The 72,089-nt window shown below is 44.6% G+C and overlaps 2 protein-coding genes across 2 annotated transcripts; both read left to right on the top strand.

Moving 5' to 3' along the window:
* Nucleotides 1-13,781: 13,781 nt before the first annotated feature.
* On the top strand, nucleotides 13,782-33,647 carry LOC148151325 (uncharacterized). The gene is made up of 4 exons (XM_087976350.1): nucleotides 13,782-13,946; nucleotides 15,239-15,380; nucleotides 20,320-20,494; nucleotides 31,940-33,647. The coding sequence occupies exons 1-4, from the start codon at nucleotides 13,815-13,817 to the stop codon at nucleotides 32,100-32,102; spliced, it is 612 nt and encodes a 203-aa protein (XP_087832476.1). The 5' UTR covers nucleotides 13,782-13,814; the 3' UTR covers nucleotides 32,103-33,647.
* Nucleotides 33,648-41,174: 7,527 nt separating this feature from the next.
* LOC148151324 (uncharacterized) lies at nucleotides 41,175-50,203 on the top strand. Its single transcript, XM_087976352.1, has 4 exons — nucleotides 41,175-41,347; nucleotides 43,976-44,105; nucleotides 46,630-46,804; nucleotides 48,574-50,203. Exons 1-4 carry the CDS (start codon nucleotides 41,216-41,218, stop codon nucleotides 48,746-48,748), a joined length of 612 nt encoding a protein of 203 aa, XP_087832478.1. The 5' UTR covers nucleotides 41,175-41,215; the 3' UTR covers nucleotides 48,749-50,203.
* The last annotated feature ends 21,886 nt before the right edge of the window (nucleotides 50,204-72,089 follow it).

Genomic DNA, 72,089 nt, shown 5'->3' with positions numbered 1-72,089 from the left:
CTCCCCAACCCCAGGGAAAATACTTTGTCTATTTATCCTATCCATGCCCCTCATAATTTTGTAAACCTCTATAAGGTCACTCTCCCAGCCTCTGACGCTCCAGGGAAAACAGCCCCAGCTTGTTCAGTCTCTCCCTGTAGCTCAGATGCTCTAACCCTGGCAACATCCTTGTAAATCTTTTCTGAACCCTTTCACAACATCCTTCTGATAGCAAGGAGACCAGATTTACATGCAATATTCCAACTGTGGCCTAATCAATGTCCTGTACAGACGCAATATGACCTCCCAACTCTTGTACTCAATACTCTGACCAATAAAGGAAAGCATACCAAACGCCTTCTTCACTATCCTATCGACCTGCGACTCCATTTTCAAGATGCTATGAACCTGCACTCTAAGGTCTCTTTGTTCAGCAACACTCCCCAGGACCTTACCATTAAGTGTATAAGTCCTGCTCTGATTTGTCTTTTCAAAATGCAGCACCTCGCATTTATCTAAATTAAACTCCATGTGCCACTCCTCAGCCCATTGGCCCATCTGATCAAGATCCCACTATAATCTGAGATAACCTTCTTCGCTGTCCACTACACCTCCAATTTTGGTGTCATCTGCAAATTTACTAACTATACCTCTTATGCTCACATCCAAATCATTTATATAAATGACAAAAAGTAGTGGACGCAGCACCGATCCTTGTAGCACTCCCTGGTCACAGGCCTTCAGCCTGAAAAACAACCCTCCACCACCACCCTTTGTCTTCTAACTTCAAGCCAGTTTGGAATCCAAGTGACAAGTTCCCCCTGTATTCCATGGGACCTAACCTTGCTACTCAGTCTTCCTTGGGGAACCTTGTCGAATATCTTACTGAAGTCCATACAGATCACATCTACCACTCTGCCGTAATCAAGCTTCTTTGTTACTTCTTCAAAAAACTCAATCAAGTTTGAGACATGATTACCCACACGATTTCACAGAAACATATTGACTATCCCTAATCAGTCCTTCCTTCGAAATACATGTACATTCTGTCCCTCTGGATTTCCTCCAACAACTTGCCTCCCACCGACATCAGGCTCACCAGTCTTTAGTTCCCTGGCTTGTCCTTACCACTTTTCTTAAATAGTGGCACCACGTTTGCCAACCTCCAGTTTTCCGCCACCTCACCTGTGACTATCAATGATGCAAATATCTCAGCAAGGGGCCCAGCAATCATTTCCCTAGCTTCCCACAGAGTTTTAGGGAACACCTGATCAGGTCCTGAGGATTTATCCACCTTTATACGTTTCAAGACATCCAGCACTTCCTCCTCTGTAATATTAACACTTTTCAAGATGTCACCATCTCTGTCCCCGCATTCTATATCTTCCATGTCCTACTCCACAGTAAACACTGATGCAAAATACTCTTTTACTATCTCCCCCCATCTCCTGCAGCTCCACACAAACATTCCCTTGCTGACCTCTGAGGGGCTCTATTCTCTCCCTAGTCACCCTTTTGTCCTTAAAGTATTAGTAAAGACCCTTGGATTCTTTTTAACCCTATTTGCCAGAGCTCTCTCATGTCCCCCTTTTGCCCTCCTGATTTCCCTCTTAAGTATCCTCCTATTGCCTTTTATACTCTTCTAAGGATCCACTCCATCCATCCTGTGTATACCTGACATGTTTTGTTTTTTTCTTAACCAAACCCTCAATATTTCTCATCATCCAGCTTTCCCTACATCCTCAAATAATTCAATGAGGCTTATGTGGCATAATCTGCTCCTCACAAAGCCATGTTGACTATCTCTCATCAAATTAAGCATTTCCAAATAATCATAAATCCTGTCTCTCAGAATCCTCTCCAATAATTTTACCCACCACTGATGCAAGACTGACTGCCCCATAATTCCCAGGGTTATCCCTATTCCCTTTCTTGCACAAGGGAACAACTTTTGCCACCCTCCAATTATCTGGTAGTACTCCAGTGGACAGTGAGGACGCAAAGATCATCACCAAAGTCGCAGATATCTCTCACCTCATTTCCCTTAGCAACCTTGTATATATCCTTCTCTGGTGTCCAGGGGACTTATCCATCCTCACGTTTTTTTCAAAATTTCCAACACATCCTCCTTCTTAACATCAATCTGTTTGAGCTTATCAGCCTGTTTCATGCTGTCTTCACAAACGACAAAGTCCCTCTCACAGGTGAATACTGAAGCAAAGTATTCCTTTAGGGCCTCCCCTACCGCCTCCAACTCCAGGCACATGTTCCCTCTGCTATCCCTGATCAGCCCTACCCTCACTCTGGCCATCCTCTTGTTCCTCACGTAAGTGTAAAACACCTTGGGGTTTTCTTTACCCATCAAGGCTTATTCATGCCTTCTTCTAGCTTTCCAAAGTCCATTCTTCAGTTCCTTCCTGGCTACCTTGTAACCCTCTAGAGTCCTGTCTGATCCTTGCTTCTTCAACCTTAAGTAAGTTTCCTTCTTCCTCTTGACTAGATGTTCCACATCTCTTGTCATCTAAGGTTCCCTCACCCTATCATCCCTTCCTTGCTTCAGTGGGACAAACCTATCCAGTACTTGCAACAAGTGCTCCCCAGACAACCTCCACATTCTGTCCTGCATTTCCCTGAGAACAGCTGTTCCCAATGTATTCTCCATAGTCCCTGCCTAAGAGCATTGTAATACCCCCTCCCCAATTAAATACTTTCCCATACTGTCTGCTCCTATCCCTCTCTATGACTATAGTAAAGGTCAGGGAATTGTGATCACCATCTCCCGCCGAGAGATCTGACCCCTGACCTGGTTCATTGCCAAGCACCAAATCCAATATGGCCTCCTTGCATTCAGCCTATCTACATATTGAGTTAGAAATCCTTCCTGGACACAGCTGACAAAACCTGCTCTACCCAAACTATTTGCATGAAGGAGGTTTCAATAAATATTAGGGAAGTTGAAGTCACCCATGACAACAACCCTGTTACTTCTGCATCTCTCCAAAATCTGCCACCCAATCTCTGAGAGCGCCAACTCTCAGATTCCTCCTCCTACCTCCCCCTGGAGCTTGATCACACCACTGAGCATCAAGCCATTGTCTCCAACACCGTGACTGATTCATTTCCTCCGGATGCCTCCTCCCCACAGCTTCCAACCTCATAGTCTCCTAAACCCGGACAGCCTGTTTCTACCTACTGCCCAAACTCTACAAGAGGGACTGTCCCAGCAGGTCCATTGTGTCAGCATGCTCCTGCCCCACTGAACTTATTTCCTCCTCCCTTGACTCCATCCACACTCCTCTGGTTCATTCCCTCCCCACCTACAACCGGGATTCCTTTGATGCCTTGCGACACATTGACAGCTTTCAATTCGCAGGCCCTAACCACCTTCTATTCACCATGGATGTGCAATCTCTTTACACCTCCATCCCACACCAATTCGGCTTGAAAGTTCTTCGCTTCTTTCTCAAAAAGAGGCCCGAACAATCTCCATCCACCGCCACTCTCCTCTGCCTGGCTGAACTTGTTCTCTCTCTCAACAACTTCTCCTTCAACTCATCCCATTTTCTCCAAATCAAAGGTGTAGCAATGGGTACCCACATGGGTCCTAGCTATGCCTGCCTTTTCATGGGGTATGTGGAACATTTCTTGTTCCAGGCCTACCTGGGTCCCCTCCCACAACTGCTTTATCGGTACGTCGATGACTATTTCAGTGCGGCTTCATGCTCTCGCCCTGACCTGGAAAAATTCATAAACTTTGCTTTCAGTTTCCATCCCTCCATCACCTTCACCTGGTCCATCTCTGACACTTGCCTTCCTTTCCTTGACCTTTCTGTTTCCATTTCCGGCAATAGTCTATCCACTAGTATCCATTACAAGCCCTCTGACTCCCACAGCTATCTGGACTACAGCTCTTCTCACCCTCCGTCCTGGAAGGACTCTATCCCTTTCTCTCAGCTCCTTCGCCTCCGCCGCATTTGTTCCAATGAGGCCACTTTCCAAAGTGGTGCTCTTCATATGTGCTCCTTCTTCTCCAACCGTGGCTTCCCACCTACAGTTATTGACAGGGCTCTCAACAGCGTGCGGTCCATCTCCCACGCCATGACCCTCACCCCCTCCCTCCCCTCCCAGAACAAGGATAGGGTCTCTCTTGTTCTCACCTTTCATCCCACCAGCCTTCACATGCAAAGAATAATCCTCCGCCATTTTCGCCAACTCCAACACGACGCCACCACTAAATACATCTTCCCTTCCCTCCCCCTGTCTGCAATCCGCAGAAATCGTTCCCTCCTGGACAACCTAGTCCACTCCTCCATCACACCCAACACCTCTCCCATCACACACGGCACCTTCCCATGTAATCGCAGAAGGTGCAACACCTGCCCCTTTACCTCTTCCATGCTCACCATCCAAGGCCCCAGACACTCATTTCAGATTAAGCAGCGTTTCACTTGTACCTCTTTCAATTTGGTCTCTTGCATTCGTTGTTCTCAATGTGGTCTCCTCTATATCAGAGAGACAAAACGCCGACTGGGTGATCGCTTTGCTTGAGCACCTTTCGTCTGTATGCAATCAGGTCCCGGACCTTCCTGTGGCTTGCCACTTCAACACCCAATCCTGCTCCCATGCCCACACGTCTGTCCTTGGCCTGCTGCAATGTTCCAGGAAAGCTCAACGCAAACTGGGGGAACAGCATCTCATCTTCTGACTCGGTATGTTACAGCCTGCCGCTCTCAACACTGAATTCAACAACTTCAGATATTTTATTTCATTTATTTTTAAAAAATTGTTTTCACTTTTCTGTAGCTCTTATTTCTTTATTGTCTCTCTTTCTCTCACTCCCCACTCTCTCATCGCCTTCTTCCTCTCCTTTTCCCCCTTTGCTACCCTTCTCCCCTGTATTCCATTTTGCCTCTGCTTCACCCCTCCCCCCCCATCCCCCACATATTTTGTCACATAGCACTGGCTTCAGCCTTGGTCATTCCCAGCCCCTAATCTCCCTATAATCTCTCTATGCACTGTCAGTATCACCTCTTTACTGCTACCTTTGCTTCTGGAGCCATGACTCACCTTCTCTCAGCCTCGTATAAATACCTCCCTATTTCTCCCCTGTTTTTAGCTTTGACAAAGGGTCAGTTAGACTTGAAACATCAGCTCTTTTCTCTCCTTACAGATGCTGCCAGACCTGCTGAGATTTTCCAGCATTTTCTCTTTTGGTTTCAGATTCCAGCATCTGCAGTAATTTGCTTTTTTGCCACTCAATCTGCTGCTCCATGTCTCTGTTGCTCTTGGGGGGGTCTCGAAGAAACTCCCAATAAAGTGACTGCTCCCTGCCTGTTTCTGATTGCCAACCATACTAACTCAGTAGACAAACTTTCCTCAATAACGTCCCTTTCTGCAGCTGTGATACTATCCCTGATTAGTAATACCACTCCCCCATCTCTTTTACCTCCCTCCCTATTCCGTTTGAAACATCTCAACCCTGGAACATCCAATAACCATTCCTATCCCTGTGATATCCAAGTCTCCGTAATGGCCACAACATCGTAGCTCCAAGCACTGATCCATGCTCTAAGTTCATTACCATTATTCCTGACACTTCTTGAGTTAAAACAGACACTCTTCAACCAATCACACTTACTGCAACTTTGCCCTATCAGCTGTCTATCCTTCCTCACACACTCTCTGTGTTCAGGTGAAACCCGTCCTCCTTGTACAGGTCCCACCTTCCCCACAAGGTATCCCAATGATCCACAGATCTGAAACCCTCCCTCACACATTTGTTCAAATTTGATTTCCATATAATTTCCTGATTATTACCTAATGGTATCTTATAAAATGTGGTCTGATTTATAAGTTTGTGAATGACACAAGGATTGGGGGAGCTGTGGATAGTAAGTGGGATAGCCAGAGGATGCAGCAGGATATAGATATGGTGGTGACCTGGGTGCAGAAATAGCAGATTGAATTTAATCCAGACAAATGTGAGGTGATGCATTATTGACATTGTCATGTCGGAAGGAAGTATCCAGTAAATGGCAGAACATTTGGAAGCATTGACATACAGAGGGTCAAGGTACACAGGCCCACAGTTCCCTGAAAGTAGCAGCACAAATAGTTAAGGTGGTCACGAAGGTGTAGGCCATCCTTGCCTCCATCGATCTGGGCATAGAGTATAAAACATGACAATTTATGTTGCAGTTGTATTGAATTTTAGTTAGGCTACTTTTGGAATATTGAATTTAGTTCTGGTCACCACAAAACTAGAAGGATTTGAAGACTTTGGACAATGAACAGAAAGGATTTACCAGAATGTCACTTGGTTTGGAGGGTATTAGCTATGAGTAGAGATTGGACAAACTTGGTTTATTTACCACCCTCAAGGATAGTAACCTCTGGGTTATTACCAGTGCCACGTGCTAGTGAGGCAAGGAATAGAAAGGTCGGAGAGATGAATGTGTGGCTAAGGAGCTGGTGCAGGTGGCAGGGTTTCAGGTTCTTGGATCAATGGGATCTCTTCTGGAGAAGGGGTGACCTGTACAAGAGGGACAGTTTGCACCTAAACTGGAGGGGAACTGATATCCTCGTAGGAAGGTTTGCTGGTGCTACTCAGTTAGGTTAAACTAGGGTGGCAGGAGGATGGAAACCAGAGCAACAGGTCACCAAGTGGAAGGATTAAGGGGAAGATACATGTTAGGACCAGTAAATCAGAAAGAAAAGAAAGGCAGAGACAGGTAAATATACACGATGGTACTAATGGGCTGAAGTGTGTTTATTTCAATGCAAGAGGTATTAAAGGTAAGGCAGATGAGCTTAGAGCCTGGCCCTACATGGAACTGTGATGTTGCAGCTATTACAGAGTTGATTGAGAGAGGGACAGGGCTGGCTGCTTAACATTCCAGGGTTTCATTGTTTTAGACGAGATGGACAGGAAGGTAAAAGGGGTTGAGGAGTTGCATTACATCCGTACTCAGAGAGGACATACTGGAGGCTTATCTACGAGGGAAATATGGGTAAAGCTCAAACAAAAGATGGGTGTAATCACGCTGACAGGATTATACTGTAGGCCCCCTAACAGCCACCGAGACACCGAGAAATAAATATGTAGGCAGATTATGGAAATATGCAATAAAAAGTGTTTTCACACTGGGTGACTTTAACTTCCCCAATATCAACAGGGACTCCCTTGCAGCAAAAGGTTTAGATCAGGCAGAATTTGTTAAGTGTATCAGAGAAGGCTTTTTGAAATAGCTTGTGGATAGTCCAATTAGAGGATGGGGGCGCGATACTGGACCTTGTGCTGGCAAATGACCCTGGCCAAGTGACTGACCTTTCAATGGGAGAGCAGCTTGGAAACAGTGATCACAACTCCTTCAGTTTTAAGATAGCAATGAGTAAGGATTAGTCAGGACCTTGTGGCAAGCTGATAAATTGGAGATGGGAAAATTATGTCAGTATTAGGCAGGAGTGAGAAAGTATTAATTGGAAGGAGCTGTTATCAGGCAGGTCCACATTTGACATGTGGGAATTGTTTAAAGACCTGCATGTTCTCGTAAGGAAGAAGGACAAGGATGGCAAGGTTAGGGACCCTTGAATAACAATGGAGGTTATGAATTTAGTCAAAAGCAAAAAAGAAGCATATGTAAAGTTTCGGAAGCTAAAATTGGACAGGGCCTGTGAGGAATGCTAAAAAAGCAGGAAGAACTCAAGCAGGGAATGAGGACAGCAAGAAGAGGTCATGTAATGACCTTGGCAAGTCGGGTTAAAGAGAATCCGAAGGCATTCTATACATACATTACCATCAAGAGGCTAACTAGGGAGAAAGTAGGACCACTCAAGGAAGGAGGGCACTTGTGCTTGGAGACTGAGGATGTGGGTGAGATCCTAAATGAGTACTTTGTATCAGTATTCCCCCAGGAGAAGGAAATAGAGGACAGTGAGATTTGGGTGGAGCATGCTAACATACTATGGTATTTTGAGATCAAGAAAGAAGTGGTGTTGGGTCTCTTAAAGAGCATTAAGATGGATAAGTCCCCAGGGCATAATGCTATCCACCCCAGGTTATTGAGAGAGGCAGGGGAAGAGATTGTTTGGATCTTGACCTAGATGATTTGTGTCCTCATTAGCCACCAGAGAGGTCCTGGAGGACTGGCGAGTAGCTAATGTTGTTCCTCTGTTCAAGAAGGGAAATAGGGATAATCCAGAAAACTATAGACGGGTGTGTCTCACATTAATGGGATAGGGAATAGGATAGAATTTACACACATTTGGAAAAGCCGCCTAAATAGGGACGGTCAGCATGGCTTTGTGAAGCACGGATCATGCCTGACTAAAGTGATTGCATTTTATAAAACGTGACAATGGTGACTGATGAGGGAAGAGCAGTGGATGTTGGCTGCATGGATTTTAATAAGACTTTCAGTAATGTTCCTCATGGTAGGCTCATCCAGAAGATTCAGATCTCAGTAGGATGGGATCCCCGGTGACTTGGCCACATGGATTCAGTATTGGCTTGCCCATAGAAGGCAGAGGGTAGTGGTAGAAGGGTGTTTTTCAAGCTGGAGTTCCGTGACTTAATGGTGTTCCATAGGGATCTGTACTGGGATCTCTGCTGGTTGGGATATCTATAAAAACGACTTGGATGAAAATGTAGATGTGTGGTTTAGTAAGTCTGCAGATGATACAAGGATCTGTGGAGTTGGGCATAGTGTAGAAGGTTGTCAAAGGATTCGGCAGGATATAGATCAGTGCAGATATGGGTGGAGAAATGATAGATGGAGTTTCATCTGGGTAAGTGTGAGGTGCTGCATTTGGGAATTCAAATGTTAAGGAAATGTATACAGTTAATAGCAGGACCCTGAACAGTATTGCTGTACAAAGGGATTTTGGGGTTCAATTCGATAGCGTCCTTGAAGTGGCCACACCAGTAGATAGGATGGTAAGGAAGGTGTATGGCATGCTTGCCTTTATTGGTTGAGGAATTAAGTACAAGAGTCAGGATTTCATGTTGCAGCTTTATAAGACTCTGGTCTGGCCACACTGAGGGTATTGCGTTCAGTTCTGGTCACCACTTCACAGGAAGGATGTGGAGGCTTTGCAGAGATTGTAAAAGTGGTTTTCCAGGATGTTGCCTGGATTAGAGGGTATGAGCAATAAGAAGAGGCTAGAAAAGTTAGGGTTGTTTTCTCTGGGGTGGAGGAGGCTGAAGGGAGATTTGATAGAAGTTTATAAAATTTTGAGATGCATTGATAGGGTTTTACCCAGAGATGAAATATCTAAAGTTAGGGAGTATGCATTTTCTTTACACAGAGAGTGGTAAGGGTCTGGAATGCACTGCCAACGATGATGGATGAGGGAGATACAATCGGGGCATTTAAGAGATTTTTAGATAACCACACGGATATGCAAGGGATGGAGGGGTATGAACAAAGGGTAGGCAGAAGGGATGAGTTTTAATTGGCGTCATTTTCACCACAACATTGTGGGCCGAAGTGCCCATTCCTGTGCTGTACTCCTCTAGGCTCTATTTTCAACTAACCTCAGAGGCTGAGGGGCTACCTGATAGAAATTTTCAAAATTACGTGAGGCATGGAGAGAATGCACAGATGGAATCTTTTCCTCAGGACAAAAATGTTACTCACTAGAGGAGATAGATTTCAGGTGAAAAGGTGAATTTTTAAAGCAGATGTGAGAGGGAAGATTTTTACCCAGAGGGTGGTAAATGCCTGGAATGTGCTGACAGAGAATACAACAGCAACATTTAAGAAGCAAAGTGTCAGAAACATGAATAGACGGGAAAAAGGGGCATGGACTGCACAGAGACAAAAGGTTTTTAGTTTAGAAATGTATCGTGTGTTGGCACAGGCTTGGTGGGCCAAAGGCCTACTTCCTGTGATGTACTGTTCCTTGTTGTTCCCATCTTATTAACATTGTTATATCCAAGCATCAACTTACTGGAAGGATAAGGGCCACTGGAAGGATGAGGGCAGCACGTGGATGGGAACGCCATCACCTCAGAATCCCCTCTCCATTGTGTGACCGTCATTGTCTTCAAATCCTGGAACTGCCCACTGAACAATGCTGGGGTACTGACACCACATTGTAGCAGGGAGGAGAAAGTGAGGACTGCAGATACTGGAGATCAGAGTTAAAGAGTGTGGTGCTGGAAAAGCTCAGCCGGTCAGGCAGCATCCCAGGAGTGGGAGAATCAACATTTCAGGCATAAGCCCTTCATCAGGATTGAGGCTTGTGGGCCAAGGGGGCTGAGAGATAAATGGGAGGGGGATGGGGTGGGGGGGGAGATGGCTGGGATTGTGATAGGTAGGTGAAGGTGGGGGTGAAGGTAATAGGGCAGAGAGGAGGGTGGAGCAGACATGGAGGAAGGAAGATGGACAGGGAGGACAGTTCAAGAGGATGGTGCCAAGTTGGAGGTGGAAGCTGGGATAAGGTAGGGGGAGGGGAAACGAGGAAGCCGATGAAATTCACATTGATCCCGTGTGGTTGGAGGGTTCCAGGGTGAAAGATGAGGCGTTCTTTCTCCAGGTGTCGGGTGACCAGGGTTTGGCGGTGGAGCATTGTAAATGCCTGCGACTGCTCAGGTGAAATAAAAACCATTCAGAAGGGAGGGCAGAAATGCAGGAACAGCAACTGGAATAAACAAAGCACAAAAATTGGTCAAAAAGCAAAGCATGCTGGGAATCCTGAGCCAAGACAGACATACAAGAGACAATTCTGCCCAGGGAAAGGTCCTTGCAAGATTTACGCTCGGATAATTGAAAACTGGAGAGGCACCAGAGCACATTACAAAGTGTGTCAAACAAACATCACAAGATGCATGGGACATGCCTCAGTAAGGCAGAAGACCAGGTGTGTATTCTGGGATGAAACCAGACTTCCAGGCCCAAGGCAGACACATCGAACGGGTCACTGTTAGCAAGCCATCGAGTACCATTAGCAGCATTTCAAGGTGATAAAACCAATTAGTTCGATTCCCCTGATTAGCAAGTCCTTGGAAGGTTCCACAAGGGAGCCAGGAGGGTATAAGAACCCGGCCTGGCAGGACTTGACCGGACCCCACTCTCCAGCCGACCTACAGGCAGGTCAGGATACAGCAGTGAGCAGAGCAGCTCACCCTCCGACCAGAGAGAGAATCAACTCATGAAGAGAGGTACAGACGGAACAATTCAACAGAGCTGGTAAGTGTTTTAATATTCAAAGGAATTGGATCGTTAGAAATAGATTTGGTAAAATTGTCGAGTGTAGTTTTTCCCTTTGTTGTCTCAAATAAAGTTGGGACTTGGCTGACTGACTGCAGTCTCATGCTGTGTTGTCCTTACCTGATACACGCTAAGGATCCTGGGTAAATAAATATTGTGTACACTGGTCGAGGAATCTGCAGTCTCTTAGAAACATTCATTACTAGGTAAAAGACATGGACTGTAGCAACTCAAAAACAGGGCTCACCACCATCTTCGGGCAAGAAGGAATGAGCAATAAAAACCAACCTTGTCAGAATCTCCTGCACACCGGGAGGCAACAGGAAATACTATGTGTCTGCAAAGTGAAATGACTGAACTGAAGTACTGTTGCGGGTTCAGGGTTTTTTTTACATTTTTTATTTCTTCAATGTGAATGAAGAGCACTTGAACCACTCATATAAAGATAAATGCCAGCTCCACCCATTGCTCTGAAACACAGACCCTGTAAATGTACAGATGGACAATTGAAACTTAGCCTCAGGTCTGCCGTTTGGGTCTGTCTTTCTTTCAGTGAATATTGTGTGGTCCTGATTTGACCAACATTTACACCATTGCTGTTCATGAGTGAGATACTGTGCTAATTTTATTATTTTGCATAAAGAAACATACACGTCACCATTTGGCCCATTTCACAATAATGTCTCCATGGCGATACATTTTAACGTTGAACCATGAGACATGCAAAGAAATATTGTTACGAGACATAAAGTGACTTCACCCACACCAGGACCATCCAAATCCCTGAATTTGACTAACTGCAAATTTTACAACATGAGACAGAAAATGTATCTGTAATTCCCCCAGGCTCTTTACTCCCTGGAACAGTGACACATCTTGTGGTAAAACCTGAACCAAGCAGGAACAAGGAGGTGGGTGGTGGGTGGGAGAGTGATCCCACATGGCATGGGGACACCACCTGAGATCCCTGGCATTGGGAAAGTGGTCCAGGAAAAGGTCTGGGAGAGATTACAACTGGGGAAGGGGAAGGGAAACCTGGAGCAGGGAGTGGGGAAGAGATGGGAGTGGGAGCTGGAGTGACACTTGGACAGACCAGAGGGTGGGAATAGCGGGACAGTCTCGAGGGGTTGAATACCCTATTCTGCCACCTTTACTCAGAAAAAAACGTACAACACATTAAATCCTTACATTTAGCTGGGCCTAACCAACCAAAATGTGAAAATACACCAGGTTTGAGCTGACAGATCTCACAAGAGGAGTCACAGTCTCACTGCCTGTGTCAGTGGTTAGAATCACATCTGTTGGGCGGAAAAACATTTCGTTGTCGGAGTTTGGAAAATGCAGTCAGGGAGGGGAATGAGAAAAAGGCTGTAAAATTGGATTGAATGTCAGAGGGCTCCAGCACCAGGTTTACAGCAGATCAACAGTCAAAAGTGATGAAGGCAACACTGAGAGATGGGTTCAACCCATCGGGCCATCCCCACCCCAGAGGAAAATATTCATGGACGATTCCGAAGAAAGATAAAGATCAGAAAGGGGGAGTGATCCTCACCACGTTATGTTTACAGTTGTGCAGATGAGTCTTTTCACCAGGGTGGGGGAGTCGAGACCTCGAGGGTATAGGTTTAGGATGAGAGGGGGACAGATATAAAAGGGATCGAAGGGGCAATCTTTTCACGCCGAGGGTGGTGTGTCTATGGAATAAGCTGCCAGAGAAAGTTGTGGAGGCTGGTAAAAGGCATTTGGATGGGTATGTGAATAGGAAGGGTTTAGAGGGATACGGGCCAAGTGTTGGTAAATGGGACCTGACTAGATTGGGATATCTGGTCGGCATGGACTAGTTGGACCGAAGGGTCTGTTTCCGTGCTGTCCATTTCTATGACAGTGAAAGAGTGACCCCGCCAGAGTCAATGCCATGTGAACACTAATGCAGTGATAAACAGTGCCAGGGGAAGTGTACCCCAGTGACAGGCTGTGTCAGGAGCTGCATATCAGTGGGAGTAGTTTTGAAGTTGGGGGAGCAATCATTTTGCCAGTCTCAGCATATCTCAGGGAAGGAGGGAAAGACACAAACAGGATCTTTGTGAGATGCTCCAATCATTGGGCAGTGAACACCCCACCGGCCTTACCCTGCTACTGTCCATGGTCAGGGAGCAGAATAGCCCCCGTGTCAAAACTGAATGAAGGAAAAGCTGCAGGAAATGAAGATGTACAAAACTGAAGCCCGAAGGTGAAATCATTTTCTCCTCATCACCAGTGACCGGGAAATTAATCTTCCAATCCAGTGGATTCCCAAACTGGGAAGAGTGACAACCCTGAGTATGTGAGTGGGTAGCATTTACAGAAACAGCTTTCCCAAGTGTTCAGTGTTCCCTCGAGCCAGCACACAGAGAGTTAAGGATTTCTGAATCCATTGTAAAGTCAGAGCTAAGAGAAATTTCCATAATTAATCAGCTGGAATGTTCCTCCATCATGACGTTCCTTCCTAAGGATAAACTATATTCAAAATCATCCTAATCAAAGAGTATATAACGAGTGTAACTCTGTGCTCCAACTGCAGATCCACCTGAAGGTGCTGAGAGTCAGTCAGTGCGTTCACCAGTGATCTGTGAGAACACCAAGATGCTGAGAATCTTCTTAACTGTGTCTGTCCTTTTCGGGCATCAAATTGCTGCACGGACAACAGAGCAGGAGGTGATCGACTTCTGTGACGGTGTTGACTGTCTCAAGCCAGAACAAGTCACCCAGGACACGGTCAGTACAGTTGAGAGTTTCCTCTGTTCTGTTGTGTTTGTACCAGTGGAAATTATTCCATGTTGTTTTTAGTCCCGAACCTGCAGTGCACCGACAGTGCACATCCCAACCCTGAACCATGAGGCTGGACTGAAATTACTCCTCGGGCCCCATTAACACTTTCTACATGAGCTGCCATCGCCTGCCTGGCTCCCACTGCCAGCTTGTGCAGTAAGAAGAATATCAGGGCTTCCATCTCCAGCAGCAGGTGAAGGGAGGGGTCAGTGTGCTCACAGAGAGGGGGCTGGTGGGGGACAACACAAGGACTTTAGAGGCAGGGAGCTCTGCTACTGCTCCTGTCTTCACTCAATCCAGCCCTGTTACTGAAAGGCAGTTCTGTCCTATATGGAAGAGGCCAAGTCTGGTTTTGAGAGAAATCCTCTGATTTCCAAGCCTGGAAAGACCCCTAATTCGAGGTTTTTTTAACTGAATTCAAATTCTATCATCTACCCTCGTGGGGTTCACTCCAGGTCTCCAGAACATGACCTGGCACTCTGGATTAATAGTGTCTCCATTAGAGAGGTGCTGGAAAAGCACGGCAGGTCAGGCAGCATCAAGGAGCAGGAAAATTGAGGTTTTGGGCAAAAGCCCTTCCTGATCAAGGGCTTTTGCCCGAAAGGTGGATTTTCCTGCTTCTCGGATCCTGCCTGACGTGCTGTGCCTTTCCAGCACCGCTCTAATCTAGACACTAGTTTCCAGCATCTGCAGTCCTCACTTTTGCCTCTCTGGATTAATAGCCTTGTGATAAATCCCATGAGGCCATCACCTGCCCCAATTCAGCAGGCTGTAAGTAATGGTGTTTTTATCCTTTCATTCAGTGAAGGTGTCACTGGCATGGCTGATATTTGTTGCCCATCCCTCATTCCTCAAGGCATTTTTCTGTTTAAATAATGTGTTAAAACACACAGAGAGATACACAACACCGGGACATGTGGTCATTAACGTTGGCTCAATGTCGAAGGGTTTCAATAACATTCTCTAAATGTTGCTATTGCAAACCCAAAGGGAAGGAGCAAGGTGAGTCTAACAGGACAACATGAAAGATGAAAGAGTGAGAGAGAAAGGGAATGAATCAGGAAATGCTGCTGTCAGGAATCCCATTAAAAACTTCAAACACTGTTTCACATTCAGTTGCTCCAGAACATGAAGACTCTTGCACACCTGAACACCTGGTCCAGTTCTTTCAGCATTGACAAACTTTGGTAGAAGTTCAGTTATATTAAACAGTAATACATATTTTACTCTCATCTTAGGATTATGATGAAATAGAATTTCTACACATTCAATGGGCTGAAACAGCAGTTCTTGTTTCGGAGTTGAAGACAGATTTGGAGAGAGGAATGGAAATCAGCCAGGATAAACTGTTCAATTATGCATTTTTTGGCAATGCTGATGGTATGTCAGATATTCCATCAAAGTAACAACAGAATATGAAATGACTTTTTACTCTTTCGCATTTCTTGCTTGATACGTTCTGCATTGACAAATAATTACCTGTGCCGTGCCTGTGGGCGGCACGGTGGCACAGTGGTTAGCACTGCTGCCTCACAGCGCCAGAGACCCACGTTCAATTCCCGCCTCAGGCGACTGACTGTGTGGAGTTTGCATGTTTTCCCCGTGTCTGCGTGGGTTTCCTCCGGGGGCTCCGGTTTCCTCCCACAGTCCAAACATGTGCAGGTCAGGTGTATTGGCCATGCTAAATTGCCTGTTGTGTTAGGTAAGGGGTAAATGTAGGGGTATGGGTGGGATATGCTTCGGTGGGTCGGTGTGGACTTGTTGGGCCGAAGGGCCTATTTCCACACTGTAATCTAATCTAATCTTATCTAATTCCACAAGGCTGTCACTATTCATCAAATTTAAAAATACATTTATTTCATAAAGGAATTTTAAAAATATTTGAAAAAATATTATTATAAATAGCAAGATGAATGATTCAAGCCTTTTCCCAACAATATCCTTGCATATTGACACTCAAACTCAGTAAAGTGTCACTCACATCTTCACTCTTTAATGTTTACTCAATCGATGAGGACACAAACGTTTGCAGGTGGCAACTTTCTGCACATCCACTAATTGTGATTCCCTCCATCTCTCCCAAAAACACACAGACTAACTTATTGACTTCTCTTTGACATTGAATACTTTGAGGCAGTTGACCAGCAGATTGCCTAAAACTAAGCTGCTATCTTGCTTTTAAACAGACTCAGAAGTGACATGACACCAGGGTATAGCCCAGCAGGTTTATTTGAAAGCACAAACTTTCAGAAAGCTGCTTCTTCGTCAGGTTCACCTGACATGTGATTCTGTCCTTGTCCACCCTAGTCCAACATCAGCACCTTCATGTCTTTCGAATAGAACCTCATTATGGCCCCTGGCCTCATTCTATAGATCATTACACAGTCTAAATTTTGTAAATTCTCCATTTAGAGTAGGTGAAGTTCTTTCATGAAAAGCTACAGCACCACCAAGTTGAAAAATAATGCATATCCGACCGTTAAGTGAGCAAGTTACCTTCAGAGAACTAAAAATGATAAAACAAATTCAAGTTGGCATTGGAATCCAAGTTTTTAAATCAGGTAAATCATGTATTATAAACTTTATTTGCAGGTATTGCTGGACTGTTAGGTTTGGACTGTTGGTAAGTGGAAGGAATTTCTGCCGTTCAAAAGACAAATCATGTTTAATTGACTTCATATAGACATTAGATTAGATTACTTACAGTGTGGAAACAGGCCCTTTGGCCCAACAAGTCCACACCGACCCGCCCAGACACATTCCCCTACATTTTATCCCTTCACCTAACACTACAGGCAATTTAGCACAGCCAATTCACCTAACCTGCACACTTTTGGACTGTGGGAGGAAACCGGAGCACCCAGAGGAAACCCACGCAGACACGGGGAGAATGTCCAAAATCCACAGTCAATCGCCTGAGGCGGGAATTGAACCCAGGTTTCTGGCGCTGTGAGGCAACAGTTCTAACCACTGTGCCACCGTGCCTGCCTCTGACCATTACCATTAGCTAGTAATGGTCAGAGGAATGAAACACATTTGATGTTTTATGTATCAAAATTTAAAAGGTGTATGACAAATTATTATGGAAAACACTGAGCAAAATTACAGATGTTGGTATTAAAGAGATTGGCAGCATTGAGACTCAATTGTTTGATGGAGAGAAAGCAGAAAGTAGTGTTAAACAGCTATTTCTCATACTGGAGGCAAGTATCATCCTCGAGCTCTATGATGCAGTGGTAGTGTCTGCACCTCTCAGCTTGGAGATCCATCTTCAAGATCCTCTTGGGCCAGAGGTATATGATGACATCTCTGAACAGGTTGATTTGAAAATACCTAAAGCACCATTCCCCAGAGATCAATATTGCACTTTCACAGAATGTTAATAATCTGGACTTGAGTGTATAAGGTGTAATTTCAACATTTGCAAGTGATACAAAATAGTTGGGAAGTGAATATTTTTGTCAGTTATCAATGGGATGTTGACATCACTAGCCAGACCCAGTATTAATTTGCCTGTAAGGTCATTGCTGTAAGTCCAAATTTAGATGTAAGCCAGGCCAGATATGGATGAAGGACATTATTGAACCAGTTAAGTTTTTTTTTATACTGATCAATGGAGTTCATATGGTGATCGTTAGGACAATTTTTAAAATCCAAACTTTACTGAATTCAAAATTCCTCGGTCGCTCGTAATGGGATTTGAGCCAATGTTACCATAACCATAGCCTGGGTGGATTATTAGCCCAGTGATAACACCACATGCCCTTAACAGTAAGGAGGATTCTAACAGTAAAGTCAATTCAGGTTACGTGACACAATACTAACCAGGGGTGCAAGAACTAAGGCCGAGGATATTTGTGCTCAAGTCTTTGACTATGTCATTTCACATTCAATTGAAATTCCACTGTTACTCAATCAACCCCATTATCCAGATAGCTATTCTCACACACCTTCACAGGTTAGCCCAGAAGATACAACTTTTACCCTTTACCTCCTCCCACCTTAGTTTCCAAAACTCCTACACTGCTGTCAGGTAAAGGGGAAGCATTTCTTGCATTGTCATATTCCCTTCTCACAATGTGATCAACTCCACATTGGAGAAATTCAACTCTGAGAAATCCATTGAACATTAAAATTGAACAGTATTATAAGAGTCCATTCAGCCCATCATGCCGGGGCCAGCTCTCTGAAGGAACAATTCACTAAATGCTACTTCTGCACTTTCTACTCATAGATCGGCACATTCTCCTGTTTCCAGTTTCCAATTTCTGCATAAATATCTTTTTATTCACATTGGGAAACCTGTATGAGTGAATACAGTAAGCAGTTATGTATTATGCTATAGTTTAGAGAATCAGGGATTGATTTTGATAAATAATGATAACATCTGTAGTTTAATGAAAAAGGAATTGGTTTAGCTGAGCGGATTTTCTGAAGTGTTCTTGGCTGAGGCCAGATGTGTAAATTGATTTCTCTCGAAAGAAGGAGAAGATAAAATTTAATGTGTGTGTGGGCGGGGGGGTGGGGTGGAAATAGAGAAAGGGATTCTCTCTGGTGCAAGTATCGTGCAGGGTGCTTTTGGAATAGGAAAATATTTTTGCCATATGTTTTGAAATCATCAAATGTATATTCTATGAAAATAATTTACTTTAACCTGCCTTAGTTTCAACTCTTCTGTATAATAATCTTCTGTTTTCTTTTAAAGGCAAATCTGCAAAATTCAATGTTCGCTTTTCTGTGAAAGACCAGCTCACGAAAACCATAAACAATTCACAACATGATCTATCAACACATAATGCCACCTGAGATTTGACTTGCCCAGTCATAACATCAGCTGGCATCATAATATTTGGCTCTTTTGCAATATTTTTGAAATTGCTGGATTTAAGCGAGATCTATCTCTTTCTTTTAAAGTAACAACTCAGGTGTGGTTCAGGACATAAAACAGCTCCATTATGGTGACATTCATTCAATATAACTTGAAGATGGATTTGAATGTTGCTAAGAGCTTTCTTGAAATGAAAGCTCTAACAGTGGATTATTTGATGAAGACTAAAATTAGAGTTATAATTAGAAAAGTAAGATGTTCTCAAGATGAGATGGTTCAAGTTATTATTCAACAGTTAGCATTGTTTTCTCATTCATTTATGAGAATGTGGGCATTGCTGGCTATGCCAATTTTTATTGCTGGCTATGCCAGTTTTTATTGCTCATGTCGTATTGACCAGAGGGCAGTTAAGAGTCAACCACTATTCTGTCAATCTAGAATTGCATATAGACCAGATTAGGTAAGGACAGCAGTTTTCTTTTCAAAAGGGGAATTCTGAATGAGATGGGTATTTCCGACCAATGGCATGGTCATCATTAGAATTTGAATTCCATTCATTTTTTCCATCATGAACTCACACTCTACCACAGGATATTATCTAGCTGTCTGGATTAATACACAAGCAATAATACCATTAGACCATCACATCCCCAATTAGAAGAAAGAAAAATGAAAATATAATGTCATAGGTGAAATTAACAAAGCTCAAGTTAGAAATGACAGGCCTTCAGTTTGAAGACAAACAGAAATAAGGGAAAGAGAATCAGAAAAATTGAAATGGAATGGGAGGAATTCTTAAAAGAAAATTAGAATGGAGAAGGTGGTAAAACGTGCAAGTTAGAACGAGGAAACATTGGATCCCTAATGATACAGGGAACTTGGACAACTGGATTTAGTCAAAGAAAAGCTTCAACGAAAAATGAAGAAGGAAGGAGGGAGGAGCTTGGAGGATGATTCTTGACCCAAAGAGGGATTTGATTTAACCAAGAATCTACACATAGTGCTGAAATTTGCTGAAGGTAGAATCAAAAACTCTTGTACCCCATTTTAAAAGGTTGTTGAACAGAAGATGTGACTCTGAGAGGTCCAGACCTTAACGGGACAAAGTAATTTGGAAGGTACAGCTCTGACTGTGTATGCCAGATTGTCAGAAGAACAAGTGGAGTAGAACTGCAGAGTACAGCACAGTCAATGATGCAATGCTCAATATTTAGAAGCTTGTGCCTGAAGCTTATTAATTAAAATTTAGGATTGCAAGAAAGAAACCTAAATAGATATTTGTTAAATTTTCAAAAAACAATGCAATGCTGTGGTGTCAGTGGTTTAGCTGTGAGGGGTTGAACGACTGTCTCCTGTTCCCAGTTTGTATGTTTATGTGCACATATGTTCATACCTGATATAGAATTCACTGCCTGAAATAGTGGTGCAAGCAACTTCAGCAACAATATTGAAAGATAAACATGTAAATAACAGTGTTTTCTTTATCTGCAGAAACAATTGTTCCTTTAACTGCACCTTGGGGACTTGCTGGATACTTGGTAAATAAAACATTTCCAGAGACAGTCTATATCGGTGTTGGCATTGTTCCTGAAGTCAGAAGTATGCCTGAACCGACAGATCAAACGATTAAATTAAAAGAATTAACTCCAGGTCACTACTTTGTCAAGTGAGTTTTGATGCTGAAATATTGTGATTAATGTTTCTTTATGTCACCATCATTCCAGTCTGGGTCAGACTGAGATTAACAGGTCCATTCAGTCAGACTGGGACATTGGTCAATGTGAATAGAATTGTGGATTGGTTCATTTCTCACAATCTGCAACTCCACCTCCTGACAACACAGCCAGTCCTCCACATTCACATTACTCCAGCTCACAAGAAGCTGGCGCCTCGATTCTAAAAGTCTCATCTGCAACATGCTTAACATTTTTCACAGAACACTTCCACTTCATTTGAACAAAGGGACTTTGGAGTAAGAGTAAGTCATTCAGATCCTTTAGACTGCTTCACCCTTCTAGGTAATGGCAGATCATCCACTTCAGTGGAATTTTACCACAATATTCCCATATGTCTTGACGTCATTACTATCTTGAAGTGCATCAATATCTGTCTAGATCATACTCAGTGACTGAGCTTCCACAGTTCAGAAGGCACCATTCCAGAATCAATAGTACTTTGAAGATTTGAGAATAAAAGCCAATATCCCCACATCTCTCTACCCACCTTCACCTCACTGGGATGTGAATAATCAGAGTCCCAGGGAATTTCAAATGTCATCCATCAATTTCTCCAACATCATTTCTTTACTGTGACATTTTCCTTTCAACTTCTCATTCTCACTGGCCTCTGTATCTCAGTCATTTTCTAGACATTTTTTTGATCTTGCTTCGTGCCAAACACAAGATAATAATTTAGCTTCGGTGGTTTACTTCTTTGAGATTGAACAAGAGACTGTTGCCTTAACACCATGCCACAAAGCTCTTAGAGTCATACAGTCATAGAGATGTACAGCATGGAAACAAAACCTTCGGTCCAACCCGTCCATGCCGACCAGATATTCCAACCCAATCTAGTCCCACCTGCCAGCACCTGGCCCATATCCCTCCAAACCTTTCCTATTCATATACCCATCCCAATGCCTCTTAAATGTTGCAATTGTACCAGCCTCCACCACTTCCTCTGGCAGCTCATTCCATATACGTACCACCCTCTGCGTGAAAAAGTTGTCCCTTAGGTCTCTTTTATATCTTTCCCCTCTCACCCTGAACCTATGCCCTCTAGTTCTGGACTCCCCCACCCCGGAGAAAAGACTTTGCATATTTACCCAATCCATGCCCCTCATAATTTTGTTAACCTCTATAAGGTCACCCCTCAGCCTCCGACGCTCCAAGGAAAAGAGTCCCAGTCTGCTCAGCCTCTCCCATAGCTCAAATCCTCCAACCCTGGCAACATCCTTGTAAATCTTTTCTGAACCCTTTCAAGTTTCACAACATCTTTCCAATAGGAAGGAGACCAGAATTCCTAACCAATGTCCTGTACAGCTGCAACATGACCTCCCAACCCCTGTACTCAATACTCTGACCAATAAAGGAAAGCATACCAAACGCCTTCTTCACTATCTTATCTACTTGCGACTCCACTTTCAAGGAGCTATGAACCTGCACTCCAAGGTCTCTTTGTTCAGCAACACTCCCTAGGACCATTAAGTGTATAGGTCCTGCTAAGATTTGCTTTCCCAAAATGCATTTATCTGAATTAAACTCCATCTGCCACTTCTCACCCCATTGGCCCATCTGGTGCAGATCCTGTTGTAATTTGAGCTAACCCTCTTCGTTGTCCACTACACCTCCAATTTTGGTGTCATCTGCAAACTTACGAATTGTACCTCTTATGCTCGCATCCAAATCAATTATGTAAATGACAAAAAGTAGAGGCCCCAGCACCGATCCTTGTGGCCTCCAGTCTGAAAAACAACCCTCCACCACCACCCTCTGTCTTCTACCTTTGAGCCAGTTCTGTATCCAAATGGCTAGTTCTCACTGTATTCCATGAGATCTAACCTTGCTCATAGTTTCCCATGGGGAACCTTGTCAAACACCTTACTGATGAAGTCCATATAGATCATGTCTACTGCTCTGCCCTCATCAATCCTCTTTGTTCCTTCTTCAAAAAACTCAATCAAGTTTGTGAGACATGATTTCCCCCGCACAACGCCATGTTGACTATTCTAATCAGTCCTTGCCTTTCCAAATACATGTACATCCTGTTCCTCAGGATTCCCTCCAACAACTTGCCCACCACCGAGGTCAGGCTCACTGGTCTATAGTTCCCTGGCTTGTCCGTACCGCCCTTCTTAAACAGTGGCACCACGTTTGGCAACCTCCAGTCTTCCGGCACCTCACCTGTGACTATCAATGATACCAATACCTCAGCAAGAGGCCTAGCAATCACTTCTCTGGCTTCCCACAAAGTTCTCGGTACACCTGATCAGGTCCTGGGGATTTATCCACCTTTAACGGTTTCAAGACATCCAGCACTTTCTCCTCTGTAATCTGGACATTTTGCAAGATGTCACCATCTATTTCCCTATAGTCTATATCTTCCATATCCTTTTCCACAGTAAATACTGATGCAAAATATTCATTTAGTATCCCCCCCATTTTCTGTGGCTCCACACAAAGGCTGCCTTGCTGATCTTTGAGGGGCGCTATTCTCTCCCTAGCTACCCTTTTGTCCTTAATGTATTTGTAAAAACTCTTTGGGTTCTCCTTAATTCTATTTGCCGCAGCTATCTCATGTTGTCTTTCTTGGGAAATGTACCTATCAAAACAAAAGAGTGTGATGTTGAAGGTTCTGAGATGTCAGGGTGGGCATGTGCCATTCTTGACGTGGGTTGGCAGAAGGTGGCAACATTTTTAGGGCAGGAAACTGTCCGCAGCAATTTCAGCACAGCAAGATTCCACGAGCAGTCCCATGAGTAACATTCGCACAGTACCGAAAAAGTATTAAACTCTCCCTATAGCCTGAGAGGAAGACAGTCACTCCTTCAGGAATTTTCAGTGATTTGAAAATCACTGTCTGACAAGATCCTTTTGTGAATCAGACCTTGTGGCAGAAAGGATATTTTTGATGGATTTGTTTTTCAAAGGGTGCAGTTCTAATAGATGCAGTTGTAAATCATTAGCTCACAATTGAATGGAGGTGATCAGTGTATCGCCCACAGATTGGAGAGCTGATAAGAGCCCCACATCAGCTCTCTCAGGGAAAGCTTGCTGCATTCAGTGACCCTCAAGCACTGCTGGCTCCTGGCTGCTGAGGCACTGTATCTGAGAGGCCGAGCATCAGCACTGACTCCCAAGCTGATAGGTCTGTGATACCAGGTAGAGGATCACAGAACTGTGTTGGGGGTGTGGAGTGGGTGAGGTGGGTCAGCAGAAAGGGCAGGTGTCGGAGTCTCTCTAATGGCTAGATCCTGATGGTGGTTTATTTTTTATTCATTCCTGGGATGTGACTTGTCCTATCTCTAGTTGCCCTGGAGATGGCGGTGGTGAGTTGTCCTCTTGAACTGTTGCAGTCCTGCTGTCAGGAAGGCAGTTCCAGATACTTGATCCACTGACACTGACGGCACAATGATATATTACCAAATCAGGATTGTCTGTGGTTTGGAGGGGATCTTGCGGGCGGTGATATTCTCATGTACTTACTGCCCCTGACCTTCTCGATGGTAGAGGGCAGAGTTTTAGGCCATAAGACCATAAGACATCGGAGCAGAAATTAGGCCATTTGGCCCATAGCTCAGCCATTCAACCATGGTTGATAAGTTTCTCAACTCCATTATTCTGCTTTCTCATGATAACCTTTGATCCCCTTGGCAATCAAGAACCTATCGATCTCAGTCTCAAATATACTCAATGACCTGGCCTCTACAGCCTTTGGTGACAATGAATTCCATAGATTCACCATGCTCTAACTGAAGACGTTTCTCCTCATCTCTGTTCTAAAGGATCTTCCCTTTACTCTGAAGCTGTGCCTTTGGATCCTAGTCTCTCCTGCTCATGGAAGCAACTTCCCTACGTCCACTTTGTCCAGGCCGTTCAGTATTCTGTAAGTTTCAATTAGATCCCCCTTCATCCTTCTAAATTCCATCGAGTATCGACCCAGGGTAATAAAACATTCTTCATATGTTAAGCTTTTCATTCCTGGGACCATTCTCATTAACCTCCTCTGGACCCCTCCAAGGCCAATACATTCTTCCTGAGGTATGGGGGCCAAAGCTGCTCACATTACTCTCAATGTGGTCTGACATTTAGAGCCAAGATTGTATTTGCCTTCCTAACAACCTGCAAATTTACCTTAAGAGAATCCTGGACGAAAACTCCCAAGTCCCTGTGCACTTCAGATTTTTGAATCTTCTCCCCATTTAGAAAATAGTTTATGTCTCTGTTCTTCTGGCCAATGTGCATGATCTCACACTTTTCCAAGCTGTACACCATCTGCCACTTTTTTTGCCCACTCTCTTAACCGATCCAGGTCAGTCTGCAGCCTCCCTGCCTTCTCAATGATGCCTGTCCCTCTACCTATCATTATATCATCTGCACATTTAGCCAGAATACCTCAGTTCCTTCATCAGATCATTAATGTATAAAGTGAAAAGTTGTAGTCCCAACACAGTGCCTTGAGGAACACTACTAGTCACTGGCTGACATCCTGAGAAGAACTCTTCTTATCCCCACTCTCTGCTTTCTGCCAGACAGCCAATCTTCTATCCATGCTAGCACCTTGCCTCTGACACCATGGGCCCTTGTCTTACTCAGTAGCCTCCTGTGTGGCACCTTGTCAAAGGCCTTCTGGAAGTCCAAGTAGATAACATCCATTGGCTCCCCTTGGTCTAACTCGTGCATTACCTCCTCAAAGAATTCAAACAGATTTGTCAGGTGTGACCTTCTCTTGATGCAACCTTGCTGATTTTGCCCTATTTCATCATACACTTCCAAGTATTGAGAAATTTCATCCTTCACAATGGATTCCATAATCTTAACAACGATCAAGATCAGACTAATCAGCCTGTAATTTCCCCTCTTTTATCGTACTCCCTTTTAAAATAAGGGAGTTACATTCGCAATTTTCCAGTCCTTTGGGACCCTCCCTGACTCCAGTGATTCCTGGAAGATCACCATTAATGTCTCCACTATCTCTTCAGCTGTCTCTTTCTGGGGTGTGGTCCATCTGGTCCAGATTATTTCTCCCCAATCAAACCTTCCAAATTTCCCAGCACCTTCTCCTTGGTGACGGCCACCATACTCACCTCTGACTCTCTGGAATTTTTGGGATGTTACTCGTGTCTTCCACCATGAAGACTGATGCAAAATACTTATTCAGTTCCTCCACTATTTCTTTGTTCCCCATTACCACTTCTCCAGCCTTGTTTTCAGCAACCCAATGTCTATTTTGCCTCTCTTTTGCCCTTTAGGTATCTGAAGAAATTCTTGCAATCTTCTTTTATATTACTGGCTAGCTTATGGTCATAGTCGATATTCTCCTTCCTTATTTCTTTTATCGTTGTCCTCTATTGGTTTTTGTAAGCTTCCCAATTCTCTGGGTTCCCACTGCTGTTCACCGCATTGTATGCTTTCTCTTTTGCTTTTATGCTGTCCCTGAATTCTCTTGTCAGCCATGGTTGCCTCATCCTCTGAGTTCTCCTTACTTGTCATTTTTTTCATACTTTTCCTTGCAGTTGAATCCACCTCCAGTGGTGTTAACCTGCTGCTTTGTTTCCCACTGGCCTTGGTACTTCTTTCTCCTCGGGATGAATTTTTACTGTATCCCAGAAACTCTTGCTGTTGCTGTGCCACTGCCTTTCTTGCTAGGCTCCTCTTCTAGTCCATTCTGGTCAGTTCCTCTCCACGCCTCTGTAGTTGCCTTTATTGAGCTATAATACTGTTTCATCTGATTCCACCTTCTCCCTCTCTAATTGCAGAGTAATTTCTATCATATTATGGTCACTGCCTCCTAAGGGTTCCTTCACCTTAAGCTCCCTTATCAAGTCTGCCTCATTGCGCATCAATAAATTCAGAAATACCGTTCTCTAGTGGGCTCCACCACAAGCTGCTCCAAAAAGCCATCTCATAAACATTGTTCAAATTCCCTCTCTTGCAATCCACTACCAATCTGATTTTCCCAGTCCACCTCCATATTGAAGTCCCCGTGATCATTGTAACCTTGCCTTTCTTATATGCCTTTTCTACCTCCTAGTGTATCGTGCGCTCCACATCCTGACTACTGTTTGGAAGCCTGTACATAACTCCCATTCTGGTTTTTTTACCTTTGTGGTTCTTCAATTCTAGACATATTATACATCATCCGACCCGACATCGTTTCTTGCTCTTGATTTAATTTCATTTCTTATTCATAGGGCAACACCCCCTCTGTCCATTTGCCTGTCTTTTCTATAGGATGCATATCCTTGGATATTTAGCTCCCAGTCCTGATCCCTTTGCAGCCACGTCTCCGTGATGCCCACCACAGCATACCTGCCAATTGTGATCTGCAACACAAGCTTATTTACCTTATTCCGTATACTGTGTGCATTTAGATATACCTTCAGTCCTGTATTTACCATCCCTCTTCTCATTGTTATTCGTTTATTCAGTGTGTTTGAAGTTTGATTCCTAACCCTTTCCAAACACCGTGTCCTATTTTGTGTTCTGGAGACTTTAATAATTGCTTTTGAGTTCTCCTTACTTGTCATTTTTTTCATACTTTTCCATGCAGTTGAATCCACCTCCAGTGATGTTAACCTGCTGCTTTGTTTCCCACTGGCCTTGATACTTCTTTGAGTTTTACCCTTCGCTTTCCCCCAACTTTCTAATTTGTTGACCACCCTATTTACCTTTCTCTAGAGAATATTAGTCCCAGCTCGGTTCAGGTAGAGACCATCCCAATGGTACAGATCCCTCCTGTTCCAATACCGATGCCTGCGCCCATGAAAAGGAACCCCTCTTTCCCACATCACTCTTTTAGCCACATGATTACTTCCTTTGTTCCTGTTTCCCGATGCCAATCTGCACGTGGCTCAGGTAGTAATCCAGAGATTATAACCCTTGAGGACCTGTTCTTTAATTTAGATCCTACTTTCCAATAATCCCTAAACTGATCCTCTTTCTTCATCGAGACAATGTTGATTGTCCCAACGTGGACCACAAAAATTGGATCCTTCTCCTCCCTCTCCAATATCCTTTCAAGCCGGTCAGAGGTGGCCCTTACAGTGGCACCAGGCAGGCAACATACCATGCAGTTCTCTCTATCCTGCTTACAAAGGATGCTATCTATTCCCCTAATTCTCGAATCCCCTACAATTACCACTAGTCTTTTTGCTCCCCCCTCTTGAATGGCCTCCTCTATCACAATGCCATGGTCAGCTGGCTCACCCTCCCCACAGCCCTGTTCCTCATCTACACAGACAGCAAGTATCTCATGCACCTTGTACAAAGTCAAGAGCTGAGGCTCATCTGTCTGAATACAGGATCCTCCTATCTGCCTCACTTGCAGTCACACACTGCTGTCCCTGTCCCTTACCAAATTTGTGATACTTAATCTACCAGGTGTGACTGCCTCCTGAAACACAACGTCCAGGTAACTCTCCCCCTCCCTGATGTGCCACAGTGTTTGAAGCTCACATTTCAGCTCATTAATTCTGAGCCAAAGTTCCTTGAGCAACCAACATTTGCTGCAGATGTGGTCAATGCAGCTCGCAAAGGGATCAGCCAGCTCCCACATCATACAGCTACAGCACATCACCTGCCCAGCCAGCTCGACTTAATTAATTTATTAGTTAGTTATGCCGTGTTATTTTTTCAAATTTGGGACAGATTCCCTACCCGCCAATCAGGTCACAGCCCTCCTGTGATATCCCTTTTTCAGTTTGAGTTCAGTTACTCCACGGGTTCCTCCTGGAAGTTAATGCCAAAGGAGCAAGGTGATTCGTGACATGGTAGATGGTACACACTGTGCCACTGTGCATTGGTGAAGGGAGCGAATATTGAAGGTGGTGGAAAAGGTGCCAGTCAAGTGGGCTGCAATGTCCTGGATGGTGGTGAGATTCTTGAGTGATTTTGCAGCTTTACCTATCCAAGCAGGTGGTGTGTAGTCTATCACATTCCTGACCTATGCCTTGTCGGTGTGGACAGGCTTCAGTGAGATATTACATTGTACCTTGTAGATGGTGCACATTGCTACCATAGTGTGTCAGTGTTAGAGGGAGACACAGCCAAAGCAGCTGAATTCTAGGCCTGAGCTAAGAGTGGAGAAAGTGAGGTCTGCAGATGCTGGAGATCAAAGTTGAAACTTTATTGCTGGAACAGCACAGCAGGTCAGGCAGCATCCAGGGAACAGGAGATTCGACGTTTCGGGCACAGGCCCTTCTTCAGGAATGAGCAGAGAGTGTTCAGCAGGAGAAGATAAAAGGTAGGGAGGAGGGACTTGGAGGAGGGGCGTTGGAAATGTGATAGGTGGAAAGAGGTCAAGGTGAGGGTGATAGGTCGGAGTAGGATGGAGGCGGAGAGGTCAAGAAGAAGACTGCAGGTCAGGAAGGCGGTGCCGGGCTGGAGGGATTCGGCTGAGACAAGGTGGGGGGAGGGGGGATGAAGAAACTGGTGAAGTCCAAGTTCATCCCCTGCGGTTGGAGGGTTCCCAGTCGGAAGATAAGACGCTCCTCCTCCGACCGTCGCGTTGTTGTGGTTTGGCGGTGGATGAGTCCAATGACCTGCATATCCTCGGTGGAGTGGGAGGGGGAGTTGAAATGCTGTGCTACAGGTTGGTTGGGTTGGTTCGTCCGGGTGGCCCAGAGGTGCTCTCTGAATCGCTCCGCAAGTAGGCGGCCTGTCTTCCCAATATAGAGGAGGCCACACCGGCTGCAGCGGATGCAGTAGATGATGTGGGTGGAGGTGCAGGTGAATCTGTGGCGGATATGGAAGTTTCCTTTGGGGCCTTGGAGAGAAGTGAGTGGGGAGGTGTGGGCGCAAGTGTTGCACCTCCTGCGGTTGCAAGGGAAGGTGCCGGGAGTGGAGGTTGGGTCGGTGGGGGGTGTGGATCTGACAAGGGAGTCGAGGAGGGAGTGGTCTCTACGGAAAGCTGATAGGGGAGGGGAGGGAAATATATCCTTGGTGCTGGGGTCTGTTTGGAGGTGGCGGAAGTGACGGCGGATGATGCGCTGTACATGGAGATTGGTGGGGTGGTAGGTGAGGACCAGTGGGGTTCTGTCCTGGTGGCGGTTGGAGGGGCGGGGCTCAAGGGCGGAGGAGCGGGAAGTGGAGGAGATGCGGTGGAGGGCACCGTCGACCACGTCGGGGGGGAAATTGCGGTCCTTGAAGAAGGAGGCCATCTGTGTTGTACGTATTTTGAACTGGTCCTCCTGGGAGCAGATGCGGCGGAGACGAAGGAATTGGGAGAATGGGATGGCGTTTTTACAGGGGGCAGGATGGGAGGAGGTGTAGTCCAGGTAGCTGTGGGAGTCGGTTGGTTTGTAGTAGATGTCCGTGTTGATTCGGTCGCCTGAGATAGAAATAGAAAGGTCTAGGAAGGGGAGGGAGGAGTCCGAGACTGTCCAGGTGAATTTGAGGTTGGGGTGGAAGGTGTTAGTGTAGTGGATGAACTGTTCAACCTCCTCGTGGGAGCACTGTCATCAATGTAGCGAAGGAAAAGATGGGGGGTGGGGCCAGTGTAGTTGCGGAAGATGGATTGTTCCACATACCCTACGAAGAGGCAGGCATAGCTGGGGCCCATGCGGGTGCCCATGGCTACTCCTTTTGTTTGGAGAAAGTGGGAGGATTGGAAAGAAAAGTTGTTCAGGGTGAGGACCAGTTCGGTCAGTCGAAGGAGGGTGTCGGTGGAAGGGTACTGGGTGGTACGGCGGGAAAGGAAGAAGCGGAGTGCTTTGAGTCCTTCGTGATGGGGGATGGAGGTGTACAGGGACTGGATGTCCATGGTGAAGATGAGGCGTTGGGGACCGGGGAAGCGGAAATCCTGGAGGAGGTGGAGGGCATGGGTGGTGTCACGAACGTAGGTGGGGAGTTCTTGGACTAATGGGGACAGGACCGTGTCGAGGTATGCCGAGATGAGTTCGGTTGGGCAGGAGCAGGCTGAGACGATGGGTCGGCCGGGGCAGTCAGGTTTGTGGATTTTGGGCAGGAGGTAGAAACGGGCGGTGCGGGGTTGTGGGACTATGAGGTTGGAGGCGGTGGATGGGAGGTCCCCTGAGGTGATGAGGTTATGGATGGTCTGGGAGATGATGGTTTGGTGGTGGGGGGTGGAGTCATGGTCAAGGGGACGGTAGGAGGAGGTATCTGCGAGCTGAGCTAAGAGTGACTGCACTTGCCAATAAGGCTGTGTTGGAACAAATGTGGCTTTAAGGAGTTCGAACAAAACTGGAATCAATGGGAACTGGGAAGGATATCGGCTGGTTGGAGACATACCTGACACGTGCTCATGAATGACCTCTCTCTTTAACAGGAGTTGCTCAAACTGTGATAAATGACTTTCACACCACATAAGTGTCAGACAATTGTAACACAGAGTCGAACCATCACCCCCTGATATTCAATGGCATAATCAGTGAATGCACCATATCAGTGACTGCAGATACAACATAAACATTCAACTCTTCTGCCATTTCTCAGTTCATCATTATCAATTCTCCTAAATCTGCCTGCAATTGAATCACTTTTGATATAGCCAAAATGTCATTTTGACTTATCTTTCAAGTTTTTGCAATTCATTTATGTGTTTTTGATGGATTACAGACATATTCAATTCTCCTCTTCCTGATGACTTTCTTATTTGTCCTTTATGGAAATTTCTAGAAAGAGCTCTCTCTGCAACTTTTCAAGGGAATTCATGTATTTGCTAAAATGGCCACAATGCTCAAATTGGGGCCGTTCCAGGTTTTCATGGAGGCTCAGGGTCGCACGGTGGTTCAGTGGTTAGCACTACTGCCTCACAACGCCAGGCACCCGGGTTTGATTCCAGCCTCAGGTGACTGTCTGCGTGGAGTCTGCACATTCTCCCAGTGTCTGCGTGGGTTTCCTCTAGGTGCTCCGGTTTCCTCCCACAGTCCAGAAATATGAAGATTAGGTGAAATGGTCATGCTAAATTTCCAATAGTGTTCAGGGATGTGTAGGTTAGGTGCATTAGTCAGGGGTAAATGTAGGATAATAGGTTAGGGGAATGGGTCTGGGTAAGTTACTTTTCAGAGGGGTCGGTTTGGACTTGTAAGGCCAAACGGTCTGTTTCCACAATATAGGGATTCTATAAAAATGAAAGGCTTCCCTGATTCAGTGATCAATCATCTAATTATATGATACCATTTTCTTTATTAGTCAGTCTCTCACTAAGATTTCTCTGACTGTGCCCCATGTAATGTTGAGAACACTTTACCTGCTATGGGACTGTCTATTCTGATCATCGATTGATTCTGTTCCTGTAATCACAATGGAGGGTTCTCAATGGGCTGAAAGACTGACTCCTATTCCTATTGTCCTGTTAATCTACTCTGATCTAGACAGGTTTTGTCATGAGGAATGAGAATTAAATGCCTATACGCTTAATTCTGTTGCAGGACATTTCATGAGAAATATGAATGGGAAGAATATAAAGAACTGGTGCTGGACTTCTTGAAGGAACTGGAAGAAGAAAAAGGAACATTTGAATGGAAATTTGTTATCATTTGGTATAATAAAGGTGGACTAACGCAAATATGGTTTAGACAGGAATCAGAATGAAATTTTTCTGGTTGATTCTGTTACCATTATAATACTGAACAGTGAGATGCTGAATTCTAAAATCTGTTTTATCTTCCCCAAACTACAAATTGAATTAACCTAGAGTACTGTGCATAACTTGGGTCGCCTTACCTAGAGAAAGATACACTCTTATACTTACCTTCCAGTGAATGCAGTGACTGGTCATTATAATTCTTTATAATCGGGATTTCTTGTCAAATCTAAATTTTTGGTCAGTGTTTCAGATTCATTTCTAACTAACCACCTCTGTGGGGCATTGGTGACATCAATTTAAGGTCGTTTTATGGCATGTACAAAGGGTTAAATTCAATTGTACATGGGGAGCTGGATCCTTCACTGGGAAGCAGGGATTTGATTTCCTTTTCTCTAATCTTATTTGAAATGAATGCATTGTGCACGGCCTGAGACAGGGATGGTCCTGGTGATAGATTATGCTTCTGTTTAATCTCAATCATGCTGGGTCAGAAGGTTTCATGTTGATGTGGTCAGAGCTCATTGACAGTGGGAGGGATTACAGAGCCTGGTTGTTTGAGATTGGTCAGTGCTGGAACTGCCCTTTGGAGTATTCCTATATGGAATGGATTCGTAAACCATCAATACTCATTGTTGTGCTCCTTTTGTAATGATGTCCCACCTTCATCTGAAAGTTAGTGACACGTAAGAATCAGTCAGCTTTGTGCTGTTGTGTCTGAGGTCAGAGGTTTCACTTGTTGAACTCTGCAGAACAAGGGGAGGGGGCAGGATAGTGGGAGCTTGCATTGAGGCTCAGGACCAGCAAGGGTAAGTGAGAGGAGGAAGAGGGATGTGGACCGGAGTCTGGAGGAGGGTGAGGGCCTTGCAAACAGTAACATCGGACACACAGAGTATTCTAAATACATGAGGAATGCATCCCCAGTCACATTGTGGGTACTTTACATTTGAACTGGAACCAACAAGAATGAAGAGAGTGGAAGTGGGGGACACTGTGGTTACTGCCATCAGGAACACCAGGCCAGGGTGAAAATTCCACCCTGTGTGGGCAGTAAAATATTCCCTTTTCCTGCCATTCCTGATGGTCAGACACTGGACTGACACTGGTCAGACATTGTGCTGGGAATGAGGAGAAAGGTTGTTTCTTCATCCAGTTCAGCTTTACTCAGGTCAGTGCAGGTTCAGAAAACAGCTGGATCCTGGTGAGGAAGGACAAGTGGAAGATTTTGGGAATCAGGAATGAAGCAGCTTCAAACTGGTCCCTGAAATGGAGAAAGAATCCCAAAGTGAAATCAGAATCCAGAGTCTGACGTTAGAATAAAATTCAGCTTCAGATCTGCTCCCACCCACACTGGTAGCTCCCACTCACAATATAGACTGACTGAATGTGTGATTGGAGAAATGATCTATCCCAATATGATTCCTGTTAACAGACCGTTCATTCACAGGCTTCTCATGTGGAGGGAAGAGGCCATAGTCTTCGGGTTTGTGTTTGTCTGTGTTTTTCTGTCTGCTGGGAATGTATTCTCACTGTGAAATAAAGAGGGTGATGCATCATAACTCTCAGTCTCCTGTTCTATTCTCACTCTGAGGGAAATCTGGGCCACTGCTCACATCACAATTTAACGTTGTATACACCTTTCCATATTTCAGTGAAATGAATATGTTGAAGTATTGAAGATTAAAAGTAATAATTCTCCAATTTCAGAGAATGATCCCACACTAACAGAGGGCATTTGACCCACTGTGTACATGAGCTACAGGCAAAGTGACATTGGGGATAATAAAGTCAAGGACTAACATGTGTGGCTCAAGATAGATGCGTGTGGAATAGCTATCAGTTTAGCAACACTCCAGGAGCAGTCTAACTTACACCTTGTACATAGGCCAAATGAAGGAAGAATGATCCAGATGTTGGAGAAATCCAAAACTAGGGGTCTAAGGATAATGGGTAAGCCATTCAGGACAGAGATAAGGAAGACTTTCTTCACTCAGAACATTATGAATCGGTGGAATTCTCTCCCATTGGAAGCTGCTGAGGCCAGATTATTAGAGAAATTCAAGAGGCAACTGGATGTGGTCCTTGTGGCTGAGGAGATCAAGGAGTATGTGGCGAGGATGGGAATGGGTCACTGAGATCGCATGATCAGCCATGATCGGATTGAACGGTGGGCCAGGCTTGAAAGGCTGAATGGCCTACTCTTGCACCTATTTTCTATGTTTCTGTGTTTCTATTTTCAGCATTCTTCCCAACTTTTATTCTGCATTTCTTTCATAATAAATGCTAAAATTCAATAAACTGTCGCTGCACATGAATTTCCTGAAATTCGTGCATAAGGATGCCCGAACCTCTTTGCACAAACTTCAAAGAAGCCAATACTTCAAAGAACTCCTTAAACCATGAGAAAATTTATCGACAGAGACTTATTTGAGGAAATCTCCCCACTCCCCATCAAAGATAATCGTTTGGCAGAAATTGAAGTCACCATTTGACAGATAACAAATGGGAAAACCACAGGAAGAGAGGAGATTCGAGCAGAGATTTCCAAATTGGAGAAGCAGAGCTGAATATCAGCTGTTCCTGAAAATCTGGGGCAAAGCAATCCCTGTCAATCCTAGGGATGGCACCATCACCTCCATCTCCAAGAAAGGAGCAAGAGGTTGGTGGGAACGACCGAGGAATCTCCCCACTCTCCATCACCAAGAAGATCATCGCCAGTGAGGGAGGAAATCTTTCCTGAAAACATGTGTGCCTTTCACTGCTCAGCAACTCCAAGAGGAAAGCCAGGAACAACATGAACCACTCTACATGACCAAGCACTCTACATGACCTTCACCAATGTGAATGAGGCTTTCATTTCAGGCTGGTCGTTCAATCAAATTCATCAAAATTCTCCATCTCCTCTGTGGCAAGATATCAGTGTCAGTCCTCGCCAACAATATGACAGAATCCTTTGGGGTTAAGCAGGGATGGGTCAACAGCCCATCCTTTTCTCCATCTTCATTGCCTCCATTCCCCATCTTGTCAAGAACAGGCTTCTCATTGCTGTGGACATTTTTCTGGGGACAGGAAAAAACTTTTCAACTGGTTGAAATCAACAAAGAAATGAACCCCCACAGTACGCTGATGACAATTGGCATTTCTGCTCTCTTGGAAGAGAATCTTCATGCACTCTCAAGAAAGCTCTAATCCTTTTCCAGCCCTTCCCAGATCAAGCTCCAGCCCATTCCTCTGTTAAGATCAACAGAGAAATCCTCCCAAACCTGAACCATTTCCCTTACCTGGGAAGCTATCTCTCATCTAAGGCTGATATTGATGCAGAGATTCAACATCACATCCAATCTGAGAGAATCATCTTTGACACTTTGGGATGAAAGCCGTTAATGACCATGATATTCGTGTTGATACCAAGACCCTTGAGTATATGGCAGGTTTACTTCTGACTCCTTTTACTGGGCTGCAAACCTTGGACTACATGTAGATGGCACCTCTAGACCCTTGAGAAATATGATTAACACTGTTTGAGACAGATTGTCCACATTAGCTGGGAGGACAGGCATATTAATATCAGCCTCCTTGAAGTAGCTAATATCAACAACATCGAGGCCATGACCATCAATAACCACCTCCCCTGGGCCGGCCATGTGCTTAGGATGTCCATGTTCCGACTGTCAAAGCAAATCTTTTCCAAGAACCTTCCTTCTGGGTGAAAAATAGAAGGAAAAAGGCAGCATTTCAGAGACTCCCTGACACTTCCCTCAAGAAATATAACATAAACATCAATACATGGGAGACCTTTGTTCAGAAGAAACTGACTTGGAGGAGACTCCTGCATGAAAAGACACAATTCTTTGAGCAGCTCCTCGGCAAGAGGAAGTAGAGAGAAGGTACCAGAGAAAGGAATGCCAATGATCTCAAGGCCAAGGACCACTTCCACCTGCTCCCAGAAGCACCTGCCCAAAGTGGTTGGAGATACGTCTCTAGGATCGGCCTCATCAGCCTCACAAGGACTCACACAAACCTGACCAGTGACACGGAATGTCCGAAGTGGACAACCATATGTATTAGCAGGTGATTGCCACTGACTCTAAATCTCTGCCTTCTTATTTCTGTTCCTTTTATCATCAGGAACAACTTCACCCGACCTACTCTATCCAGCTCGATCATGATTTTGAAAAGTCCATCACATCTCCTCACAGCCTTCTTCTCTCCAAAGCAAACAGTCCTAACTTCTTCAATCTAGCCTCATAAGTGAAGTGTCTCATTCCTGGAACCATTCTTGTAAATCACTTCTGCACCCTGTCCAATACTTCTCTGATAATATGCCACCCACTGACTGTACCCAATCATCTTGCTGCGGTCTAACAAATGGTCTTATCCAGAAGAAGTCACCCTCCTGTCTCACTACAAATACTCATATCACAGACCGCAGTGGTTCAATATTACAACTTGCCACCATTGTCTAAAGGGAAGGAAGGAATGGCTAATAAATGTCAGTCTGTCACTAATTTTCATGTCCCAGGAAGAAATAAACAACATGAACGCAATGCACAATGAAGATTGTTTGTTGGGGGACTGAAGAGCACTTGAACAATTTACAGATTTAAAAATGGGAGCTACCTATTTCTCTGAAATGCAGGCACTTAAATGTCAAGACGGAAAAATAGAATTAGGCTTCAGATTTGCCTCTGGATGCTGGCTTTACTTCAGTGAACTTTTTGTGGTCCAGATTTCAGGGACATTGACCATGATCCTGGATTTGAGGGAGCTACAGAGTTGAGTTGTGTACTTTGCAGTCAGACACCCACAACCCATCTCTCGGCCTCTCAGTAATATTTACATGGTATTTTACATCTTTTGATGTTGAACTCATGAGAGATGCAGAAAAACAGTCACAAAATGCAAAGTCAGTTCATCTGACCGATTTGTATAAAACATGTCCATGTATTTTACTACTTGTAGATTTTATCAAATGATATTTAAAATTTACCTGCAATTCTTTCTGATTGGTTATCACCTGGAAAATTTTCAAAGCAATTTACATCTTGTTTTCAACTTTAAATCTAACTGCCACTAAATCCCAATAACTTGTGTTCATACTTAAAGAAATTAAGATCTGTAGAGACAAGCATTGAAGAATTTAAGGAGACAAAATGAAACAATGCTACAAACCCTATGGCTAGTGTTGCAAAGTGCTGTAATTTTCCAATTGCCCCTCGATCCTGGTATGGTTCCAGCAGGTTCAAAATTAGCAAAGATGTCCTGATGGCTATTTGTTTGTCAAGTTTGGTAAGAGCACAACCGGAATATTAATGAAATGAGTTAAACCGTCAACCAGGACATTACCAAACAATAATCGCCATCAATTGGGACTCACCATTGCCCAGTGAGAATTTGCCACGCTGCTTGTGAAATGTGCAATTGGTGAACTGAGATGATCAAAACATTGAAGTAAATCTCACCAGATTTCTCTCCCGATTCAGCCACACATCTTACCATTGCCCACATTGCTCCAACCCCCCGAAGAATCCGGCTATAGTTACTGAACACTCCAATTATTCAACCAGTCTTCAGATGGAGGATCCTGCAGAACTCACCCAGTATAAGACTCCCCACAGAAAGCAGCACTGAGAATCTTTGTAGAAGCAGTACCCACCTTTTACAGCACAAGCACCAACATCGCAATAAGGTGAAGAGTTATCCCAAAGCCTTTGTGAAAAGCTAGAGAGAGAGTAAAAATGTAACAAACATGGGTAAAGTGGCAGGTGGGTAAGGGAGTAGAGTGGCAGGTGGGGGAGTGAGCAGGGTGGTAGATAGGTCTGGGGGTAGAGTGGCAGACGGGTGGCTTAAAGGACAGTAAAGATTAGCAGATGAGGAGTTACTGGAATGGTGTGAGGGTGAGGTTGATCTTAGGGTTGGGACTAGTTGGTTTGGGTGATGGGGTCGTGGTCGTGTGATGAGGTTGTCTTCACGTCAGGATAGGTCGGTGGGGGATAAAGGCAGTTGCATAAGGTCATGGAGGGCCGAGGTGGGAGAGAGGTTAGGTCAGACCATTGGTGGTGGGGTCAGTGATTAGATTTGGTTGCATGAGCCGGTGAAGGAGGTGAATCATAGAGTCATAGAGTCCGAACAATCCAGAGACAGGCCTTTTGGTCCAAATTGGTTGATGACGTACAAAATGTCTAACTATGCTAACCCCATTTCCCTACACTTGGCCCATATATTTCAAAATTTTTCCTCTCCATGTATTTGTCCAAATGCCTTTTAAATATTGTTAATGTACCCACAGCAACCACTTCTGCTGGCAGCTCATGCCATATGCATACCACCCTCTGTGTAAAAAGGTTGCCCCTCAGGTTCCTTTTTATTCTTTCCCCTCTAACCTTAAACTGATGCCCTCGAGTGCTCGATTCCCAACCCTTGGGACAAAAAACTGAGTGCATTCACCTTATCCATGCCTCCGATGATCTTATACCCTTCTGTGAGATCCTCCCTCAGTCTCCTATGTCCTAAATTAAAAAGTCCTAGCTTGTCCAACCTCTGCCTATAACTTTTGTTGCGTCCTGGTAACATCCTTGTATATTTCTTTTGCACTCTTTCCCGTTTAATCACATCCTTCCTATTGCAAGGTGACCAAAACTGAACACAGTGCTCCAAGTGTGGCCTCACCAACATCCTGTACAACTGCAACATCATTTCCCAATTTCTATACTCAGTGCCCTGACTAATTAAGGCCAGTGTGCCAAAAGCCTTCTTCATTCCCCCATCTACTTGGAGTGTAGGTCTCCATGTTGAGGGAACTGTGCACCAGAACTCCAAGGTCTCTCTGTTCCACTACACTCCTTAAGGCCCTACCATTCACCAAGAAACTCCTGCTTTGATTTGTTGTTCCAAAATGCAAGACCTCCGCTTGCTATATTAAACTCCATTTGCTATTTCTCGGTCCACTTCCCCAGCTGATCAAAGTCCTGCTGTATTTTCTGAAAGCCTTCCTCTCTGACCATAATACCACCTACTTCAATGTTATCTGCAAACTTACTAATCATGCCTTGCCCATTCTCATCCAAATCATCGCTCTCGATAACAAACAATAATGGGCCCAACACCGACCCCTGAGGGACTCCACCAGTCACAGGCCTCCAGCATAACAAGCATCCTTCCACTCTTACCCTCTGCTTCCTTCCATCACGCCAATTGAGTATCCAATTTGCCAGCTCTCTCTGGATTCCAAGCGATCTAACCTTCTCGAGCAGCCTACCATGTGGAACCGTATCAAAGGCCTTATTGAAGTCCATATAGACTACATTTACCACTCTGTCCTTGTCAACTCTCCTGATCACTTCATCAAAGAACTCTAACAAATTTGTGAAACATGATCTCCCGTGCACAAAGCCATGCTGACTACACTTAATCAAACTCTGTCTTTCCAAAAGCATGTATAACTTCTCTCTTAGAATTTTCTCAAGTAACTTATCTCCCACAGAGGTTAGGCTTACTGGTCAATAGTTTCCAGGATTTTCTTTGCTGTCTTTTTTGAATAAGGGCACAACATTTGCTACCTTCCAGCCTTCCCGAACCTCACCCGTGGCTAACGATGATGTAAAAATATCAGCCGGGGTCCCTGCAATTTCTTCTCTCCTCTGTGGTAGCGTTCTTGGGTATATCTGGCCAGGACCAGAGATTTATCCACCTTCATACATTCTAATACATCCAGCAATCCTCGATTCTGATATGGATTGTCTTCAAGGTATCACTATTAACTTCCCCAAATTCTCGCGTCACCATGTCTTTCTCCACAGTAAACACTGAGGAGAAATATTCATTGAGGACCTCGCCTATCTCCTGCAGTTCTACACATATGTGAGTGGTTGGTTCAGTCTGGGGAAAGTCAGATCAGGACGGGGTGTAGTCACATGGTGGGTTGTTCATTGGATCAGAAGGGCTAGTCTGGTGATGACAGGGTTAATCACCTGGTCAATGGTATAATTGGGTGATGCTGGACAACCAGATCCACACAGAATGGTTGAATAGTGGGTTGTAGTACTGTTGTGTAGCCAGGGAATTTGGTGACATCGGAGGTGGGGGCACTGTGGGAATCAAGTGGGTGAACTGTATAGTTAACCTGGAATTAGAAATGTTTTTATTATCCATGAATTATTTCTTGGGCAAACTCAGTGAGTCGGCACAGTGGTTAGCACTGCAGCCTCACAGAGTCAGGGATGCGGGTTTGATTCCTGCCTCGGGCGACTGTCTGTGTGGAGTTTGCACATTCACACCGTGTCTGTGTGGGTTTCCTCAGGTGCTCTGGTTTCCTCTCACAATCCAAAGGCGTGCAGGTTCAGTAAATTGGCCATGCTCAATCGCCCATAGTGTTAGGTGCATTTGTTAGGCGTAAATATAGTCAAGGTTAGAGTGGTGCTGGAAAAGCACAACAGGTCAGGCAGCATCTGAGGAACAGGAAAATCAATGTTTCAGACAAAAGCCCTTCATCTGGAATCATTCCTGAAGGGCTTTTGCCCAAAACGTTGATTTTCCTGCTCCTCGGATGCTGCCTGACCTGTTGTGCTTTTCCAGCACCACTCTAATCTTGACTCTGATCTCTAGCATCTACAGTCCTCTCTTTTGCTGAGGGGTAAATATCGAGTGGGGGAATGGGTTTGGGTGAGTTAATCTTCTGAGGGTTAATCTAGACTTGTGGGGCCGAAGGGCCTGTTTCCATACTGTAGGAATCTAATCAGATCTCTCCAAAGTCTCCACATCGAATTCAGGGTGAGAGACCCACCCGAAGACTTTAGGACACAAGATTGGATCGGGATTTCTGAGGGACACTGATTCATATCTTTTGGTGTATCCAGCCTCTGACTATCCACAGAAAGGACGAACTGGGCCCATGATCCATCACAAGGTTGTAATGAAATAATATTTCCATATTTAGTCAGCTGTAGTGTTTCTGTATCTGTTTCCTTATCATGTGACATTCATGCCTGCAGCCAAGCCATATTCAAAACCATTACCCCAAAATAGTATAAAGCAATCCATAGTCTCTACTCAAACATCAGATCGACCTGAAGGTGCTGAGAGTCAGTCAGTGCGTTCAAGACCGATTTAAGCAGACACCAAGATGCTGAGACTCTTCTTAACTGTGTCTGTCCTCTTCGGGTATCTGGTTGCTGCGCAGAACGACGTACAAGAAGTGGAAAATTTCTGTGAAGAATTGAACTGTCCTGAACCAGAGGCTGCCATCTTGGAGAATGTAAGTACGATTCAAAGTTTATTGCATTCTGTCATTTTTGTACCAGTATAAATTATTTAATGACTGTATCCGATCGCCCACAACCACTCTACCCCTCAACTCTGAAACATGACTGCACTGATATTCATCCTCAGGACAACAGATTGGGCACATAATCTCCAGAGTTTTCAAGACTGCGAGGTCTACTCATTGACATTTTAAAAACACTTAAAGGGCCAGCTAAGGTAGATGTAGAAAGGGTGTTTCTGTTGGTTTGGAGTCTCGGGAATTGGAGAATACAGTCTCAGAATAAGAGAACCAGCCATTTCGGACTGAGATGAGGAGAATCGCTTCACTAAGAGGGCAGTGAAGTTTGGAAACCTTTACCCCTGGGAGCTTGGCCATTGATTATGTTTAAGACATCAAGCAATAGATTTCTAAATAATATCAAGGGAGATAGGGATAGCATTGGAAAGCAGCGATGAGCCTGATGTGGAATCTCCAGCTTCACTTAGATGATCATCAATCTTTCGACTATTTAGTTGTCGATGATCAACTGGTGAGAATATTCAAGGCTGGGATAGATAAATCTTTGGGCTCAAAACACATCAGGAGGTATCATAACAAGGTGAGAAACTGGAAGCTCAAGTGTAGTCAAAGATCAGCCAAAATCTTACTGTCTTGTTCCTGTTTCTAATATCAGACATTCTTTTGAAATTGGTTATTTTTTGTCCAAATTTCTCAACCAGAAACGAGGACCAAATTCAACGCCATTGACATTTTCTTGATCTTGTGTACATCTGCAGTAACTGAGTGTGGAAGATTTTCAATAACATTCCATACATTTTATACCAAAGACCCAAGGGAGAAAATGGCCCATTGTGCAAAAAATGACCAAGATGAAAGAGTTGAATGGAAAACAAAATGAATTAAGAAGTGTTGAGACCAAGATCCCAACAACATCTCCCAATTCCCATTAAAACTCAAAGCTTAAATGACACCTTAATGCTCCATCCAGACACCTGGGACAGTCCTCTGAACAAAGTTCTTTTTCAGAGACACTTTACAGTCATCGAGATGTACAGCATGGAAACAGACCCTTTGGTCAAACTCATCCATGTCAACCAGTTATCCTAAACTAATCTAGTCCCATTTGCCAGCCTTTGGCCCATATCCCTCTAAACTTGAAGGTGGCTCAGTGGCCATCATTGCTGCCTCACAGCACCAGGGACCTGGGTTCAATTCCAGCCTCGGGCGAGTGTCTGTGTGGAGTTTGCACACTCTCCCTGTGTCTGTGTGGGTTTCCTCCGGGTGCTCTGGTTTCCTCCCACAATCCAAAGTGCAAGTCAGGTGAATTGGCCATGCTAAATTGCCCATAGGGTTAGGTGCATTAGATAGAGTAGGGGAATGGGTCTGGGTGGGTTAGTCTTTGGAGGATCGGTGTGGACTTGTTGGGCCGAAGGGCCTATTTCCATACTATAGAGATTCTAATTCTAAACCTTCCCTATTTCCATTCCCATCCACTTGCCTTTTAAAAGCTGTAATTGTGCCGGCCTCCTCCATTCCTGTGGCACCTTCTGTGTGGAAAGGTTGCCCTTTAGGTCCCTTTACATCTTTCCCCTCTCACCCTAAACCTATGCCCTCTATTTCTGGACTCCCCTACCCCAGGGAAAAGAGTTTGTCTACTTATCTATCCATGCCCCTCATGATTTTACAAACTTCTATAAGGTCACCCCTAAGCCTCCGATGCTCCAGGGACAACAGCCCCAGCAGAGTCAGCCTCTCCCTATAGCTCAAATCCTCCACGCCTGGCAACACCTTTGTAAATCTTTTTGGAACGCATTCAAATTTCACAACATTCTTCCGTTAGGAAGGAGACCAGAATTGCACGCAATATTCCAAATGTGGCTGAGCCAATGTTCTCTATAGCCTCAACATGACCTCCCAACTCCTATACTCAATGTTCTGACCAATAAACGAAAGCATACTAAACTCCCTTTTCACTATTCTATCTACCCGCGACTCTACTCTCAAGTAGCTATGAACCTACACTCCAAGGTCTTTTTTAAGCAACACTCGCTAGGACCGTACTATTAAGAGTATAAATCCTGCTGTGATTTGTTTAATCAAAATGTAGTGCCTCACATTTATCTAAATTAACTCAATCTGCCATGCCTCAGCCCATTGGCTCATTTGGTCAAGATCATGTTGTACTCCAAGGTAACTTTGCTGCCCACTACACCTCCAATTTTGGTGTCATCTGCAAAGTTACCAAGTATACCTACTTGTTCACATTCAAATCATTTATGTAAATGACAAAAAGTAGAGGACCCAGCACCGATCCTTGTGGCACTCCACTGGTCACAGGCCTCCAGTCTGAAAGGCAACCCTCCACCACCACCCTCTGTCTTCTACCTTTGAGCCAGTTCTGTATCCAAATGGCTAGTTCTCCCTGAATTCCGTGAGATCTAACCTTGCTAACCAGTCTTCCATGAGGAACCTTGTCAAATGCCTTACTGAAGTTCATATAGATCATGGCCACCACTCTGCCCTCATCAATCTTGTTACTTCTTCAAAAATCTCAATCAAGTTCGTGAGACACGATTTCCCACACATCATATGTTAATAAATGTTATTTTCTTGTTTTAGGGTTATGAAGAAGCAGAATTTAAATTTGCCCCCTGGGTTGAAACAGAAATACACGGAATGGTTATCAATAATGTGGTGGAGGCCGGCCTCAAAAGATTTTTTGAATATTCACAGTTCCACAATGATGCAGGTAATTTTCCTGTTCCTTCACTGTAACATTGGAATTGAAAACAACCCTGAAATATTTGACCTGGCTTATTTGAAACTTTCTGTATGTAGAAACACACTGACCAAAGGATTCCAGCTTGCTGATCTTCGTGGTTGTTCCAGGATTCTGTCCATTGTGCCCTCCATTACTAACCTATTGGAATCTGTGGAAGCTGTCCATATATGGGTACAGTGGGATACCAAGCACACTTTCTCATTCCAATCATGATCTCTGATTTGTCTTTGGACATGGCAACCTTATCCAGCCCAGAGCTAGGTGGGGTAAAGTAAGGTTTTCTAATCTCAGGGACAAAAGTCAAGGCAATAGGGCAGAGGGGTGACCTGGAAAAAGGTAAGCCAAGTGACATAGGAAGAGACAGAGAGTTTCATGGGAATAGTGTATTGGTGAGTAAGGTCAATGTAAAGATTATCAGTAAATAAATTGAAGACTCTTTCGTTGAATGTACAAAGCATTTGTAATACTTCAGGTAAACTGGTTACATAAATAGATAAAAGGAAAATAGATCCAGTACCCAGAGATATTCTTACAAAGACACCAATGTTTGGAAATAAATATTCCAGGATAGAAACATTTCAAGAAGACCAATAGAATAGAAAAGGTTCTGAAAAATGGAACTGTGAGGTCTAATTTTCCAAATCTCTCCAGATGCTAAAATACAGTAAAAGAGTCATAGCCATAAAGCACAGAAACATTCCCTTTAGTCCAACTCATCCATGCTGATCGTGTTTCCCAAAGTAAACTAGTTCCAGTTGCCCGTGTTTGGCCCATATTCCTTGAAACCTTTCCTATTTATCAACTTGCCCAAATGTCTTTTAAATGTTTTAACTGTACCTGCATCTACCACTGCCTCTGGCAGTTTATTCCACATAAGAAACATCATTGACCCTCAGGTCCCTTTTAAATGTTTCTCCACTCACATTAAACTAATGCCCTCTATTTTTGAACTCACACACCCCAGAGTTATTTGTTATTTATCTTATCTATGCCCCTCATGATCTTGTAAGACTCTATAAAGTTATCACGCAACCCCCGCCACACCAGTGAAAAAAGTCCCAGCCTATCCTGTCTCTCTTGATAACTCAAAGCCTCCAGAACCAGCAACATCCTGGCAAACCTTTTCTCAACCTTCTCCAATTTAATAATATCTCTCCTTTAGCAGTGCAACAAAGACTGTATACATGACTCCAAAATTGACTTCACCAGTATCCTGTACAGTCACAACATGACGTCCCAATTCCTTTCCTCAATGATCTAGGTAATGAAAGCAAGAGGTTTTTGAGGGTAAAAGGGAATCAGTACCAATAGAATGCTTAAAGTTCTAAAATGTTTTGATAAGGTTGTTCATAAAAAACTAATTTGACAGTAAGTATTGGAGGTAAAATATCGGCAAGAAAGAGTATTGGTTAATGAAGGAAAAAAGGAAGTAGAAATAAAAGTAGCATTTTCATGATGGCAAGCATAATTAATGGATACTCTGGATATAAGTGCTGAGGCCCCAGATGTTAGAAGAAGGTGATCCCATTACAAGATCCAAGTTGCTGATGACACTTGAGAGGGTGAATTCTGAGAAACTGTCTGTCTTGGCTGGAGAATCTGGAGATGCAGGCCTGGATTTTCATCTGAAAATGGAAAGTGAGAGTTGTCTTCCCTGCGCTTGGAGGAAATGACAAGGAAGACACTCAGAAGTCAGCTGTGGGCTGCTGCCAGGCCATGAACCTGGGAAAAAGTTTGGAGGCAGCCTTTTCATCCCAGTTCCAATAAAAACAGAAAAACCCTGCAGTCTTTGTCCCAAACCCATTCTGTCATCCCCACCCCAACCTTCCATCCAGGCCACAAACAAACCCTACAGTTTCTTGTATGCCCAGGTCAATGTATGCCCCTCAAACTCCATAGACCCTCAAGTCCCAATGCAAGGGAGCACCACTGCCTATTTACCCACGGTACACTGTACAGAAGCAATGACCCACATATTGACAGCAGGTTTTATGAAAATTTTTTTAGAAGTTCATTCTTTCATAACCTTCCACTCCGTTAAAATAAACCTCTTTTTACGGCAGGATATAAATGTTGGCAATCATCAAAACTCATTGCAGCTTTAACTGCAGAAACCATAAACACTGAAACTCTTAACCTCGATTAAATAAATATTGTGAAGGTGACAATAGTACTCACAGTCACAGCTGTCAATCAGGTGGAGAAGTCAATGTTTCAGGTGTAACCCTTCTTCAGTCCTGATGCTGTCTGGCTTGCTGTGCTCTTTCAGCCTCCTGCTTATTCATCTTGGATTCCTGCATTTGCTGTTTTTTTTGTCTCTAACCAGAGCTGTCAATCAAGCAGGGCTACAGGTATTTCAAGAGAATGATAGATGTGTGGGGTGTTAACCAGTCCATCATGCCTCCCCCATTTGTAACTTTTAAATCACGACCGGCAATGCCCCTAATTATCACCTTGTCAAACACTGCAACTGTGTTCCCTTTGTCTGCAGAAACAATTGTTCCTCTCGAGGCCCCTTGGGGAATCATTGGATACATAAAAGATGGCAAAATACAAGATAACTTCAAAGTATTTGTTACATTAACTCCTCAAATCACAAGTACACCTCAGCCAAAAGATCCATTAGTTCAAATTGGAGCAAAAATTCATGATTGGTTCTATATCAGGTGAGTATGATGTGTAACAAAATGACTTAAAATGCTTTTTTTGTGTCTCCTGAAGCAAAGGGTTGATATTGTGACAGTGTCTCTACTGGTAGTCCATGTTCAGTGAACATTTTAAGTAATTCTTCTACAACCTTCTCGTTGTGATATTGTGTAATGGGACTGCCTCAGGAAATCTAGTCAATATATCCATTATTGTTAATAAGTACTTATTCTCACTTTTTGTTTGAGTTAGGGGACTTACATAATCAATCAAGACTCTTGTGAAAGGTTCCTCAAATGCTGGAATAGGAATTAAAGGTACAGGTTTTCTTACTGCCTGCGGTTTCCTATTAGCTGACATGTATGACATGCCTGGCAAAATTCAACTCCAACTTTGTGTAGTCCAGGCCAGTAAAAATCTCTGTATTTTAGCCTGTGTTTTGCTCATTCCGATATGACCTCCAAGTGCTAGCTCATGTGCCACTCCAACACCTCCTATATTCTACTGGCAAAACAATCTGATGAACATCTGCCCATTTCTCATCTGCTTGAATGTGTGATCGTCTCCATTTCCTCATTAAGGCATCATTTTTCAGGTAATATTGCACAGGGATATATTCACTCTCCTTCCATGTATATGCCTTTTGATACAACTGCTTTAAATTCTCACCATTCTGCTGTAACTCAATAAGCTTCGCAGATTGAAAGATACTTGCATTTTTAACAATTGGCTCCTGCTCTGTCCCACTTATCTGATCAAAAACAGTCTTGGAGAATGCCTCCTTATCTGTGCCTTTTGATCTCTCCTGCTTCAGCTTGTGACTCTGTGATCTCATTAAGACACAATCTGGGAAGATTCCTGGATAAACATCCTGCATTGCTTCAGTTGCCTGCGCCTCCACTGGCTTTTCAACTAGAGTAGAGCTGGTATCGGTGTAACAGCTCTATCATTTGCAATGATAAGTTGTATTCCTGGAGCTGAGAGTTTGACCTATACTCCTACCACAAATTCTCCACTCTTCTCCAGACTCTCAAGCCTCACTTTACATAGCTGAACACTTTTTGTCTCACCATCATTAGGCATCTGGATGGGTATATAAATAGGAAGGGTTCAGAGGGATATGGGCCAACTCCTGACAAATGGGATCAGATTAAGTTAGGATATCTGGTTGGCATGGACAAGTTGGACCAAAGGCTGGTTTCATGCTGTCTATCTCTTTGACTATGTGTAGTTTTCTTGATTTATATCATCTGTTTGCAAAAGCTAAACTTTTGCCATCAGTTTTTTTTGCCTGGATTATTTGAGAAGTTTAATTTTCTCACTGTGTTGATCTCTATGAGTATTGTACCAAAGTCTTTTACATTAAGTGCGTCACTTCTTTTACCCACGTGACTCAAAATCAGGTCAGACTGTGATTAATGGGCTGCTCACATCAGGTGCAGATGCTGATTAACACAAACCTTTTACTGAGTCGACACACGTCACAAAACCTTTACTTCCTACTTCGGAGAACATGGCAATACCTCCCCATTCAACTGAGCCCGTTCATCTGAAGGTGGGCTTCTCTTCTTTCTGTCATTCTCACAAATATCTCACTTGGTGGTGTTTGGAAGAATACTTTCACTCTCTTTGATCAGAGCCCCACCCAAACTACATCATTTCCCTGTGATATCTGATGTTCTATTCTATTACAGTTATTTCAAGTGGGAGCTGAATAGCCTGCTGTTGTTCTTCTTTTCAATGGCCTTATGCTCCAAAGTAAACTGACATTTACTTCACTCTGTTGCAGGGCTTTTGATGAAAAAGATGGCAGTAATCTTAGCAGCCAAGCATACGGAGATCGTGTGCTTCAATTGAAGAAGGACTTGGAAGCTGACAACAAATCCTTTGATAGCAGTTTCTTTTACCTTGGTTGGTTTAACAAACGTGGGCTAATGGAAGTTGCCTTTCAAAAGAAAAGTTAAAACGTTTCTAAACATTTCAGACATCAAACAGTGAGCTGTGCTTAATACTATTCTATGTTTCTAAGCTTTTTTGATCTCCCATCTGGTACACATTGGATTTCACTCTGTGCATGGGCCAGTGTTTGCAGTATCGAACAGTTCCCCCAATCTCCTCTCCTCAGAGCCCTATGGTCCTCTTCATAAACACTGCCATTCACCAGCAGTGAGAAAGTTTTGTCTCCAACTCACAGTGCCTCATTTTGGCATGAGCTTACTTCAGCTCTGTTCACTTCAACAGTCAGGTTTTTTTTGCCTTTTCTGATTCTGTTGGACATTCAGTTTTCAAATGTTTTTGGTCAATTACTTTCTGAAGCTCCTCTTGCATGTATTCAACTCAAAATGTCAACACATAATCCTGGGTAGGTAGTTCTTTAGTTCTTCGCTCTCACTAGGAACTGCAGTCCTGTCATTTCCCAGTTAAAAGAAATTGCAGAGAGCACAAAGGGAAGGAAGTGATGGTAAATATTTATAAAACAATGGCTTGGCTTCAAATGGAGGACTGGATTCATTTCCGATACCTGGATCTTAGGGAGAGGGGAAAGACTTTAGTGACTCCTCTGGTGATTTGATCTTAAAGTCTCACACACACATCGGATTAATCCCAATTGTTCACAGGTAGTAGACTCTGCGCTGGGTAACAGGGATTCAGCTATCTACTAATTTCCCTTTTCTATAAAGTTGCTTTTAATAAATTGGGTACAAACTGAGGTCAAGAAGTTTCTGGTGATATGATAAGTTCCAAAATGTTCTCTCTTCACACAGCAATGGATTATATTTGCTTACTCCAGTCATGCTCATCAGAATGTTTAAAGTTGATAACAGAACAGTGTATTGTTGCAGAGCACAAAGTACTGAAGTAATTACGTGTGAAATCATGACACTTTTCAGATGTGAGATTGGAGTTGGGTTCTCTACCACTCTATTAGTTTCAGATTGAAATATTTACTTACAAGGGAATGCTTAAATTGTGACGATGCAGAGGATTTTTTAGCACAGCTTCTAATTTCAATCTATGTGCCTTCTGTACAGTGAAATTACAATTGGACAAATATAACTGTATCAACCATAGATGGTGCCCAGTATGAGGGCAACATATTCACTGGAGGCATCTGCCAATGGGGCACTGAATCTGTTTGAGACTCCAATATGAAGCACTTTAAAATTGGTCCAAATCATTATCCAGAGACTGGAGATGAAATACAATTCTGACTTCCTCAAAAGTATCTTCGCATATTGAGCACAGACAAACTGAATCTGTGATTCTGAAAAGGTTTTATTCCTGTTTAAAATGACACATTCACGGGTTTCTTTTATGGAGTAAATAAGCCTTTATTTTCTCGCCTTTGCTTATCTGATGTTTTTCTAACTGCTGGGAATGTATACTCACTGTGAAATAAAGGGTGATGCATGACAACACTTTGTTTGTGGGTGTGGACGTTGACTATAAGGCTGGCCACAGTGTTAATTTGGGGAAGGCCCATGCATACATACTCACAAGGTAGGAGTAGTGCAGGCCAATCAGATCCTTGAGTCGGATCCATCAGTTAATCAAATCATGCAGCGGATGGATCGTCACCATCTGCTGGAAGATCCATTTACTGTCTTTGCTGTATAACAAAACAGTGAAGCAATAAGGAAAACAAAACAATACCAACTTTGCCACACCATAGATGCCCAATCCCTCAATACCTGCAGTCCCCACCAGGATGGTCTGACAGCTCTTGGCTTTGTCCTAGACTAGAGGCCTGCACACTCCCTATCCACCACCACACTCCTCTGCCTGGCTGAATCTGTTTTCTCACTGAACACTTTCTCCTTTAATTCACCTCACTTCGGCCAAGTCAAAGGAGTGGCGATGGACACCTGCATGAGCCCCAGTTCTGCCTGTCTCTTTATGGAGTATGTGGAACAATCCTTGTTCCAGTCCTACACAGGTACCCTCCCACAATTCTTTACTTCGACAACTGTTTGGGCGCTGCCTTTTGCTCCCATCCGGACCTTGAAGAAAATTGTGCATTTTGTCTTCAACTTCCACCCTTCTATAACTTTCACACTGTCCATTTCCAACACTTCCATTCCTTACCTTGACCTCTCCATCCCCATTTTGGTGAATAAACTGTCCACTGCCATCCACTGCAAAGCCACTGACTCCCATAGCTACCTTCACTGCAATTCGTCACACCCCACCTCCTGCAAGAACTCCCATCATCCCTCTCCCAGTTCCTTCACCGATATCGTATCTGTTCCGATGATGCCACCTTCCAAAGCAGCGCTGCTGACATGGCTTCCTTCTTCCATAACTATGGTTTCCTGCCACTGTGGTTGACAGGGCCCTCAGCCACATCTGACCATGACCTGTGGTTCTGCCCTTTCCCCTCCCATCGCTCACAACAGCGTGATCTCGTCTCCCTTGCCCTCACTTTTCATCTCACCAGTCACACTGCATTCAAAGGGCCATTCTCCAACATTTCAGACAATACCAGCAGAAAGGCACCACCAAACACATCTTCCCCTCACTCCCACTGTCTGCATTTCACAGGGATCATTCCCTCCAGGACATCCTAGCCCATTCCTCGATCACCAACACCCCTCTACTTTCCAGGGAACCTTCCCAGGTAACTGCAGAAGGTGCAATACCTGCCCCTTCCCCTCCTCCCTGCTCACCATCCAAGGGCCTAAATACTCTTTCCAGCTGAAGCGGCATTTCAGTACTCCAGAAAAGGCCTCACCAAGTCTCATACAACTTCAAAATGACTTCCCAATTCCGAGACTCAAAGGTCTGAGCAATGAAGGCAAGTGTGCCAAACACCTTCTTAACCATCCTATCCATAAATCATGCAAAGTTCAAAGAATATGCACCTGAACCCTTAGGTCTCTGTTCTACAAAGTTACCTTAGGCCCGACTTTTAATTGTTTCAGTCCTGCCCTTGTTTGTTTTACTAAAAGTGTAATACATCGCATTAAACCAAACTAAACTGCAACTGCTACTCTTGAGCCCATTGACCCAATTGATCAAGATCTGTGACAATAATACATCAAAGTCGAGCAATGTGGTGCTGGAAAAGCACAACAGATCAGGCAGCATCCAAGGAGCAGGAGAATTGACGTTTCAGACATAAGCTCTTCATCAGGAATGAGGGAGGTGAGGTCATGGTTGAGGGGGCAGTAGGAGGACGTGTCCATGAGTTGGCACTTGGCTTCAGCGATGTGCCAAACTACCACTGCACCCCCACCTTGTCTGCTGGTTTGATGGTGAGGTTGGGATTGGAGCGGAGGAAGTGGAGGGCTGCGTGTTGCGAGTGTGAGAGGTTGGAATGGGTGAGAGGGGGTGGACAGTTTGCAGCAGTCAATGTCCTGGCAGCAGTTGGAAATGCAGAGTTCAAGGGCGGGTAACAGACAGCATGGGGTGTCCAGGTGGATGGGGTGTGTTGGAGGCAGGAGAAGGGGTTCTCGGAGGGTGGGCAGGAGTCCTGGTGGAAAAAGTGAGCCCGGAGGCGGAGGAAGAAATCTTTGATGCCACATCGCGTGTCAAACCCATTGATCCAGGAGTGTGGGGGAATGAAGGTGAGGCCTTTGTTGAGGCCTGATGTTCATCCTCAGTGAGGGGGGAATCGGGGGAATGGTAAATACATGGCAGGGCTGGGAGCTACGACCTTGTGTGGGGCTGGAGCTGGGAGGGGGGGCGGAGACATTAACTGGAGTGGGTGTGGTTATGGGATCGTGGGTGACATCACCAACAGAAGTGACCCTCATCCTTGGGGTCAGGGGAAGTGATGCCCTTGGTGTCATCCATGGGGGCAGAAATGATGTAATATATGACATCGGCAATATCATTGTTGGTGTTCTGGTGAGTGACATCGGCGGGGGCAGAAGTGGCTGCTGTGGAGGCAACTACGAGGCAGAAGTGACGTGCCAGGTGGGCCGTGCATTGGTTTTGGAGGCAGTGGATCTTGCAACGGTCGAATAAAGCTCCTCCCGGGGTGGCTCGAACTCACAGCCCCAGCATTGCTTGCGACACTATACTAACATATAAGTTTCCCGCACTCACCTATTGTGCCAGCAGAACCTTCATCAAGCTCATTGCTAATGAAGCGCTTATGCCTGAAACCTCGACTCTCCTGCTCCTCGGATGCTGCCTGACCCGCTGTGCTTTTCCAGCGCCCACACTCTCCGACTCTGATCTCCAGTATCTGCAGTCCTCACTTTCTCCAATTATAAATCAAACCAAGCTCACCAAGTCAGCTAAAAACCTAAAAACTGAGGATGCTGGAAATCAAGAACAAAACCAAACATTGCTGGAAAACCTCTGGCAGCATCTGTTAGGAGAAAGTAGAGTTAACATTTTGGAACCAGCGACCATTCTTCAGAACTGACGGCAGCCTGGAAAAGGTTGGTACTCATGTTAAAGAAAGGATGGCAATTCCATTGGAGAGTAGTGTGGGTATGTGGGAAGGTGTTGGGAGTGGAGGAGGAGTAGACCAAAGTGTCTCAAAGTGAACAGTGCCAGTGGAACGCTGACAAGGGAGGGGAGGGGAGGGGAGGGGAGGGGAGGGGAGGGGAGGGGGGGCCACGTGTACGGCGGTGGCATCCCGCTGAGGGAGAGAAAATGGTGGCTAATGATTCTATGGATATGGATCCTGGTTAGATTGTGGTGAGGACAAGAGGGACCCTATCACTGTTGTGGGAAGGAAGAGAGAGTGTGAAGGCCAAAATGTGGCAGGTTGGTCGGACATGGCTGAGGGCTCTGTCAACCGTGATGGTGGAGAATCTTCGGTTGAGGAAGATGGTGGAGGTTTCTGAGCACCCATTTGTCAAAACTGACATCATCAGAACAGATACGACAGAGATGGAGGAACTGGGAGAATGGAATTGAGTCTTTACAGGAAGCAAGGTGTGAGGATGATTAGTCATGGTAACTGTGGGAATTGGTGGGTTTGTGGTGGATATTGGTGGCCAGAATTGGAAACAGAGATATCGAGGAGGGGAAGGGGGGAGTCAGGAATGGACCAGGGAAGGTGAGAGCAGGGTAAAAGTTGAAATTGCAACAAATAAACTTTTCCAATTCAAACTGAGAGAGGGAAGCAGCGCTGATGATGTCATCAATGAACACGAGAAAGAGTTGTGTGTGGGTGTCAGAGCAGGACTGGAACAAAGAATTTCCCATGTACACCACAAAGAGACAGACCTAACTAAGGCTAATGTGGGTGCTCATCCACCCCCTGTTTGACCTGAATAAAGTGAGAGGAGTTAAAGGGATGAGTTGTTCAGGGTGAGAACAGGCTTGGCCAGGCAGAGGAGGTTAGTGGTGGATGGGGATGATTCAGGCCATTTTCTCAGGAGGTGGAGAGCCTTGAGACCATCCTGATCGGGGACGGACATGTAAAGGGATCACAGGTCCACGCTGAAGAGGAGGTGGCTGGTGCCCGCAAACTGGAAATTCTGAAACTGATGTAAGGCATCAGAAGAATCGGGGATGTAATTGGGAAGGGACCGGACAAGGTGGGAAGAAATCAGATCGAGGTTGGAAGAGATGTGTCAGGGGAGCAGGAGCAGGCAGTAACAATGGGTCTGCCTGGATGGTTGTGTTTGTGGATTTTGGGAAGGAGGAAGAAGCAGGGTCGAGGGACGATGAGCTTGGAGACACAGGGTGGAGATCACCAGGTGAAATGAGATCAGTGACCGTGATGGACACAATGGCCTGGCATTCAATGGTTAGATCATGGTCCTGGAAGAGGTAGGAGGAGGCATCTGAGAGTTGGCGCTCAGTCTCTGAGATGCAGAGATCAGTACGCCAGGCAACAATAGTACCACCCTTGTTGGCAGGCTTGATCAGAAAGTCAGGGTTAGAACTGGGAACCACAGAGCGCAGTCATTTCAGAGGGAGATAAGTTGAAATGGGAAGGGACACAGAGAAATTGAGGTCACCAATGTCACATTGACAGTTCTCAATGAACAGGGCTGGCACAGTGACTCAGGGGTGAGCTGCGTTCCAGTGCCAGGGACCTGGGTTCAATTCCACTCTTGTGTTCCTTAATGCCTGAAAGGAAAAGAAAAGGTTTCTTGTTAGAATGTCCGGTGAGCCGGAGGAGGAAGAGGAAAATGGGGGCTGTACAATTCTGAGCCAGCTTGAGGCACTGCTGATGGAGACAGAGTTCAGAGGGTGCAAAAGGTGACGCTTTACCGCAGTTTCAGAACTTCCAGCTTGCAGGCACCAGCCGCCTCCTCTTCAAACAAAAACAGAAATTGCTGGGAAAACTCGGCAAGTCTGGCAGCATCTGTGGAGAGAAAGCAGAATTAATGTTTTAGAGCTAGTGACCTTTCTTCAGAACTGATTGATGCTGGGAGAAGGTTGGGATACGTGCTGATGATGTCGTGGGAGGTGGGAGGAGTAAATGAGAGGTGGAGATGGAGCCCAGAGAGAGAGAGAGCACAACAGTTGGACAGACACAGGAATGGGTAAAGGTCTGCCTGGCACAATGAATAGCAACCAATGGGAATTATTAAAACTAGAAATATCACAATCGATGCACATCAGACACAATCACCCCAGCCCTATACTCACACTGCAACATCCTCTGGCAAGTTCGCAAATGTGCAGTTTAGGTGGATAACAGCCATGTTATATAGCCCATGGTCTCCAGAGATGTGTGGGTTAGGTGAATTAGCCATGGGATATGTAGGATTACTGGGATAGGGTGGTGGGAGCAGGCGGGTCTGGGTGGGATGCTGTTCGAATGGCCAGTGTGGATTCGATGGGCCAAATGGCCTGCTTCCACACTCGGGATTCTGTGGCTATACGATTCTACGAACTGGATAACAAGGGCACCAATGTCAGACTCTTACTTATTGAGTTAAATATTGATTTAAATTAAGATAGGGTCTCCCTTGTCCTCACCTACCATTCCATTGGCATTGTCAACTCCCAGAGAAAATCCCTCATCTCGTTCACTAATGGTGAAGGAAACTGCCATCCTGACCTGGTCTGGAATACATGTGCCTCCAGATTCACATCAATGTGGGTGACACTTACCTGCTCTCTGGGCAATGAGAGATGGGTGATAACTATTGGCCTAGCCAGTAACACCCACACCCTGTGAAGGAATTTAAAAATAAATTTACATAATTCCACCAGAAGACCTTTAATCAGAACATAATTCTGTTGCACAAAGAATATAAAGAGCTCTACATATACATGACAACTTGGAAGGATCTTATTGTAAACAGCAAAAGAAAGACTCAATTCTTTTTATCAGCAATATCCTGCGCAGACACTCAACCTCAGTGAGGTACCATCCTCACCCTCATTCTATCATTTTGAATCTGATGAGGTACTCATGAGGACACCATTTTTTTTCTTTTAGTCTATTTCCATGCACTCATCAGAAGGGATTCACCGTGACTCTCTCAGAGACACTCAGACCTGTTTGTGCACTGACATTCCTCTGACTTTGAATACTTTGAGCCTGTTAAAATAGACTTCCCTCCCCCACCAAAAATCTAAGCAACTGTGCTGCTGGCATGGGTCTTTTCGACTGAACTGAACCCCATTGTGGCCCCAGTTTACTCTAGAAATGCTCATAAAAACTCAACACCACCTGACTAAGCTAACCCATATAGAATAGGCCAAAAGGCAGCCAGCAGATAATAGTGGTCATAAGGTATTTCTCACTCTGGGAGCAAGTACACAGGGCAGTGTCCCTACCCCTGAGCCATGTTCAAGTCTCACTTGCTCCAGAGGTATGTAATACTTTCTCTGAACAGGTTGAATTAGAAAATATATGCAGTGCTATTGCCGAGAGATCACAGTTACCCAATTGCACTTTTATGAAATGTTGTTAGATCTGCATTTGGGTATTTGAGGTGTAAATTTAAAAATTGACGATGATTAAAAAAAATTTGGAACGTGCAATAAATAAGGAGGATTCCAACAGAGGAGCCAACATAAACTGAACTGAACAATATTAAGATGGAATTCAAGAACAAAGACCTGGGATATTTCTACACAAATCTCTGACAGTGACATTTCATCGTCAATGTGGATACAGATAAGTTGGAAAGTTGGGTGGAGAAATGGCAGATGGAGTTTCATCTGGTTAAGTGAGGGGTGATGCATTTTGGGAGATCAAATGTAAGAGAAAAGTATACAGTAAAAGGCAGGACTCTTCAGAACATTAACGTACAGCGGGACCTTCAAGTAGAAATGCACAGCCCCCTGGAAGTGGCAATGCCAATGGATAAGGTGGTAAAGAAGGCGTATTACGTGCCTTCATCTTATCCGGCATTGGGCAAAAAGTTAGCAAGTCACGTTGCTAACGTGTTAATTGGGCCACATTTGGAGCATTGTGTGCAGTTCTGATCGCCAAACTATAGGAAGGATTGTGGAGACATTGTAGACGGTGTGAAAGGGGTTCAACAGGATGTTACCTGGATTGGAGTTTCTAAGTTAGAGGGAGTGGTTGGGGAAATGTGGTCTGTTCTCGCCAAAGCATCGGAGACTGATAGAAATACAGATAATGATGTGAGTCATAGATAGAGTGGATAAACAGATCCTTCTTCCCAGAGTGAAAATCTCAAATACTAGAGGGCACATGTTTAAGGTGAGAGGGGAAAAGGAGATGTGTGAGGCGATGCCTGGAATGTGCTGCCAAGGGAGGTGGTAGAAGCAGATATGAGAGCGCGATGATTAAAGGCCTGCCTTTAATCTCATCAGTTTGTCAAATACTTTGCCCCATGTGGTAGATTGTCACAAGATCTTTCCTCTCATTAGCTTCTTCCGTATCTGTTGTCCTATACTGTTACAGTGTCCTCTACTGTGAAGAGCAATGTGATGTAAATGATATGCAATTTCCACTGACCCATCCCAGTTCCCCAGTTGTGTCCTCCAAGGCTCCCACACTGAGGAGAAATATTTTCTCACCAACGGTCAAACCCCTTTGCTTGAAGCAGAATGACCTTGGTTTCTTCAACTGAACTCTGATACTAAAATTGTCGGAGGGACAGTGGTAATGTCACTGGATGCCATCCAGAACCCCAGGCTTATGCTGAAGGGACATCAGCCTCGCAGTGCCAGAGACCCGGGTTCAATTCCCGCCTCAGGCGACTGACTGTGTGGAGTTTGCACATTCTCCCCGTGTCTGTGTGGGTTTCCTCCGGGAGCTCCGGTTTCCTCCCACAGTCACAAAGATGTGCAGGTTGGGTGAATTGGCCATGTTAAATTGTCCGTCATGTTAGGTAAGGGGTAAATGTAGGGGTATGGGTGGTTTGCGCTTCGGCGGGTCGGTGTGGACTTGTTGGGCCGAAGGGCCTGTTTCCACACTGTAAAGTAATCTAATCTAATCTAATCAGTATCAGTCACACCACAGCACATGGTGCCATTTGAATTCAGTAAAACCTGGAATAAAAAGCTGTTCCAATGCAACCAACAGGTCACTGTAGATTATTGTAAGAACATATCCTGTTCACAAATGTCCTTGAGGGAAGGAAATCTGTCACCCTTACCGACATGCGACTCCAGACCCACAGCAATGTCACTGATTTTTAATCTCCCTCTGGGCAATGAAGGATGGGCAGTAAATGCTGGACCAGCAACGCCCCTTCCCCAGAACAAAAAAAATCCCTCCAAATATTCCAGTATCTGCACCCTCACAAGGACCCACACACCTTTCCCAAAGTGTGGGTGATTATCACTTCACACAATACTTAACCTGTGACATCACCAGTGGTTTACAAAGCTTCAGCATGGCGACCCCCATTTGTACTCAATACCCCTAGTATTGAAGCTCAAAGTCCCCCATGCTTTCTTAATAGGTGCTGCCTCCTTCAGCGATCAATCTACCTCAGATCTCCCTGTTCCTGCATGGTCTTCAGAACTGTCCCATTCAGTCTACGATGATTCCCAACATCCCTTTTCCCAGAGTGCCTCACCTCACACTTCCCTGTCCTAAATTCCATCTGCCACGTGTCTGCCCATTCTGTGAGGTTATTGATGACATTCCCATAGCTGGAATTGCACGGAATGGTGGAGGGTTCTCAATGGCCTGAGTGACTGTCACCTGTTCATATTGTCCTGTTAATCTACTCAGATCCAGATCGGCTTTGTCACGAGGAATGAAAATTAATGTTTGCATTCATAGTCTTGTTGAAGAACGTTTCATAATATATTTGATGAGTAACAATATAATGAACAAGTGCTTGCATTCTAGATTAGATTAGATTACATTACATTACAGTGTGGAAACAGGCCCTTCGGCCCAACAAGTCCACACCGACCCGCCGAAGCGTAACCCACCCATACCCCTACAGTCACCCCTTACCTAACACTATGGGCAATTTAGCATGGCCAACAAACCCACCGACTCCCACAGCTACCTGGATTACACCTCTTCCCACCCTATCTCTTGCAAAAATGCCATCCCATATTCCCAATTCCTCCACCTCCGCCGGATCTGCTCCCAGGAGGACCAGTTCCACCACAGAACACACCAGATGGCCTCCTTCTTTACAGACCGCAATTTCCCTTCCCACGTGGTTAAAGATGCCCTCCAACGCATCTCGTCTACATCCTGCACCTCCACCCTCAGACCCCACCCCTCCAACCATAACAAGGACAGAACGCCCCGGTGCTCACCTTCCACCCTACCAACCTGAACCATCGAGAAGTGCTGCATTAAAGTGAGATTGACAGGGACAGAGTTTGCTTTACAGAAACAGTGAGAATCCTGTGGTTACATCAGGAGTTATTTTTAATTCACTCCCAGGATGTGGGTGTGGCTGGCTGGGAGAGTATTTATTGCACATTCCTTGTTGCTGTTGAGAAGATGAACTTTCTTCTTCAATGATTTGGAGATGCCGGTGTTGGACTGGGTCGTATAAAGCTAAAAATCACACAACACCAGGTTATAGTCCAACAGCTTTAATTGGAAGCACACTAGCTTTTGAAGCGATGAAGGAGCGTCGCTCCGAAAGCTAGTGTGCTTCCAATTAAAGCTGTTGGACTATAACCTGGTGTTGTGTGATTTTTAGCTTTCTGCTTGAAATGTTTGTAACCTAAAATGGCTGGTCAGGGCAGTTTCTGATGCATGCTGGGAAGGGGAATGCAGTTGAAAAGTATGGTGCTGGAAAAGCACAGCAGGCCAGGCTGCATCCGAGGAGCAGGAGAATCGACGTTTCGGGCATAAGCCCTTCTTCAGGATTCAAGGAGGGCTTATGCCCGAAACGTTGATTTTCCTGCTCCTCGGATGCTGCCTGGCCGGCTGCGCTTTTCCAGCACCACACTTTTCAACTCTGGTCTCCAGCATCTGCAGTCCTCACTTTCTCCTGGGAAGGAGAATGGTCAAGTGAAGCAAACTCAAAACAATTGAAAGAAATCTGGACTGGTTCCGTTGTAAACAGTTCACAACAACAGAACTCTGTAAAGAGATCAGCCTTTCAAGGCAGTCGACAGGTTTGAAGGCAATGGACGTGGTAAACAGTTAATCCTGCTTCACACAGAACACATATCTTGTGAAAACACAGCATTAAATTGCTCAAAGACAGTCAGATCAGTGACAAAAATACTAGTGAGCCCCATGGATGACTTCACAGCTGGAGGGGACACTATTACAGTCACAGAGCTGTACAGTATGGAAATAGACCCTTCTGTCCAACCCTTCCATGCCAACCAGATATTCTAAACTAATTCGCCAACATTTGGCCCATTTCCCTTGTCACAAAACTGGTTCCTTTTTTCTAAAAGCTATTCCTTTTCTCAAGGATATTATGTCCTTGGTTTTTTAAAGAGGGGCCGTAAACGCTCCCGGTGCTGATTAGACTGGTTTGGTACAGAGATTAAACGGTATAGAGAGGTCTTTTTGTTTATATACAAACAGGTGAGACTTCAGGCCAAAGTGGTCATGTTTCAGAAGTGACCTGTATTATGGAAGGAGAGTGGTCAGCTCTCTAACTGAGCAGAGTCAAGAGTGCAGGTCCTCAGACAGCATCTGAGGAGCAGGAAAATCGATGTTTTGGGCAAACGCTCTTAATCAGGAATGGGCTTCCTCGAGCTGAGCAGTTGAGATCAGTCCAGAACTAATTGGGACCTCAGCTGGGGGCTTTGTGAACAGGCTGACTCTTTTTCTGCCCTCCTAACTTCAACCTGTAAGTATCTGTTCCATTTTATTAACTGTGTTTTAAAGGGGTTTGCTTATTGGGACTGTAGTGTATATTGGGAGCTGCATAATTAAGTCTAATTTGGATAGACTGCGTTGTGTAGGGGTTCTTTATTCTGTTCTTTGTGAATCTTGTGAATAAATTTTTGTCTGATTTAAAACCTGATAGTCAACCTAGCTACCTCACTCTGGGTAACTTTCACTGTACACCGACCAAAAAAAAATTGCAAAATTATGGTCTGGGCTGCCTACTTGAGAATGTTTTGAGTGGTCTGGTGTAGTCCATAACAGATTAGGGGCTCTTTGTGGGATTTTAAACAGTGAGTGGTAGTGTCTTTATTCCTGATGTTGGTTTGGTTGGGAAGACACAGCTTGGAATAGTAATGGCTCTTTCAGTCGTCAACCATTTTCTGAATGTGGATGTGGTGACTTTGGAAGTTTTGCAAAAGACGAATAAGACTAAGCTGCAGGAATTTGCAGACAAGTTGGAATTGGAACTGCCTGCTTCTGTGAGGAAAGGAGAGAGAATTACAGCAGTAGCTCAGTGTTTAAACTTGCTGGAGAAACCATCAGAATCTACAGAGATGGCAAGAATTCAATTGCAAAAGAAGCAGATTGTGCGAGAGGCAAGAGATAAGGAAAGGGCAGCAGAAATGGGACAATTTGAGTTACAATTCAAAGCAGAAGACGGAAAAAGAGAGAGCAGAGACAGAAGAGAGAGCTTTTGAACTTCAAAAACTGATACTTAAAAAGGGAAGTCAGCTTAAAAGGCTGGAGATAAAGGCTGAGGGTAGGCTCAGTGAGGAAGAGAGTGAGGAGGAGCAAGCCCCTGGTGGTCAGAGGCCTAGTGAGAAAATGTTTAAGTATGTTCAAGCATTGCCTAAATTTGATGAGAAGGATGTGGAAGCCTTTTTCATCTCATTTGAGAAAGTGGCTAAACAAATGCAGTGGCCAGTGGCATTGTGGGTTTTGTTGATCCAAATGAAACATGTAAGTAGAGCATGTGAGGTATTCACATCACGATCAGAGGAGGGATCTGGGGAGTATGAGGAGGTGAAAAAAGCCATTTTAAGTGCATCTGAGCTTGTACCAGAAGCCGATAGACAACGTTTCAGGAATGTAAGGAGGGACCCTGGTCAAACCTATATTGAGTTTGAAAGGATCAAACTGAGTAATTTTAGTTGATGGATAAGTCCTTTAAATATCGAGCAAACCTACGGATGCCCTTAGAGAGGTAATTATTTTGGAGGAATTCAAAAATTCATTAGCTGAAGTAGTGCGAACTCATGAGAAAGAGCAGAGAGTTAAATTGGTAAGGTTAGCAGCTGAAGTGGCTGATGATTATGAGCTGCTTCAGTTGCCACTCAGGTAGATAGACCTTGTAAGAAGGCCTATGGTGTATTAGCGTTTATTAGCTGAGGGATTGAATTCAAGAGTCGTGAGGTGATGTTGCAGCTGTACAGGACCTTGGTAAGGCCACATTTGGAGTACTGTGTCCAGTTCTGGTCGCCTCACTTTAGGAAAGATGTGGAAGCTTTGGAGAGGGTGCAGAGAAGATTTACCAGGATGTTGCCTGGAATGGAGAATAGGTCGTATGAGGATAGGTTGAGAGTGCTAGGCCTTTTCTCATTGGGACGGAGAAGGATGAGGGGTGACTTGATAGAGGTTTATAAGATGATCAGAGGAATAGATAGAGTTGACAGTCAGAAACTTGTTTCCCGGGTACAACAGAGTGTTACAAGGGGACATAAATTTAAGGTGAAGGGTGGAAGGTATAGGGGAGATGTCAGGGGTAGGTTCTTTACCCAGAGAGTGGTGGGGGCATGGAATGCGCTGCCTGTGGGAGTGGTAGAGTCAGAATCATTGGCGAACATTAAGTGGCAATTGGATAGTTACGTGGATGGGTGCTTAAGCTCGGACAAATGTTCGGCACAACATGGTGGGCCGAAGGGCCTGTTCTGTGCTGTATTGTTCTATGTTCTATGTTCATAAAACTCAGTTTGGCCAGGGAGGAGATTGCTGAGCCTTTGGCTTTGATCTTTATGTCATCATTATCGACAGGAGTAGTGCCAGAGATTGGAGGATAGCAAATGCTGTTCCCTTGTTCAAGAAGGGGAGTCGGGACAACCCTGGTAATTATAGGCCAGTGAGCCTTACTTCAGTTGTGGGTAATATGTTGGAAAAGAGATAGGATTAATAATCATTTGGAAAGGAATAATTTGATTAGGGAAAGTCAACACAGTTTAGTGAAGGGTAGATCGTGCCTCACTAACTCTATTGAGTTCCTTGAGAAGGTGAGAAAACAGACAGGTGAAGGTAAGGCAGTTGATGTGGTGTATATGGACTTCAGTGAGCCATTTGATAAGGTTCCAAATGGTAGACTAATGTACAAAATATAGAGTTTTGGCATTGAAGGTGATTTAGCGGTTTGGATCAGAAATTGACGAGCTGAAAGAAGACAGAGGGTGGTGGTTGATGGGAAATGATCATTCCAGAGCTCAGTTACCAGTGGTATGGCATAAGGATTAGATTAGATTAGATTACTTACAGTGTGGAAACAGGCCCTTAGGCCCAACAAGTCCACACCGACCCGCCGAAGCGCAACCCACCCATACCCCTACATTTACCCCTTATTACCTAACACTAAGGGCAATTTAGCATGGCCAATTCACCTAAGGATCTGTTTTGGGGCAACTGCTGTTTGTCACTTTTATAAATTATTTGGAGGTGGGCGTAGGCAGAGTTATGGATAGTGCCGAAGGATGTTGTGGGTTACAGAGGAACATGGATAAGGTGCAGAGTTGGGCTGAGAAGTGGCAAATAGAGTTTAATGCAGAAAAGTGTGAGGTAGTTCACTTTGGAAGAAGTAACAGGAATACAGTGCTGGGCTTATGGTAAAATTCTTGGCAGTGTAGATGAACAGAGATATCTCGGTGTCCGGGTGCATAAATCCCTGAAAGTTGCCATCCAGGTTGATAGGGTTGTTCAGAAGGCATATGGTGTGTGGCCATTTATTTGGAAGGTGGTTTGAGTTTCAGAGCCCGTGGTCATGCTTCAGCTGGTAAGGTGGCACCTGGAGTATTGCGTGTTGTCTGGTCATCGCATTATAGGAAGGATATGGAAGCTTTGGAAAGGGTTCAGAGGAGATTTATTAAGATGTTGCCTGGTATGGAAGGAAGGTCTTATGAGGAAAGGCTGAGAGAATTGAGGCAGTTTTCGTTGGAGGGTTGAGAGGTGACTCAATCGAGATGTATAAGATAATCAGAGGGTTAGATAGGGTGGACAGTAAGAGCCTTTTTCCTTGGATGGTGAAGGCTAACAGGAGGCGACATAGCTTTAAATTGAGGGGTGATAGATTTAGGACAGATATTTGGGGTATTTAAATGGGCATTGGACATCCATAGGTATAGGTTGGATGGGCATCAGATTATTTTCACAGGTCGGTGCAACATCAAGGGCTGAAGGGCCTGTACTGCGCTGTCACGTCCTGTGATCTATGTTCATCGCACAGACCAACCATTGCACAAGAACTACGGACTTTGAGTCGAGTGATCAAAGGTGGGTCACCTGTCGGATCTCGTGCTGGGTCAGCCATTTCCAGTTACGGGTAATATTTCTCCATTTTGTATGAACTGCTTCAGTGATGAGTCAGGGACTTGTATCAGCTACACCGAGAGGCAGCATTCAGAGTACTCCAGTGAAGTGTGTTTAATGGGGATTGAAAGTGAACTAAATCAATTTAACTTAAACAAATCTGAACGGTGAGTCGATTAGAGGGCAACGTGCAGGTTGGGGTGATTCCATGTATCTGTTATTCTTGTCCTTCGAGGCGGCAATGTTTGAGTGTTTGGAAAATTCTGTCTGAGGAGCTTTGGCGAGATTCTGAAGCACATCTTGGGGAATATTCCATCACAGTCCTGACTTGTGCCTTGGAGAGGCTTTGGGAAGTCAGGAGGTGAGTTTCTCACCTGATTACTTCATCTTCCAATTCCAAATCACTTCTTACTATTCTATCCCACACCAACAATGCTACCCCATCATATTCCCCCTCACCCCTTGCTTGAGGACTGCTGACCCTCAGGTATAACTCTACACCAGCAGCCACCTCTATCGAATGGGAGAGAACAGCCTCTGGGACGATGGTGACTTTCACTGTAACTACAATACCATGGGAAGTAGGAACAGGAGTGGGCCATTCAGCCCATCGAGCCTGCTCTCCATTCCAAAGGATCTGGGATTTGCAAATGATGCCACAATTGTTGGGAAAGTAGGTTGTAATGAAGAAATTAGAAATACATCAATCTTTGAGCCACACATGTAACTGACTTTAAATCCCCAGTGTCAGTTTGCCCATTGGCACTGGTACACAGTGGACCAAATGCCCTACAGTAATGCAGGATAATTCTCTGAGATGGGAGATTTATTACTTTTGATCTTCAATACATCGACAGATTCATTTCACTGAAATGTGGAAGATTTTATCTCATATTAAACTTGTGATGCGATCAGTGACCCGGATTTCCCTCAGAGTAAGAATTGAACAGGAGACTGAGTGTTGTGATGCATCACCCTCTTTATTTCACAGTGAGAATACATTCCCAGGAGTTAGAAAAACACAGACAAACACTGACTCGAAGACAATGGCTTCTTCACTCCACACGAGAAGCCTGTGAATGAACAGCCTGATAACAGGAATCATATTGGAATAGATCATTTCTTCAATCACACATTCAGTCAGTCTATATGTGAGTGGGAGCTCCCAGCGTGGGTGGGAGCAGATCTGAAGCTGAATTTTATTCTAACATCAGACTCTGGATTCTGATTTCATGTTGGGATTCTTTCTCCATTTCAGGGACCAGTTTGAAGCTGCTTCATTCCTGATTCCCAAAATCTTCCACTTGTTGTTCCTCACCTGGATCCAGCTGTTTTCTGAACCTGCACTGACCTGAGTAAAACTGAACTGGATTGAAAACCAACCTTTCTCCTCATTCCCAGCACAATGACTGACCATCAGGAATGGCAGGAAAAGAGAATATTCTACTGCCCACACAGAGGGCAGAATTTTCACCCTGGCCTGGTGTTCCTGATGGCAGTAACCACAGTGTCCCCCACTTCCACTCTCTTCATTCTTGGTGGTTTCAGTTCAAATGTAAATTCCTCCAGTGAGACTGGGAACACATTCCTCACGAATATAAAATTCTCCATGTGTCTGGATGTTTCTGGTTCCAATTGCAAGATCCTCACCCTCCTCCAGGCTCCACTCCACATCCCTCTTCCTCCTGTCACTGACCCCTCCTGGTCCTGAGCCTCAATGAAAGCTCCCATTCTCCTGCCCCCTCCCCTTGTGCTGCAGAGTTCAACAAGAGCGACCTCTGACCTCAGACACCAAAGCACAAAGCTGACTGATTCTCATGTGTCACTAACTTTCAGATGAAGGTGGGACATCATTCCAAAAGGGTCACAACAATGAGTATTGATGGAATACAAATCCATTCCATGTAGGAATACTCCACAGGGCAGTTCCAGCACCAACCAACCTCAAACAACCAGGCTCTGTAATCCCTCCCACTGTCAATGAGCTCTGACCACATCAACGTGAAACATTCTGACCCAGCATGACTGAGATTAAACAGAAGTATAATCCATCACCAGAACCTTCCTGTCTCAGGATGTGCACAATTCATTCTTTTCAAACAAGATTAGAGAAAAGAACATTTAATCCCAGCTTCCCAGTGAAGGACCCAGCTCCCCATCTACAATTGAATTTAACCCTCTGTACGTGCTGGAAGAAGTCTTTAAACTGATGTCACCAATGCCCAACAGAGATGGTTGGTCAGAAATGAATCTGAAACACTGAGCAATAATTTAGTTTTGAAGAGAAATCCTCACTATAAAGGATATTAAAAGGAACACAAGCATCCAGGACAGCTCTGTCCGGGACAGTCAGAGCGACCAGAGCTGGAACCTGATGTCTGGTTAATGTGTAGTTGAGGGAGTGGACAGGAACTGGGCAGATGGGATAGAATTTGGGAAAATGTGATAGGAACCAAATGTGGAAAAAATATCCCAAGGGAATGTTTAGTATTGGTGAGTGACTGGAAAATGGTGGCATCTGAGTGACCTGGATGTCCTTCTACATCAAACACAGAGCGTTAATGGACAGGTTCAGCAAGCTACTGGAGAAACAAACAGTATCTTATCCTTTATTACAAAGGGAGTGAAGAGTACAAAAATCTCACTTCAGTTGTAGCAGTGGATGACATCAGTAGTTTTACTCTCCGTACCCAAGAGTGAATTACAGTGAGTGCAATGACATCATTGGACAGATTGCCCAATCGAGGGACAGTGTGGGAAAGTGGATTGGAAGGAGAAGATCAGCAATGATCTCATTGAATGGTGGACCTTCTTTTTTATGACCCAGGGGAAAGACAAGATGGTACAGCCCCCAGGACAGCTGAAAACCATCGTGTGAAGATGAGAGTGGAGGGAAGTGTGGAGGGAGGATGATGGGCAGGAAGGGGAGGAGCTTCAGTTGGTGGGAGGGTGGGAAGGAGGATGGACAGAGTGGCAGGTGGGTGAGGGGTTTCAATGGAATGTGTGTGAGGGCGTAGCATGGAGGTGGGTGAGGAAGGTAGAAGACCAGGGGGTGGGAGAGAATGGGGCTCGGGGTGGAGAGGTATATTGTCAGGTACATGAGAGGAAGCTTGGGGTGTGTAAGGGCTGGGATGGAGTGAAGGACCATTTCGGTTCTGCTGGCACCACATTGGAGAGGAATGTGACTGATGGATCTGCTAGGGTTGTGAGGTGGATGAGGTGAAGTGGCGGTGTCAGGTCCAGAAGGTTGAGGGATGGAGTGCGGTGCTACCAGGTTGGGACGGAGGGTCAGTACCACCTGGGTCGCTTTGGGTTGGGTTTCAGGTTAGTGAGACAGGGGCTGTGTGGGTGTTGGGTGGTGATGGGGGAATGCAAATTGCTGTCAGTTCCAAACACATTGGCAGGAGCAGGGAGTGTCTGTTCAGGGGCTAGTGGGGTTGGGCTGAGTAGGGTGTGACGGCTGGTGAAGTGGAGGGGCTGTTGTTTTGCTGGTAATGGGGTGGGGGGAAGGTATCCCATTCCAATGGGGCTGTGGTCGGGGCGAAGGGAGTCGTGTGTCAGTGATGAGGGATCTGTAGATTCCTGGGGTTGGTGAGAAGGTGATGGAGGTTTGGGACCAGCTGGGTCATGGGTGTCAGGTGGAGGGGGTTTGTCCAATCTGACATGGTCATGTCGGGGGTGTTGTCGGGTCCGGGGAATGGGGGAAGTGTGTCGGTGACAACGACTGAACCTGATCAGAATTCCGGGGCCAATGAAGTGTAACTTGGATAACTCCATTGATTGGAATCATTAGATTAAACGACCAGTGAGAACAGTGAATGTAAATGGGGAACGAAATACTCCCTGTTGATGCTATTGTATCTGAATAAATTTGATTGAAGAATAAGTGCTTGTAAAATTACTGACTGCCAGTAAAGGGCAGTGTTTATAAACAGGATACAGGGATTTCTGAGATAGGACATTGGGAATTTGACCAATTCCACCAATGTGGGCACATGTCCGTAATATGTCGAAGGAACAGTCACTGCATTCACTGGAAGTGATGGAGAAGGGTATATCTTTCTCTAGGTACGGAGACCAGAGTTATGCACAGTAGTCTAGGTTAATGCAATGTGTAGTTTGGGGAAGACAAAACAATTTCAGAATTAAGCAAATCTCACTGTTCAAAATGTATAAAGGTAACAGAACCTTCTAGAAAAGTTTCATTCCAATTCTTTTTCTCAAGCTATTTGTGTTAGTCCATGTTTCTTATACCAACCAATAACAAATTTCCCATCAAGTATTCTCTTGTCTTCTTTTAAGTCTTTCAGGAAATCAAGGACCAGTTCTTCATATTGTTTCCCATCAGTTACATTGGGAATAGTCCTGCAACAGAATTAAGAATATAGACATTTAATTCTCATTTCTCGTGACAAAACCTGTCTGAATCAGAGTAGGTTACAGGGCAACAGCAACAGGAGTCAGTCTTTCAGCCCATTGGGAACCCTCCATCTTTCTGCTCCATCATGATTACAGGAACAGAATCGAAAAGCAATCAGAATGGACAGTCCCGTGGCCGATAAGGGGAGACAGGTTTGGTGAGGAATTCCATAAAAAACAGAGAAATGTCCAGCAAAAGTTCCCACTGGTATGGTAAATATTTGGATAAAACGGATGTGGGTTCATTCCAGACAGAGTTGGATGGATTTATTTGAAGGAATAGAGAAGTGGTCGAGGAGCTGAATGAATATGTTGTGTCTGTTTTCACTGAAGTGGTGGATCCAGTGACTGTGATGCCATTGAATGTCAGTGGGTGATGTTTACCTTCTCTCTTGTTGGAGATGGTCAGTGCCTGACAGTTATGTGGTGCAAACCAAATTGGTGCAGTTATGGACAGTGAGGAAGTTGTCAACGGATACAGCAACAAATAGAGATCACTTGGAAAGTTGGGCAATGAAATGGCATGTGGTGTTTAATCCAGGCAATTGTGAGATAATGCACATCGGAAGGTCAAAAGCAAGAGTTCAAAATTATATCAGAAATGGCAAGAATTGATCTGCAGAGGGATCTTGGGTCAAGTCCATAGCTCGCTGAAAGTGGCAATACAAGTGGAGAAGGTTGTAAAGAAGGAATAATGGCTTGTTTGCCTTCATCAGTCTGGGGCTTGAGTATAAAAGTTACAAAGTCACGCTGCAGATTACAGGAAGGATGTGGGGGCCTCGGACATGGTGCAAGAGAGATTTATCAGGATGTTGCCTGGATTGGAGTGTATTCAATATAAGGAGAGTTTGGGCACAGTCGGATTGTTTTCACTAGAATATCAGAGGCTGAGGGATGAACTGATGGAAGTATATTAAATAATGAGATGTATGGAGAGGGTAGACAGTCTGAGTCTTTATCCGAGGGTGGAAATCTCAAACACTAGTGGGCACAGGTTTATGGTGAGAGGAGAATGTGCGAGGGGAGGTTTTATACACAGTGTGGTCAGTGCCTGGAATGTGCTACCCAGGGCACTGGAAGATGTAGATATGGGAGTAAAGTTTAAGAGACATTTAAGGGAACAGAGGGATATAGACCTTGTGCAGGTAGTTAGGAATGGTGTAGAGTTGCATCATGGTCAGCACAGATATGTTGGGCTGAAGGGCCTGTTTCTGTGCTGCACTCTTGTATGTTCTATGTTCTCCATTCTAAATGTCACCTACCACCTGTCAGCCCAATCCCAGATATTGTCCAGGTCTTGCTGAATCTCTGGAGACAGAAGCAGAGTCAGTGATTCATGTTCAGTGGGACTCTTCTTCAGAGATTTATTTGGGCTGGTGTTCCTTAACACCTGAAAGGGACAGAAAAGATTTCTCAGGAGGGGTCAATTGAGATGAAGAATGAAATGAAACTGGTAACAGAGACAGCTTCGAGACGGCTTCAGGCAGTCCCATTGAAGAGGGAGGTGGTTAGTGAGCATGTGCAGGTATGACTCCAACCAGTGGAAATTCCTCCCAGTTCCCATTGATTCCAGTTTTGCTGGAACTCCTTAATATCACATTTGTTCAGACACAGCCTCGATGACAAGGGCAGCCTCTCCCACCTCAGCCCCGGAAATCAGCTCCTTTGGAAATGTCTCCTCCCACCATCAACACACAAAGTTAACAACGTGTACCATCTACAAGATACACTGCAGTATCTCACCGAGCTGAAAATGTGTTGCTGGAAAAGCGCAGCAGGTCAGGCAGCATCCAAGGAACAGGAGAATCGATGTTTCGGGCATAAGCCGTTCTTCAGGAGGGCTTATGCCCGAAACGTCGATTCTCCTGTTTCTTGGATACTGCCTGACCTGCTGCGCTTTTCCAACAACACATTTTCAGCTCTGATCTCCAGCATCTGCAGCCCTCACTTTCTATCAAGTATCTCACTGAACCCTGTCCACCATCGACAAGGTACAGGTCAGGAGTGGAATAGACTACACACCACTTGCCTGTACAGGGAAGGCTGGAAAATCACTCAGATTGTATTTCAACCAATCAGCTTGCTTCTTTGGCATCAACGTCTAAATCTGTGCTCTCTACTCTCTAGAAGGACTAAGGGCAGTAATTACATGAGAACACCACCTCCTGCAAGATCCCCTCCAAACCACACACAACCCTGACTTGAAAATATATCACCGTTCCTTCAGTGTCACTGGATCAAATACCTGGAACTCCCTTTCTGACAGCATTGTGGATGCCCAAGTCCCCAAAGGATGGCAGCAGTTTGTGAACTCAGCTCACCGTCGCCATCTCCAGGGCTGTTTAATTTGGATAAGTGCAAAGTATTGCATTTTGCTAAAACAAGCAAGAGCAAGACTTACGCAATTAAAAGTAGGATCTTTCATGATTTTGGAAAACAGGGAGACCCAATGGTTCAGATACATAATTCTTTGAAGTTTGCATCAAATGTAGACAGAGTGGTTAAGAAGGCATTGAGCTGTTTGAGTATCAGAGTTGGGACACTGTGTTGAGGTTGTACAGGAGATTGGTGAGGCCTCTTCTGGAGTAATGTGTCCCGTTCTGGTCACTCTGTTATAGGATGGGCATTATTAAAGCCGGAGAGAGGTTTCAAAAGAGATTTCTGAGGATGTTTCCCGGAATGAAGGGTTTTAGTCATCCAGCATTCCCTATACCTCCCAGTCTTTCCTTTCACCCAATCAGGAATATACATAAAGAAACATTAATCACAATATTGCAACATCAAAACTCACCTCACAAAGAACCGACCTGAAAAGAATGATCTTTGTTTAATTGTTTGATCTGTAGGTGTGGGCGGACTGTTAACTTCAGGAACGATGGTCACACCTACATTGAATCTCTGTGGAAATGTTCCATTTACCAAGTATCCAGTGAGTACCCAAGGTGCAGTGATAGGAACTATTGTTTCTGTAGAAAGGGAAGAACTCTGTTATAACATTTTACTTGGTGATCATTTGTGGTGTCGCTGACAGTGAGTCAGAGGTTACAGGTGAGGGGTCAGGGTGACATTGCTGAAGTGGGGCAGACACTGATGTGACAGATTGAATAATAGCCTCACAGAGTGACACAGCGCTGGGGGAGGGG

The sequence above is a fragment of the Chiloscyllium plagiosum genome, unplaced genomic scaffold (genome assembly GCF_037043375.1).
Source record: "Chiloscyllium plagiosum isolate Xiang-an unplaced genomic scaffold, Cpla_swu_hap1 HiC_scaffold_3, whole genome shotgun sequence".
Lineage (NCBI taxonomy): Eukaryota > Metazoa > Chordata > Chondrichthyes > Orectolobiformes > Hemiscylliidae > Chiloscyllium > Chiloscyllium plagiosum.
Note: the sequence above shows the minus strand (reverse complement) of the source record. Positions and strands in the feature narration are given on the sequence as shown.

Coding starts and splice junctions, on each gene's coding strand:
- LOC148151325 (XM_087976350.1), top strand. CDS start 13,815: ATGCTGAGAATCTTCTTAACTGTGTCTGTCCTTTTCGGGCATCAAATT. Junction 13,947..15,238: donor AACAAGTCACCCAGGACACG/GTCAGTACAGTT, acceptor CTCTCATCTTAG/GATTATGATGAAATAGAATT. Junction 20,495..31,939: donor CCAGGTCACTACTTTGTCAA/GTGAGTTTTGAT, acceptor ATTCTGTTGCAG/GACATTTCATGAGAAATATG.
- LOC148151324 (XM_087976352.1), top strand. CDS start 41,216: ATGCTGAGACTCTTCTTAACTGTGTCTGTCCTCTTCGGGTATCTGGTT. Junction 44,106..46,629: donor ACAGTTCCACAATGATGCAG/GTAATTTTCCTG, acceptor CTTTGTCTGCAG/AAACAATTGTTCCTCTCGAG. Junction 46,805..48,573: donor CATGATTGGTTCTATATCAG/GTGAGTATGATG, acceptor ACTCTGTTGCAG/GGCTTTTGATGAAAAAGATG.